The sequence below is a fragment of the Micropterus salmoides genome, unplaced genomic scaffold (genome assembly GCF_014851395.1).
Source record: "Micropterus salmoides isolate LMB-PRFRI ecotype aquatic unplaced genomic scaffold, ASM1485139v1 Ms_hic_scaffold_8, whole genome shotgun sequence".
Taxonomy (NCBI): domain Eukaryota; kingdom Metazoa; phylum Chordata; class Actinopteri; order Centrarchiformes; family Centrarchidae; genus Micropterus; species Micropterus salmoides.
Window position 1 is genome coordinate 11,170,316 of NW_024044570.1, and position 60,948 is coordinate 11,231,263.

General features: G+C 42.1%; 1 protein-coding gene across 1 annotated transcript; it reads right to left on the minus strand.

The window, feature by feature from the left end:
* Positions 1-54,907: 54,907 nt before the first annotated feature.
* Positions 54,908-57,052, minus strand: LOC119894165 (cyclin-dependent kinase inhibitor 1C-like). Its single transcript, XM_038706729.1, has 3 exons — positions 56,335-57,052; positions 56,044-56,161; positions 54,908-55,587 (listed from the first exon to the last, which is right to left on the minus strand). The coding sequence occupies exons 1-2, from the start codon at positions 56,864-56,866 to the stop codon at positions 56,046-56,048; spliced, it is 648 nt and encodes a 215-aa protein (XP_038562657.1). The 5' UTR covers positions 56,867-57,052; the 3' UTR covers positions 54,908-55,587; positions 56,044-56,045.
* Between the last annotated feature and the right edge of the window lie 3,896 nt (positions 57,053-60,948).

Here is a 60,948-nt window from a genome sequence, read left to right on the forward strand (position 1 = left end):
CAAAATCACACACATTGAAGACATTGTATTTTTCCCCACAACCAAAAAAGTACATTCAATTGCTGTCTTGCAGAGAGTTTATTGTTCGGGGACTGAGCTCAGGATATCACTGAGGAAGTGCAGAGGATGTCAGGCAAGTGGATAGTTGATGTGGCTTGCTGGTGTGAAAATGGAGTGGTAGAGTTTCAATAAGCAGGCAGGTGGGTGAGCATGGGCCTGAAGCACAATGGAAATTGTATTCACAGGAAACATTCAGCAGGAGATTCACCAAAACAAGGTGAAGTGAGGCCTGTCAGGTAACTTACCAAGGTAGGTGACTTTTCATTTTCAGGTTCAAAATCTTATTTAGGGGTTGTACCAGAACAGGTTTACATGGTTTATTTTCAAAAAACACCACATTTTTTGTCATATTGCACATTGCTGCAGCTCCTCTTTACAACCTGTGTGCTGAAGGCTTCGTTTTAGCTATGGAGTGATACATCTTGTCTCTAAATGATCTTTGTTGGGACATGCGCAGTTCCTAGTTAAGGACTACTAGCCAATCAGAAGCAGAGAAAGGCGGGTTAGTGAAAAAACGGTAAACAACTTTGATTCAGCTGTAGGCTACATGTTGCTGACCAGGTTGGCAATTTGGACTGGAGCAAGAGTTTCAGAGTTCACGCTATTTCAAATCAGTGTACCATCAAAATGATTTTGAAGCTGTTATTTTAAAATAAAATAACTACATAATGTTGCTTTAAGCACCACATGTTTTCAGCAAATCCACAAATCTTTATTGTTCATCATGCTTGGCATCGCTGAGTAGGTCGTTTGAAGTGAAAGGTCGGACAAAGAGACAAAACAAAAGTCTTTGCGCTCAGCTCCTGTCACTGGTATTGGGAGCACAATACATCCATGGCATCAGCTTGGAGAGATTCCAGTGGCCACCAAAATGAAGCAAGCAATGTAAACACAATATGGAACAGCTATGTTTACTCGGAACTAAGTCAAAACGAAGGTTACGATATGGTAACCCTAGTTCTATTAGCACAGGCGGAGCCCTCTACTGGACTCTAGGGGTACTACCTCTCCTCCTATCACACGCACGTACTCGTCCACTGAAATTTTGCATACTGTAAGTAGCCGACCAGACGTCGCTACTGTACGTGCATACCGTATAAATAGCGGTGCCCTCACTGCTCAGCATCCAACCACCCCAGGCCTCCATCGTAGAGGGCTCCTATGCTAATAGAACTAGGGTTACCATATCGTAACCTTCATTCTATCTGACACAGGCTCCGCCCTCTACTGGATTCTATGGGTACAGTGGGGTGGAGCCCAATGACCGTCCACCCAGCCGCGACAAGCCACAGCTCACCTCACCGACATGATCGGCCACAGGTCACCAGTCACAGGCCCTAAGCTGCCTCCATCCTAAGCGATGGGGCAGTGGGCCACGCTTCAGAAAGGTCACTAGACTGCTAGGGGTTTGGCATGACCAAGAGGGATCTGATCTAGCCAGATCCAAACACCTGAACTGTCCTGACCCGTTACAGGGACATCTGGCACAGTCAGTGTAAAAAATGTTTTCCCCAACAATCGGTAGTCTATGGTAGACACCAGACTCCTTCTTCACAGATCCTGAGTCACACCTGTGAGCACAGATCCTGCGAAGGAGCCCGACACATCCAAGAAGTAAAAACGCACAAACGGACATGGTGAAGACCACAATGCCGTTGTGCATATCTCCTCAACGCTCACCCCACTGAAGAGGGCCGTTGACACAGCCACACCCCATGTGGAGTGAGCCCGGACCACCGAGGGTGGGTCTTTCCCCGCCTGCAGGTAGGCCTGTGAGATACAGTCACAAAGCCATCCGGCTAGGCGCTTCTTGGATAGAGCTTTACCAATCGCACCTTCACCAAAGCAAACGAGCAGTTGATCAGTGCGTCCAATGGGGGCCGTGCGCTTCATATAATGTTTTAGGGCGCACACAGGACACAACAGATACAGACTCGCCTCCCAAGACCCAGGGTGGGGCGGAGGGTGGAAGGCATCCAAATCCTCAACCTGAAAGAGCTTCTTATGTTCTTAGGAACAAAAGAGGGGTTCGGTCTTAACACTGCTGCACTGTGGTCACCACGAAGCAGCATGTAGCTGGGATGAACCGACAGGGCGCACAGCTCACCCACCCTCTTGGTAGAGGTGAGAGCCAGTAACAAGGCTGTCTTGAGAGATAGCATCTTCAAGGAGGACTGTTCCAGGGGGTCGTAGGGGTTTGACCTCAGAGCCTCTAGTACCAGTGGCAGGTCCCACTGGGGTGCGGAGACACGAAGCACCGGTCGTTGTCCCCTCACACCCTGCAGAAAACGCTTCACGAGGGGGCGGGTGAAGACAGGTCTGTCGCCAAGCCCCTCATGACAAGATGAGATAGCTGCCACATACACCTTAATGGTTGAGTGTGACAGTCCCTTCTCCATTAGGCCCTGTAAGAAGGAAAGGATGGATCCCACTGAGCAGGTTATGGGATCCATTTCCTTCTCAATGCACCAGCGCTGAAAGCCCATCCACTTAGCTTTGTAGCAGGAAGTGGTGTAGCCTGCCCTCACCACCTGGATGGTATGTACCATCTCTGCTGACAGCCCAGCCTCCCTTTCAGGAGCCAAACCCGGAGAGGTTGGCCGAGCACCGGCAGCGTGCCTATGGCACCTGACTCCTGTGACAGAGCCCCCCAGACCTGAGGCACAGGCCAAGGCTCCCTTACTGCCAGCTGTGTCACTTCTGCGTACTACCCCGTCGATCTGCGGTTGTGGGCTACCAGGATGACTGACAACCCTTCCTGTCTCACCCTCTCCAACAGGGGGGGGATGAGATGGAGTGGGGGTAAAGTATACAGCAGCCCTTTTGGCCATGGCGTGTGTGCAAACGTGTCCTTGGCCAAGGGCGCACTGTCCTGTGGTAGGATCGAAATCCACAGCGGGCAGTGGATTTCGATCGGCCTGGAGCTCCAGTTGGTTGATGTGTTGGCTCTCCCCAGGAGGCCACACACCACCCACTGCTCTCCCCAGGTAGGTCCCTCCCCATCCAGTCAGAGACGCATCCAAGAACACCGACACTTATGAGGATATCTGGCCGAGCAGTACCTCCGCCCTCAGGCGATGAGGGGACCCCCAGAACCGCAGGTCCCTCTGTACTGACTGGGGGGGTGTCACCATGCATCCCTTGTGCCTCTTGAGGTTTAGATGCAGGCTGGTAAACCAGCGTTGTAGCCGCCGCATGTGTAGCAGGCCCAGGGTAACCACTGGATAGGCTGCTGCCATGAGCCCCAGCAGCTGCATTACTGACAGCGCCATCACAGCAGTTCCCAGCTGGAGCTTGCGGACCGCTTGAAGAAGAGTCATCTGTCTGAGTTCCGACAGATGAGCTCTCAGGCTGGCTGAGTTGAGCATAACCCCCAAATACTCCACCTCCTGGCGGGGATAGGGGGAGCTCTTCTCCCAGTTGATTGCAAAGCCCAGGTTGTTCAGATGCAAAATCAACTGAGCTGTGTGGAAAATTGCCCATTGTTTTGACCTGGCCATGACAATGTTGCTCTAAGTAGAAAAAGACCTTGCCATGCCCTGACCACGCAATGGTAGCAGTGCGGCGTCTACGCACTTGCTGAATGTGCGTGGGGCCAGTGAGTAGCCAAAGGGGAACCTGGTGTATTCGTATGCCACCCCTTGGAAGGCAAAATGCAGAAAATTCCTGTGTTTGCGGGCCACCTCGACATGAAAGTAGGCGTCTTTCAGGTCTATGGTTGTCAACCAACCGGGCTGCACTAGCTCTAGCAGTTTCCTGAATGTCAGCATGCGGAACGGTTTCCGTGCAATATGATGGTTCAGGTGACGGAGATCCAGGATGGGTCTGAAGCCTCCAGTCTTCTTGGGGACCAGGAAGTACGTGGAGGAAAGACCCTTGTACATGTCGTGCGTTGGAACGACAGAAATAACCTGTTTCAGCAGGAACTGTTGAATCTCTGTGGCCAGGAAGTCCACCTCCTCCTGAGAGGACAGGTTGGCTTCCTTGATGCCCTGGAAAGATGCGGCAAAATTGTAGGGAGTAACCCCGCCTCAATGTGCCATCCATCCAGTCTGTTGGCTTGCAGCAGCATCTCCATTCCGTGTGGAAATGAGTCAGGGGATGCGCTGTTAGCTGAGGAGCGTTGTGGATGAAATGCTGGAAAGCGTCGTCAGCCCTCACCGCCACCAAACCCTCCATAAATGGGAGTTTGGTCCAAGGGGGGCCGCAATCGAAAGGGCCAAACCGGCCGTGGTGACCTTGAACGCACCACGGTCGCTCCGTTGACGTCATTGCCTGCGACAGTGTTGTTGTAGTGTCTACTGTGACGCGTTCACTATCGGCAGAATTGTCGTGAGGAGCAGTGACGAGCCAGCTCTCCTCTGTTCTCCTCGTGTTCAGCACAACACTATGCTGGGAAGGGGTTGGTGGGGAGGAATTAGCTCTTTGAGGAATGTAGGTTATTTTAATCAAAACATTTGGTACATTCACAACATTGTCACAAGCAACACACAATGTATTAACACAGTGGCTTGGACATGAGACGGAAGAGAGGGGCTCGGCAACATTGGCCGTCTGCTCTCCCTCCTCAGCCAGTCATTTCAGCGGCCGCTTCTTCCCCCAGCCGCAGGTAGGCTGGCAGGGGGGTCTAGGCTGCTCCTCTGGCTGTGATGTAGATCCCCTCGCCTGGGTGGGATTCCTGGGCGGTCTGGTGTCTCGGGGGAGGGCGGGGTGCATCCGTGGATCCACCCTGAGTGGCGGTGATCTGGCTGGACGGTGAGCACGCCGTCTGAGAGTGGCATTACGATGGCGAGGCTCGCCGCCCTTGCCCTGAGCCAGCGGCAGGTGGCGAATGAGCTGTGCCTTCTCCTCCTCCAGCCTTCTGAAGTGCTGAGTTGCGGAGGATATGGAGCCAAAGAGGCCGTCGGATGAGATGGGGGCACCCAACAGCTCTTCCTGGTCCTTCCCATGGAGAGCGGTGAGTCCCAACCACACGTGGCGAGAACCTACTGTGATCAGAGACATCACGCACCCAGCAGCGGTGGCCACACCCTGGACCAAGTTATTACAGATGGCTTGGGGCAGGAAATCCACCTGGTCCGATGAGGAGAGGGGGCGATCGGGGACTCGGATGCTGCCGCGACGCCCAGCACACCCATTGATTGTTGGCCGCTGCGGCCAGCTGCACACCCAGTTGGAATATTAGTACTAATAGTTGGAATATTTTTTCAAAATACTCCAACGTCCCCCTATCCTGCGCCAGCGGCGGGCAGGGCTTCCTTCCCGCTGATCAGCCAGCAGAGTGAGGAAGAAGGTGGGCAGCGAGGGCCTCTTCCAGCGGGGGCACGCATGGAACAGCTGCTTCTGTGTGGCCCTGCACGTGCGGGAAATCAATTAAACCCGCAACGGGCGCCCTTGCCGGTCCGTAGAACCCCTCCCGGCGGCGGCAGGGACGGCAGGGAACATGAAGCCGACTGAGGCGGTTGATCGGGGGCCGGAGCATCCTCCTCAGCGGGGAGGGGATCAGGGCCGGCGTCTTCCTAGCTTCCTCCTCGCAGATGAGGGAGAGCTCACACTGCTGGAAATGCTCCCAGCGCTGCTGTCGATGGATGAGAGGAATGGCTCGGCAGTCGACACACGGTGGAGGCTGGCAGATGCCATCTCTGGCGGGGTCCCTGCCGAGGCATTCAAAGCAGAAGCAATGAGTGTCGACAGGCAAAGGCGAGCTTCAAGGAGCAGCGACTCCATCTGTGGAGGTAAAGGTCAGTGGGCGGTTTGCTGTCTGTCTGAAGAAAAAAGGATGCTGAGCAGTGAGGACACCACTATTTATACGGTACGCACATACAGTAGCGACGTCCAATTGGTCGGCTACTTACAGTATGCAAAATTTCAGTGGGCGAGTATGTGATAGGAGAGGTAGGATCCCTAGAGTCCAGTAGAGGGTGGAGCCTGTGTGAGATAGAACGTCGTATTACAGTTTGCAGCGCATTTTGGGTGCATTGTGTGTCTACATGAATGTGCAGACTGATTGGAAAACATAATGAATAACAGACCTGGTAATGATAACACTGAACTGTTGAAATCGCCAGCAGCCACAGTTATCTGGTCCCGGTCTTAGTCCAACCTGCAGACCACCTGATTCTCCCCCTACCAACTGATCCTAAACAACTAGAGTGCTGCCCCGCACGTGTACTTTAGTCCATACCATCCGGTTTGTTAATTCAGTGCCTGATAATAACTGCTCATTTATTAGCTGTAAATTAAAAAATGCATTGGCTGGAATATTTGTTTAGAACTGGACTTTTTTAGGATAAAGACTGGAAACAGGGGGAAACAGCTAGCATAGATCTTTCTACAGATTAAAAAACCTACCAACCCCTCTAAAGCTTACTAGTTAATGTTCTACCTTGTTGGCTTAATCTGTACACAAACAGAGATGTAATAACCAAAGATGAAAAATCAGTGTATTTCTAAAAATGTTCAACTATTCCTTTAAATTTCCCACTGTCAGGAGTCTACCAGTTGATGAAGACAGCATGTGGGTGCCTTTGACCCAGAGCAATGGCTACTTATATAATGACTAGGCCCTGCACAATGAGTGGGAGGGCAGCAGTTAACCATGAAGCAGCACTGTCGAGGTCAGCCTATAATTAGCTCCTTTTTGGCAGGTCAAAGTGGAGGGAAACGGAAGTGCGACTGCAGCCTAATCAGCTTTACATCAGAGAATAGGGAGTACTGAATATATTTAAGGTTCAATTACAAACTGTGGTAACTTGCATCACACATCTACAATTTCCAGCAGGCACCTACACAGAAAGGCCAATACACAAACAGATTGAATAGGAAGGGATGAGGGAAGGAGGGAAGAGAGGATAAAGGGATGTGGTAAGTGATGAACAGAGTGATGAGGTGTCCTACAGAATGTATGAAAGGAAGGTAGGGGGGTAGAGAAATTAATGAAGCAGGTTGGGTAGATTGTGTATAAGTAGCCTTGACAGGAGATTAGAGGTGTGACTGAGGTGTGGCCCTGCTCCTGAACCTAAGTTAAGTTAACTTCATCTCTTGATGTTTGGTCTGATGATGATGCTTACATGTGAATTCTGTAGACTTTTGCTCTTGGCTGGAAGCATCCTAAAGGGTTTAATATAAAGGCAACAAGTAGGGATTGTTCCTTCCATTGTCTCAACATCACCGAAGCAGTTAGCCTAGCTCTTGTCATTACGCTTTCTCTCTGCATCAACCATTCTTCTGGTGTAATAGTGTATTAGGTTGATCGTTAGTCTGGCCTGCTGTTGGACAATGTCCTCATCCTCAGCATGGGGAATTTATGAAAAACTGACAGCTCTCTCTGTGTATGGAGCTGAGAAAAAAAGCACATACATTTACTCTTGTAATTTAAATTCATAATGTTATTTAGTTCCATCATGTTTGCAATTATCAAGCCATTTGGTAATTTATCAATCTTTTGAATTTTAACCTGCAATTTCATCACTGCTTATGTTTCCAATTACCATCGCTTTGCTTAAAGGTTTAGTCACAGTGCTCACTTTGAATAATTGAAGGTAATTTCTTCATTTGTTTCTTAATTTATATAATGAATATAATGACTAACGAATAACAGACAGTCATGATGCATTGTGTCTGTTTATATCAAAGTGATTAATTATCCACCACAGCCTCTAATTACTGAGCTTGGTCCTCTATTTTGAGCATTTGGGAAGTGCAAATACATGTTTTTCCTCTACAAAATGATTCCATGAAACAGAGAAGAAGGCCTGAAGAAGGCCAAAGTGACACTGAACTTGCACAAAGTGAAAGAAAGGCCATGTTTTGCTAGAAAAGAACTAGTCATATAATATATTGTTCAACCACGTTGGAAGGCAAAACATGAAAAGCCTGCTGTCACAGAGTGGAGGAAACATGGAAATCATTTAAATGTGACAAAAAGAGTGTATATTTTCAGACAGTCTCTCAATTGAAAGGTATTCAAAGTGTTGTTTACATGGAAAGTGGCAGAAATAGTTGTGTATGGAATGTAAACAGAGGGCTTAAATGATCAGTAGGCAACAATTATAAAAATTACTTTTTGGCATATTTGCTGAAACTGTCACTATATCCTGACAGTAGTACATAAGACAGATAATCTGTACAGAAACGCTGGTTCCTCTGGCTCCTCCTCATGCTCCAAATGCCATTTGCTAGGATCTACCCGAATGAATCAAAACAACCAATCAGAGTCACGAGGAGTCTCCAGTGTCAGTCACTGCTCGTGTACATGCTGCACAGCCCCCCTCTCCTGTGCATGCTCTCACCCAATCAAGCTCATATCTTCAGGAGGAGCTTTGCAAACACAATGGCTGAGAAACATCGACCAGCAATGAAAAATCACTCCTTTGCCAACAACAGCGTGTAGTACAAAACATGTGCATAAATCGGCATAAATACATCTCGGCTTTACACAGAGCCACGGTGTGTAGTGGGCAGTGTCAATACATGGGTGAAATGTAAGCTTTCCCTTCTTAACCTGAGTTTTTTAATTTTATTTGTGTCTTGTTACGTGGGTGAGCGCAAAACAGGAGAGAGCCCAAACGCACTGGAGCAGAGATTAAGTTAAGGGGTTTTAATCCACAAAAACAAGATGGCTTACAGATAGAAGGCAGGCAAAATTCAAAAACGTCAGGAAATTCCAAATCAGGCAGAACACTCATCACACGACACAGGAGAGTGAATTCACACTACAATGACCGGACAGCGAATGAACAGAAACACCAAACATATATACACAGGGACTAACAAGCAGGGCGGGAGCAACACAGGTGACCGGGATAAGGGCTAACGAGGCAGACAGGCAGACAGACAGAAAGTGAAAACAGACGACAGGCAGGCAGAGTGATAACTGGGGGAAAAGACATAACATAGGTTACTGGACACCAAACACAGACATAAACTAAGACACAGAACCAAAATTAAGAACTAAACCTAAGATACATGACAGACAGGTACAGGGTGAGCCAAACAGAACCTGCGAATGAACAATGAAATAAACAAGGCTAAACAGAGAACACAAGACAAGGAACAAAACTCCAAAAGAAAACATGGACCAACTGTTACACAGTGGGGTATGGAACAGAGACAGAAATAACCCTGAAACAGGACAACACTCAACAAGGAACAGAACGGAAATAGGGAAAGTACCAAAACACCCCTAAACACTAGCTGACAGATAATAACTAGATGAATAATAACCCAGACTACATAACAGATACCAAACTGATCAATATGGAAACTCAGTGAACTAAACAGAACAGAACTCAACAGAACAGAACTAAAATGTAGATGCAAAACCCAAATCTTAGAGTCAAGAACACAGAGTGGATAAGGGAGACAAGATAAAAGAACAACACAGACAACAGACTAGGATAACAGAAAAAAAACAGATTAACACAGAACCAAAAGGACAACAAAACGTCAGAGCTCACCATAAACACAGACTGGACACAGGACAACAAACAAGACAGAACCCCAAAACACAATAGACCAAAATAACACATAATCAACTGACCAAAACTCACAGAGTGCAAAACTTAAACATGACACAGACAGGCAGAATGTGACATGTAATCTGCATATAACAGTCTGTGCTCATTTCATCAACTTTTAGGAGACAGTTTTGGAGCCATAACTAGTAAAACAAACTAAAGAAAAACACTCTTATCTTTTGTCTCCCACCGTATCTGTCCTTGGCTCTCACTCTCTCTGTATCTGTTACAAATAATCCTCTCTTACACTCTATCTGTCCACCACCACCCCCACTTCTCCCCTCTCCTTGTTCAGTTTAGTGATTGATGTTATCTGGGCAGCAGAAGTGGTGCAGAAGTAGCAGAGTAGACAGAAGGTTTAGTTGGCTCAGTGCCCTAAAACCAGAACAGAAGTGCAAGTGTGATTACAACACTCCAGCTATCTGTGTGTGTGTGTGTGTGTGTATGTATGTATGTATAGAGTAGACACAGTATCTGTGTGTGAGAGAGAGAATATGTGTAACAGGGGCTGAGTTAAGCAATTGTCTTCTTGATTTTTGCTTGGAGTTATTGGACGTCTGCCAAGTGCCTTAAAGTTTATTATTACTGAAGAGCACCCTTACTCTTAGTGGGAGGGTGTGTGTGTGTGTGTGTGTGTGTGTGTGTGTGTGTGTGTGTGTGTTGTGCCATCAAGCATGACAAGTGTAAAAAAGTTCATTGCATCTGGTAGCAGGAAAACATTTTAATTATATTCACACGCAGTATTCTAAAATTGAAATTGAAATGATGCTTCTGCAAAGTTACACGGGTGTCATGGTTAACCGTGTGTCGCACAGGAGCCACACCTTCAAAATTCAACTATAGGGCCACGTTCACTCTCAAAATGTTTTGTACTGGTTTGCTACAGTTTCCAGGTTGAACAACTTGTTTCGTCTAAACGGTGTCCAACGGTGCACAACAGACTTTGAGGTATGTTTTTTCTTGTTTACCCAATCAACAGCGACGTATATATAAAACCTGCCATCTTAAAAAAGGAAGTGAAGTGAAGTGCAGTGCGCTTGCGTACACAACAGCGTGTTCAAGGCACCACTGTTTCCGTCTGAATATACATTTTTTGTTATGTTTAGTCCAGGCTGAATCCGGCCTGGGTCGTGCAGACCTGCATGTCAAGCATGTAAGAGTACAAAAGAACCAGCCACACAAGTGACGTATTCTCCTACTCCACAATCCATGAGGATGGTCACTGCCAAACATTTTAAATGTTTTGGACTTTTAGGAATCAAAAGTCAGCCAGGTAGCTTGTTTACTGGTCCTGCTTGTTTTTGTGTCATGGTAACAAAAGTGGATAAACAAGTTCAATTATTAAGAATGATTAAACTTGAGCCAAACTATTTGTTCATTAATTAAGAGATAAAGTATAGTGACGTGTTCTGAAATACAACAATTATGGTAAAGGTGGAAGCGAGGAGTCCTATGACATGTATGGTAATGTTTCCTCTTGTGTTATTTTGTACACTGGGAAATCTCAGAGTGCATTATGAGGCTTATACCGTGTCAATTACGAGAGGGAAAAAGTACGTTCGAACTTAAAGCTATTTTTGCCAGAGTTAACTGACAACAACACAACACAAAGCACTGGTGTTGTTGCTACAGTTACCTGCAATTGGAAAGAGCTATTTTGGGCGCCCCGGGCTCCAGAAGGAAAAGTCTCACTGTCTCCATAGAGAATGTTGTGTGACTAACAGTTAAACCACAGATCAACTTGAATGGACATAAAACGCTCCCATTTGAATCATATCTTGTACTTTGATAAAAAAGTCACAAGTACAAGCTCGTGAACATGAGAACATACTGTCCAAAGATGTTTCTATGTTGAGAAACATTCAGGACATCATTGGATGAAAATTTTAAATGGGTAATTAGAGTTGGGACTGGTTTAGAACGTTGTGTAAACTGTTAACCGCAAAGGTTTGAGGTGAGATTGTTTTGCCAACTATGTTTCGTTGTTGTGTCTTGTATCAATCTGTGAAAAACATTCTCGACTGTCTGTTATTGCCCATTATTGTGCTTATTCTGTACTATGGTACTATGACTTATTAATAATTGTTTGGTGTGTTTAGCCAATGGTTGGGTGTGTTTCAGTTGTGAGAGTTAGCTTAATTAGATTTAGAATGGTGGTTTAACTGTTGACAGGAACTATGTTTGAGGTGTCTTCTCATATTATTTTAACAGCTTTCAACCAATCTGAAAGTGGTATTTACTGTGACCATGTTATAAGTAAGCAATGATACAGGATAAAGTGTCCTCATGCACAGATATATCTGTATCTGTATCAGGACTTTTGAGAGTGATTAATCTTGCTTGTACTATGGGCACATAGCACAGACAAAAAGACAAACTATGTTCAAATTGTTATTAATATTTCGTTGTTTGTTTGTGGTCAGCTTAACCCATGCTTAGGTGTGTTCCAGCAGTGAGTGTTGGCAGAACAGAGAACAGGGATCACTCACCCACAGATACTGACACACACACCCCAAAGTTCCATTCGTAAGTAACATAACTGAGTCATCTCCAAGACAACTGAGAAAAGTCAGGGAAAAAGCTACAAAAGCTACAAAGTGGACCGTGACATAATTTGTTTCATTGAACTTTTCTTTTTCTTTTTGTCAAACTACTATTTCCAAGGTCAACAAATAACTTTCATGAACTCTAAGCTAAATATATGTTGCACACTGATTTAGAGCACTGAGTTAACTGTTGTGCTCAACAGGTGTCAATTTAAACAAGCACATCCACATCAGCCACATCAGCCAATAAAAAAATTGTTAATTTACTGTGGCTGTGACGGACCCGAGAGGTCTTGGTGTTGGGCCTCTGTACTGTGTGCTGTCTGTGTTTCTTCCTGCAGGCAATTAAGGAGATTGGGAGCACCTAGCCAGTGAGCCCAACCTATTTAGGCCTGCCTGCCCAGACGCCAGTGTCGGGGCTTGCGCCTGCCACACCGCTCTGCCACGCTAGTCTTTTGTTTTAAATAAATTTATGTTAATCTTTGTAAACCTGAGTTGCATCCTCCTTCTTTGTTGTGGCCTGAGAGCCGGGGTCGTAACAGTGGCCATTGTATAAACAGTTCTAATACACACATTCAGAGCCAATACGAAACAAACTCCAAGACCATGGTATAAATGACATTGAAAGTGTTAGTAAAAATCATTTAATACATTTTTAAAATATTTGTAAAATTAATTTGTAATATCAAAGCCTAATCTAAGTCTTTGTGTACATGCACAGCAGATTGGATAAAAGTATAAAATGCAATATCCTCCTGATTGTGTCATAACAGTATGTTTGTTTTACAAAGATATGATATATATCATATAGATATAAATACATAATCATAGTTTAACTTACTTTCTTATTAACTGCTTATATACTCAGAATACGGAAAGCACAATAAAGCAGTGGCAGTACGAAAGTAACAATGAAAAGTGATGTACAAAGCCACACACACACACTAGCATTCTGACTCAGTGCTGACACAATGTTTCGAACAGCCATTCAGTGACACAAAAGCCAGCTCCTAAATCCCACTCACACACCTGCAGAATGACTCTCACAAAGACACACACACACGAATATGCCCACGTCCCACCCTACCCCACCCCTTCATCAGCAGGCTGACCTTTACCCTCTGGGCCTGTAGGGGATGCAGACCGACAGAGGCATGTCTGGACGTCTGGATGCTGTGTGAATCACTCATAAAGCTCTACCAGAGGAATATTCAGCTGATTGTCCTATGACTTCACCCACAGTTTACTTTTGGAGGCTTTGTTTAGGCTGAGATGTGTTATACAGCTGCAGACGAACAGATGAAAGAATTACAGAGTCCAGATTTTCAATGTGAACTAGTTGATTGATTGTCAAAAGAAAAGTCTGTTTTGGCTGAAGAACCATTCATTTAAAATGAGCTGCAATGTGGATGAATTTAAGAAAAGTCCAGCTTCTTGACTATTGTAATAATGAAAACACATTAAATGTACATTTCTTGAGGCAGAATACTTAATAAAGCTGTAGAGGCCTAACCCCAAGATGTGAATGTATGCAAACTTTCAAGGGATAGATTCAAATGACATAGTCCACTTTAAGAAATCTGAAAATGGGCTGACTAGCCAACCAGTTTTGATGCAGGTTTAAAATTTGAGGTTGTAAAGGGTTAAGGGTTTTATGTAGGTCTGTACACCATAAAGTTGCCATTTAAAAAGACAGTAAAAAAGACATTAAAAGCAATGGGATTTCAATGGACAAATAGGGGGGGAAAGTAAGAAAATGTTTTTGCAAATGTCCTGGCATATATCTTTGAATAAATATTATCAAGTTACAGCTAAGCAGATGAAATGATTGATGCTTGTATGTTGTTCCTCAAATGTAAGTCGCTTTGGATAAAAGCGCCAAATGAGTAAATGTAAATGTGAAAAAGTCATATTCATTAGACTCAACATGAGTCAAACATTAATGTAATGTAGTCTGGTGCTACAGAGTTACTCTATAGATCACTCCTTCAGGACCGCTTGGCTAAAAAGAAAATCAGAATCCAACCTGCCAACGTGTGTTATGTCAAGGGCTACATTCACTCTCCTGCGCTGCATCCCAACATGTTCTGACAGGTGAGCTTATGGAGCTGAGCTGAACAACACTGAGCCGTGTGGGAGGATGTTGAGGAGGTTGTTTCCAAGAAAGGAAAACATCAATTGACTCCTGGAACTGGAATTCATAGAAAGAATATACCTGCCTAAAATTATAAGATAGATGTGAAAATCAGTGTGACTGCACACTAGTGATCAGCACATACTGCTGTATTACTAGAACACAGTGACAAGAAACTGTAGATGGAATTTCCAAAACAAATCCACTTCAGTCACATTTGAGAAAAATTAAGAATACGTGAGTAAAGTTTAAATTCACTTTATAAGCACATGCCTTTGGCGTGGTTATAAAATGAGTTACAATAAATGTCTGAGCCGTAGCGCACTGGATGCCGTTGATACACAAACTCAATAACATGTTGCTTTTGTGACACTTTGAAAAAGCTTTTAATCTAGTTTATTTAGGTTCACACAGGGCTTCAACTGTTAAACATATAGATGAAAGATTTTAGGTCTTCTTGCAACTTATTATTTATGCATTTTTTCACAGTTAACTCTTCACCTTTGGTGGTTGTTTCGCCTGTGTTTTGGTGAAATTTTGTTTTAAAAATAGCAGTTGAGTTGGAAAAAGGCTGGAAGGATTTGGAAAAAGTGCATACATTGTTTCCACTGTGCGATTATTTTATTTACAGTTTAATACAATTCTTTAAAATATTTGTGAATGTGGCATAAGCTTTAATACAAGGCTCAACAATTTTAATGGAGACTTATCTAAGGCATCATACTTCAGGACGTTGACTAGATCAGTAACCTTCACGAATGTTGATGTTTTGGAGCATAATATAACTCATCATCTTTACAAAAAACAGCTTTTTTGTGGTCATACTCAAAAACTATACATGCCTTCACTTAGATCAGGTCAAATAGGTTGCTTTTACACTTTTATTCAAAATAAAAATTAGCAATACAATCATTGTTGATACCAACATAGTCAAAAAATTATGTTGCACCTTAAAAATAATTATTGCAATGCTAGTCATGTTTGACATTAATACACCCCTTGTATATGAGGACAAGCAGTTATTTTTGGAAAGTGTCAGAGTGTTAATTTGTCTTTTGTGACCTCTGACCTTTTCTGAGATGAGTGTGTTCAGATTGCCTGATTAATGGGTAGAATCAACAAGAGTGGAGAGGAGAGGACCAACTATCTTGATGTTTATAGACTTCATGATGACATGTCAGGGGTGATTTTCCAGTGAATGACTGAACAAACCAGGTTAAACATTTACCTCAACTGTGATATCCTTTGAGCGGTAATATTATTTGATAGGCGGGAGATCCTAGAGGACAGGAAGCAGTTGTTTAGTAAATCCAGGAGCCACTGGTTTACTGAAGGCTATTCATTAGCCCAATCCTAATCACTTGGCTGGGTTTGCTCTCTGCTAGGGGGCTGTATGTATATATGAATCTACAGACTATGGAACAGTGGCTGCCCCGTGGGTTGATGTCTGCCCACCCATAGTCGTCTAAGTGCTGCTATTTAGGGTCTCCTGTCTGCTTTGGGTAGTTATTACCATGGAAGTGGGGTCAGGCCGGAGCTGGGGCGTGTTGCCAGATAATTGAGGTCCTTGTTGGGGTGGTCACATTTTACTGAGTAGGTTTTAAATTGCAGACTCTGACTATTTTTTTTAACATGGTAGAAATGAGACTGTGATTGTAATTATTTGATAGTCCACTAATTTAGCTGAGTTACAGTCCTCAGTGGACTTGTATACCTCTGATTCGCAGCTGCTCTGGAGCACAGTGTCCCATTTGTTTTCACTGTCGTCCAGGGTCATGACATTATTAATGATGCTTGCAAGCCTTTAAGTGACATGGGCTGTATTATGGATTTGCTATGTTGAAAAGAAAAAGGTTCCTCTGTGTATAGAACCAACACTAATGAAAAAAAAAATCACTCGCTGCTTAATCGTGCCACCATTTCAGTTAAGAGTGTGGCCAGTTAGCAATACAAAACAAGTACCAAGTCAAAGGATTACAATTTCAAAATCAAGGCACGGCAAGTTTATTTGTATAGCACATTTCAACAAGGCAATTCAAAGTGCTTTACAAAAACATAAAAGCAACAAAGGGAAATATAAAAAAGACATACAAATACATTTTTTTAAAAGAGTCTAAAAACAGATTCATGTACCTGGTATACCTATATGTTCACCCATAAATTTAATGGTAGAATCTTCATAATTTCTATGATGGGTTATGAAGGCTTTTCACTTTTCATTGTTTCGCTTTTTTGGTCTCTCACACCAGTCAAGCCTGATCCTCTTTATCGTATGATATTTATTTCCTCTTATACATGATCGTCACCATGAATCCAGATTGTTTGTGCTACAATCTTGGTAAAAACAGTCAAAACAGCAGAAAAAAATTCACTCATAATTCTTCTCTGCCCTGTTAAGACAGTCAAAACAGCGGAGAAAAACATTCAGGTCCCTGTATTCAGCTATGTGCAGCCGAAACAGTCCCTTCACTCCCGGTTTCAAAACCACCACAAGAATGGCAACTACCAACAAAAACCACTATATTCTAAGCAGACATGTTAAAAAAATCATAAAGCAACATTTGTATTTCGAACAAATAAAAAAGTTATTAGCAATTTTTAACAAAACTCCCTTCACCGCCATGCATCATGGGAATTCTGAGGGATGGACGTAGTCTACTATATATCACCCCACACTCACACAAGCATTGACTAGAATGGCTGCGATCAGCTCCAGCAGCCGCGACACAGACGGACTCAGCGGACTTTCCAAGTGAGTCCGGGGTCATGTAAACTCCCCCCACCCCGCTCAGGAAGAACTACTCTTTCAAACTGCTTTTTGCAATGTAATCTGATATCAACAGAATTTAACTGTAATATCTATTATCTACAGTTAAAATGATAAAATTTTACAATATATTGCTGTGAAAAAATGATGTCAACAACTTTTTTGGACCCATAATGCATTGCGATTTACAGTTAACCTTTGACAGAATAATAAGTTACTGTAAATTTTTACTGTAGACACTACAGCAATTTGTTACAGTGAACGTGCAGGAATCACCTAATTTTGTTCAGTGTTGGAGGGTGAGGGAACCCTGCAGCTCCACGCGAGGACTGGGTTTCTGTAGTTCTGTGCACATTCACCGTAGCTAACACTAAGCTAGCTGGTAATGGTTAGTAAATACCTCCAAAATGTAAGCTGGCTACTTTTAAACCACAATGTCTTGTTTTCTACTTCTTCACATTAAATACAGAATATGTGACATGCAGGTTTTGAGGGAAACTAATTTATTACAGTGATGAAATTGCTTTGTTTTGACTAATGTGTAATGAGTAATTAATAAAATTTTCTAAGCAACTTGTTTGCAGTGTTTGTCAGTTTTATTGCTTTTATACTCACGCCAGATGGCTCAGCCTATCAAAATAAAGTAAGGAGATTCTCTTGTGGCTACCACTCGGGTATTTTAAGGTCCTAAAAGCACCTTTGAGCTGGAGGTAAAAAGGGCTGTTGACATGGTTATTCTTGGCCACCAGGTGTTTATCAAGTGTAAATATGCATTTGTGTGTGCTGTGTGACTCTGTGTCTGCCTGCTTTAGGGGTTGTGTATTTACATTATGTGTGTATGTAGTCTGTGTCTATTCAGGCTGCATTGTGGGCAGCTTGTGCACTTATTTTACTGGGCTTCTCAAAATAGCTCTGGCCCCAGTTTGATTGTGTGATTATGTGTGACGGACACTTCTAAAAGCGGGGGAAATGCTAGCCTGGCAGCCCGAGCTGTCCCAGAGCCAAACCCCCAGCTCAATGTGTGGTTAGCCTGCACGACTATACTTAGCATAGCGTACCCTGTGTGCAGCTATGTGTGTGTGTGTGTGTGTGTGTGTGTGTGTGTGGGGCCTGCCAGATAGAGACAAGGGGATGCCTGTGTCCACCCCATCTATTAATTCTTATGGAGGTGGGGGCTGTGGCTAACGGTTAAAGCTAACCACAGCTATATTGAGCTGTTTGTAAATCCAGGCCTAGAACGTATTAGTGGAAGATATGTGTGTAAAACTGTCACCTTAGTTCAAAACGGCATTGAAGTTGTTCACTCTCTGTTTATGTGTGTGTGTGTGTGTGTGTGTGAGAGAGAGAGAGAGAGAGGGAGAGAGAGATTGGGATTGGAATGCATGTTTTCTATATGGGTCCATATGTACAACCCATTGGGGACAAGCAGAGTTAATATGGGAGTAAAAGACGGTGAAAGAGATGTTAAAGGAAACAAACAGCAGCACAAGATGAATGAGGGATACAAATTGTCCACAGCACTGAAAGTTACTCATTCTGTCAACATGTTTTGCTACAGCATCAAAGGCATTTACTGACCTCCTTTCACTTTGCTCTCATTATACCAGCCCTTTGAGCATACTTTTTACATGATAAAAGCATAATTTAAGATGAAATCTGTAGTGCCTCATTTACACATACAGACTCAAACATTTGAGATATAACAGGATCTTCAAGATGGCACCGCAGACAGCCGCCTCTGGATTACGCTCTGTAGTGCTTTTTGTGTTTTTGTTTATAAACTCTGTTTTCTGCCGTCCCTCTCTAGTAATATATACCAGAGAAGAGCTCTTAATCATTGGACTTTTAACTGCTCACACTATTCCACCGCTCTTAATTGAACCTGGAACTTTCCCAGAGTTATAAGTTGGAGGAGCAGCCGCCCTGTTTGGGATATACTGGAGACGCCGAAGGGGGAAGTTTGCTGGCGCACTGGTTAAACTGAGACAGCGGGGTTTTCGCACTGCGCTCCCTTCTGTCCACCTGGCGAATGTCTGCCCTCTGGCCAACAAAATGGACGAACTGCTGCTCCTCAACAGAATTAACTTGGACTTCTGCAGATCTGCCGCTCTCTGTTTTCCCGAGTCCTGGCTCACCCCACACATCCCAGACAGTGCACTTTACTGGGATTTTATCTTTTCCAGCTCATGGGAAAAGCAAGGGGAGGCGGACTCTGTCTCTACATAAATGAAGGTTGATGTACAGATATCACAGTGTTGAAGAAATCATGTAGCCCTCACTTAAGCCCCTTTTCCACTGCACAGTACCAACTCGACTCACCTCGACTCGACTAACCTTTGTTTGGTTTTCCATTGTTGAAAAGTTGTACCTGTACCTGCTAACAGATGACAGATTCGTATCACCTCCGTTGATGTTCCAAGTGACCTGAGGCGATACTAAAATGTGACGTGAAAACAGGGCAGACTGCTGATTGAAGAGAGAATCGTCACTATTCAATGCATCATCATTGCGCTCGCCAGAGGCCAGAGGCCAGCAACAGAAAATTTTATATTTTACAGTTTTCGTATGTAATTTCATCACTAAATCCACTTCTGAGAAGTTTTGAGGTGAGAAATCAACTGTATAGATTTTAAATATTGACAGTTTTACGAGAAGTGATGGCGGAACAAAAATGTGCTCCCCAAGTGGCAATGGAAATCAGAGTGTGGCCAAACCGAGTTGAGTCGAGGCGAGTTGATGTGGTACTGGTAATGGAAAAGCGGCGTTAGAGACATTATTCATAAACTGTAAACCTTTTTATTCACCGCGGGAGTTTTCCTCGTTTGTCCTGGTCGGTGTTTACATTCCACCTCAGGCCTGTGTTAGCGAGACGTTACTACACCTGGCCGACCAGATCACTAACGGGGAGAAAAAACATCCAGACTCCCTGCTCATTGTTCTCAGGGACTTCAGCAGAGCAAACCTCAGTCACGAACTTCCAAAGTACAGTAAGTAAGTGTCCCACCAGGGAAACTAACACACTAGACCACTGCTACACAACATTAAAGGATGCCTATCGCTCTGTTCCCCGTGCAGCCCTGGGACTCTCTGATCACTGTCTGGTTCATCTTATCCTGACAAACAGGCAGAAACTGAAATCTCCTAAACCTGTTGTAAAGAGTGTGAAAAGATGGTCCAACGAGTCAAAGCTGGATTTACAGGCCTGCTTTGAGTGTTTTTGAAGTTGCAGCCACTGACCTGGACTGACACTGTGACTTCTTACATCAGTTTTTGTGAGGACGTGTGTGCTGACTAAAACCTTACGCACATACAACAACCATAAACCCTGGTTCACAGCAAAACTTAGGCGGCTTCGTCAGACAAAAGAGCAGGCCTTCAGAAGTGGGGACAGAGTCCTGTACAACCAGGCCAGGAACACACTCATTAAAGAGATCACAGCAGCAAAGCAACACCGCTGCAGCTGCTAAATGCAGAAAGACAGAAAACCTCTGATTAATGTAAATGCACACGTTAACAGATTTATAATATCACTGCCCCATCATTAGGGCACAAGTAGATCTCACTATAATTAGATTTGTGCATTCCATTAAATGAATGTGTAGATGTATCATTATGGCATGTTTTTTTTTTCAGCTGCAACGGCTGTGTGTCAGTGTTTTGACATTAAAGGCCAGAATAGGTGTTCATTTCAACTCACTACTCAAGAACTTCTTGCCACTTCAAAAATGAGATTCATTTATTTAGCTTACTCAAAAATGTTCCAAACATTGTTCTAAACAAACTTCATAAAGCAACAAAATGAAAAATCCAATTCATGCCCTAAAAAGTGCTCAACCGTTGCTTCAGTTCCTAACATTTACTGAAAACTCACCCAGCAAAAGGCAAAAGGTCACCAAATGACTCTATAGTAAAAAAAGAGATGTAACCTAAACAGTATAGTTTTGTATACTTTGTGTGTGCCAACTTTGTTCCTGTTTTCTATCTTTGTGAGCCAAGAATGATTAACTGATTTTTATCATACGTTAATTCTGGGTTATTTCTTGGTGACGGTTAAGCACTTGCAACTACAGCTGTGGTTACGGTAAGGTCTAGTTTTAAGGCTTGGGAACTTAAATATAAGCTCAGGTTTAGGTTTAAGCTTTAGGTTCATATAATAGTATTCGACTTTAAAATAAATCTTTGGTTCTCACAAAAAGGAACAAGTATGCGTGTGTGTGTGTGTGTGTCTGTGTGTGAGGACAATGGCTTTTGCCTGCATGCCTTCACTACAGTACAAAATGTTCTGGGTCAGGAGGGCTGGCCCTACACCAAGTCTCCGGACTGGAGTAACCTCAGTTTCACTACACTGTAACTCTCTCATTCTGGCTTGCATTAAATTCACAGCCCAAGCTTAAACCCTATGGAGTTAGTTACTGTCATGCTCTTCCTGATGACACACTTAGTAACATGTAAAATTCACATATGTCATTTTCTTTTCATTTGAAATTGAGGCATGTACACATACACTTAGATAAGCAGATTGTAGACAGACTGGAAGGACAGCATATTCTGGTTCTTCATTTGTTTCTAACAGTTATAATATTTCTATTAGCCACATGTTTCTTGGCTGTTATTGTTTCTTTCCTGTATATGTTCTATTTAATGCTATTAGTTTGGTCTCAGGAATACTCTAAGGACATTACGGTTCTGACCTTTGACCACTTTATTATTGCCGCCTTGTAATGCTTCTGACAGAGGATGTGAAGCTTAGTGCTCACTTACTCACTTATTGTCCTCCTCTAATTTTTCAACCCAAACAATGGAGTCAAGATCCTTATTCTTTCCAGTAATACATGAAAATGAACAGGGCTGTTATGGCATTGCCTTTGATTTTAGCCAGTAATAATATTGCTCTTCCTTCAGAAAGTGCCTTCTTTTCCTGATTGCCTTCATTAGGATATTTGGCCTCTGATGTTTTTGTGCATTTTGATCCCGTAAAAACAAGATCCCTGGTATTTCATTTTATCAAGTTAGGGTAGTATCTGCAAAAGACCATGTCAGTAAGTCATGTTTTGTTTTACATACCTCATTTTAAACAGTCATCGTCAAACGGGATACTGACTGTCATCGTCAAACGGGATACTGACTGTTTGCCAACAACTTTTTACTTGTTAGGTTCATAGTGGCAATCTTTTATAATTGCTAACACAGGTGTTTTATTTGAACAACATTAAGCAACATTTTAGAGGCGCTGATTCAGGTCTGGCACCAAATGTAGGTGTGCAGTGAGAAAAGCACAAACAGAAAGGAAGAAAGGATGAACACCACTTTCTGATGATAGATCATACCATTTGAGGTATGAAAAGAGAGACTTGTTGATTGTGTGGTTTTACTATTCAAAAAACAGCAACACCAACGATCTAGCGTCAGCTCATCATATCACTTTATTTTTTAGTCAGCCGACACTTGCTAGTAGTTGCAGAAAGTAAATATTAACCTTTCAATAAACATTTTAAGCACATCGTGTAATCCTTTTATTCTTATCTCCTTATAAGCTCTGAATCTGGAGTTCCATAATTCAGGGTTGTAAAACACTCTTTCTGAGTTCTGGGACCTTCTGATTTACAAAATAGGCACTGGTTATTTCACAAAACTTAAATTTTATATTTTTAAGACTTGGCATTTCGGGAAGATTTGTGATTCTCCCTCCAGCACCATCACCACTGGGTGGGGAGTAGGGTGGATCAGAAACAGGGGAAGGTTTGTGGAGCAGAAGAGATGCTTAATAATCACCCATTTTACACTGGTAGGGATTTGGGTGATAATTTTATAGCTTTCTGATTGGCTGTTTTAGTTATGGAATTTGTGAATGTTCTTCTTGTTTCAGGCAGAGAAAGAAGGTAAGATTTGACTTCAGTGATGGATGTTGAGGTCTAGAGGCTGGAGGGTCCCGTGGTCCAAGTAATTCCCCTGCCCATTCCTCCTTCGCCTTTTAACTCCAGTAGCAAAAATGGGTTTGGTGCATTCTTTGGGCTGAACAACTTTTGTTCACAGTAAGCAAGAGACCTCCTGCCTCTGGTTCCTACTTATTGTCTCAACCAGTAGGAAAGCTTTCACTTCATCTGCTGCTTTTCTCTTGTACCCACTCGGTGAGTGGTGGTTGTGTGCATGCAGCTTGATAATCGTCTGGGTTCTGTGTGTGTGTGTGTGTGTGTGTGTGTGTGTAACACTTAAAATGTAATTTGCAAGAAGCACTGAGAAATCCAGGAAGCTATAAAAATGTTATTGATCATGTTCTGTGTCCTTTAACAACTATAAAAAACACTGCTGTGGATTTTTTGAATATAAGTTGTAAATTGTAGTAAATAAAAACTGGACATGTTGGAGTTAAGAGAGCAGCCACAATGACTCTGCTGGGAGAACTAACACATTTAGTACATATTCAGAGATTGATGTAATCATACATGAACACTTTATTTTTCCAATGTCAGCAATACTAAAAGCTTTAGGCACACAAGGTGAAGGTTGAGGTGGTGGAGTGAGTTATGCAATCAAGCAGTGCTGGTATGAATCAACAGAGTGATTTAAAGAAGTGTCAAATTATAAAGGCCTCTCCGTACCTTTACATAAATGTGATCAATGATGCATCAATAAGCCAATTATACTGAGCATAAATGACATAATGCTCCATGTAAGTGGGGTTTTAAAGGTGGTGCTCTTTTGTTTGTCTGCAATTTAGTTTAATGCTATCACAAAGGCAGAAACACGTCAACACCAACCAGATAAGATGCACCAGACATCAATGTATTTCAAACAGGAAATGGAAGTTAGATAGAGTAAACCACCACGTGTCATATTTTTTTAAGCAGAAGGGTATTTATTTCAATTGAACTGTCATAATTATAGCTTTAATTAACAATGGTTTTGATAGATCTTTTTGATGGATCACAAATTACCAAGACTAAGACTTCCTTATAACCATGAGGTGAATAGCTTGTTCAGATCGATATCTTGTTATTTATCTTTTGACCCTAAAAAGGTAAATAGCTTTACTGTCCATACCCACATGCTCTCTGGTCTATGGTACAAAAGTAAAATCATGTATGTTCTTTTTTTCCAAAAAGTCAAATTTCTGTATTATACGGTGGCAGAAATTAAAATGTGGAAGAACAGCATGGAACATCAATATATACATTTCAGTGAAACAATTAGTAATACTTAACTATTTTTCTCAACAGAGATGGCCAATTTCCATTATTAAGCTAGGAATCTGCCCATTTTCTTGCACTGATATCTGTTGTTGTTTCCCTCCTGACAGCATCCACAGGCAGAGAGATTGCAGAGGTCCCACTGAGGGTTTTTTTGCAGATGGAAAAACTGTAACTGTTTATCATTATGGCTGTCTGCCTGTACTTGAAAACCACTGCAGCCAGGTGGGATGCAAGCCTCCATAGACTCTCCCGTGTAGACATGGCGATGCCTCGGCCTGCTGTGCAGCACCAGGCTGCAGCGGAATTTTCATTATTTTCAAAGAGGCTGCTCCTTCTTGGGTGGTCCTCGCCATGTGTTGGCCTTGAGTATGTGTAAATATGTGTGCATCTGAGTGTGTGTGGGTTAGGGAGTTTGTGTCTTGTTGCTTGCATGTTCTGTGAATAAATTTTGTCCATGTGGCTTTGCAAGTGTGCATTTTTGCCCAAAACTGCAGAAGTCACGGATTCCCTTCCCACGTAATTAGCCATGACTGCAATTTACGAGGGTGATAATCTATACAGGGCTGCAGCCAAGTGGTTGGGACACAGCTAAATACAGCTGTTGTCCACCGCTCTTTTTTTTCTTCGTGAAAACTGAATACGTATTCAACTAAAATCTCATTGAGATGTTTCTGTTTTCACATCTAAAAAAGTACAAATATATAGAACAGGTCGATAACAAACGAAAGTGGTGACACCTGACATGGCCCTGTATCCATTTAGGCTCCAGAAGGCAAGTAATCCTTTGTGAAAGTGAGATGTTGGGTAACATTTGCAGACTGTTGGGTAATTGCTTACACAGGATTTATCTTTAGCAGATTATATCAGAAGTCTATGTGATGACTTTTTCTCCTGTATGCACATTTCATCAGTTTGGGGCCAGAACAATAATAAAAACAGAAGAAGTACATTAGGTACATTGAACAAGTCTGCTTTTTTTAACTGAGCGTGTGTATATATATATATATCTATATATATATAGATATATAGATATATACATATTCACTGAACAAAATTATAAATGCAAATCTGTGTTAGTCAGCACTACCTCACAGGTGTGGCATATCAAGATGCTGATCAGACCGCATGGGTATTGTACAGGTGTGCCTCAGGCTGATCTTTCCCTATCATTATGCTAGTGATTATTTTGTAGATAAACCTAGTAACCTCCTAAAAAAAGGAAAGAAAAAAGAATCTGCTCTTGGAAAAGAAGAATCCCCATTGTCACAAAAACATTTTCCCCATATACCACCATTACAGTAGACATGTCAGTAAAACCGTTGACAGGATTCCAACAAAGTCAATTACTATTATTTCCATTTCATTTTTAAACCATTAACATTTTATATTATTTTATTATAAACATCTCATCTAATTATGTCTTTATTGGATGATTTCATAATTTCTTATCTTACCCACACTAACCAACTTTAAATAAGATGCATCTATTAGTCAGATATATGCATTACTTTTTGCCTACATACTTTACAAAAAAGAATTCACTGTAATCAAAAAATAGTGACAGCTCCCTGAGTTTAGTTTTTTTTGTCCTGATTTTGCATGTCCAGTGTGTCTGCAGCATAGAACACCATGAAATACTTAACTATTTGTGGTTGTTTGAGGCAGGGAGGGAAATTTGACTCTTCTTCTCCTAAATGGATTTTTCCATTGTTTTGGCCAATTCCACAGAACAGGGAAACTCAGCCAAGAACTAAGCCAAAAGAGGCAACTGTTAGTCCCAGTCAGGCTGCAAATGTTTTTGAGCATACATACCAGTTGTATATGCCATCATACCATTATTTAAATACAAATAGCACACAAATAGCACAGGGTAACCGCAACCAATTTTCTTATCGTGTCTTGTCGCGCTGCCAATTTGCCAAAAATACTGCACATTCAAGCTTGGGAATAATTAGTTCGTAGTAGAATCTGCGATGGACTGGCGACCTGTCCAGGATGTACTCCGCCTTTCGCCCGATATCAGCTGGGATTTGCTCCAGCCCCCAGCGACCCAGTACGCAGGATAAGCGGTTGACGATGGATGGATGGATGGTAGTAGTAGAATGGTATCTATGTATCTGCCATGCATCCTAACTAGCTTTGTCTGCTGTTGCTAAATGCCACAAGACTGCATTCACTGCTTCTTCCTATTCACTTCTAACTCTATTCAATATTTTGTCCGTTTGAGGTTAGGTTGAAGTTGAAATGTCAACATTTTCAACAGTAAGTCATTTGATGCGTTGCTACAGCTATATCTTAAGTGATTTCTGAATATTAGGGTAGATTAATTTAAATAACAAATAATGCCCCCCAGTTTGCAGTCTTCAATAATGACAGTTCGGTTTGTCACATCATAAAACAGACTTATTGTTCAGCAGTGATATTTGGAAGGAATAGAAAGAGCATTTGCTGTTCTTGCATGTCAACTGCCTGCAGCCAGAGCAATGTAATGCTATCTGTTAAAGAACGTAACTTACAGACAACAAAACCACTGGTGACCTTTGGAGAGACTGGAGAGCCAATGGTAGGAAAGAAGAGCAAGCAAAAAAAAGTACAAACTACAAGAGACTGGAAGAGTCTGAAGCCTGCTATAACAGGCTCAGAGTGACAATGAACACACTGACAGATCTGTGGGCAAAGTCAGTGAAGTTATTGATATACTGAGAATGAAGAAACGTGTAGGTGTGTGCAGGTCTCTTTGAATGATTCCAAGCATATAAGTGTGCACGTGTGTGTCAGTCTCAGTGAGTTTGTCCTTGTTTGTGTGAACATGCCTCTTTCTCTTCCCCACTGGCAGGAACAATAGCCTGCGGTGAAGTCCTGAGGAGCAGCCAAAGCCGGGAACAATGCGAGGGGCGTCGCGTGCCTCGGCAGGAGGTGGTTCATGCCCGGGCCCTCGCCAAGGGGGGACGTCAAGAGTCACGACTTGAACCTGGTGAAATGCCTGGCATGCCACAGTCCCAGCTGGCTTCCTGGAGAAAAACTGTCCCAAAGAAACCCAGAAAAGGAGAAAGTGAAGGATTATGTTTTCTGTTGAGTGGGGTGGAATGTCGGACTGGGAATGAGAGAGACGAGCCAGCAGTGCTGATTGGATCCGAACCACCGGCATTCAGTGACCAAAGTATCGGGCTTTAACTTAACAAAATATATACTCTCTCAGAACACCACCAAACCATGTGCATGGGCTATATACTTTTTATATATTTTTTGCTGCACTTACTGAAGTTTTTATGTCAGAATTGTCCTGTTTTTGCCTAAATGAATATTACGTGTTGGCTATGGTTGCCAAAAGTGAATGATTAATAAAACACTAATAATAATATTTCAAATCTTCTCCTGATCAGCGACTAAGAGAAAGCTAATTCAAGCTAGGTTCTGGCTGAACCTGCTGGGACAATCTTTGTGAACATTTGAAACAGGATCCGGATCAGGATCCTTGTCACAAAGTCCTCAGTTGAAGTCTGGTGGGGAACCCTCTCTCTCCGAACAAGTTTCAAATTAAAATACGTCATTTGTCCATGCCCTGTGGCACAACATATAGAAGTGTTTTCTTATCTGACGCCCTAGATGTTTCTGATCCTCTCTATGGCTTCATTTTGTGTTGACCAACTAATCGATTAATAAACTGATCCTTTTGGTATCAGTAATGTAGATCACACCTATTACATATAACATCTGTTTTATTTAATGCTCTCATATGGTGTTGTTTATTACCCACCTCATTGCATTGGGGTACCACCACTCTTTTACTGCTCACTTGTTTGCCTGTAAACGTTTATGTGTATTGCTAAACAATCTCGTGCTGTTAACACACACATGCACACAAGCTCAGAGCACACACACATAAAACATCACCCCGCCCCTGACCACCACTTGTGCTGACTTGACATAAACAAGTCATAGAGGCTGAGTGAGAACAAGTCAGGACACATCGTTGCGCTCACTTTTCCTTTTTGTCATTCACACTGAAGGAGGATGTTGATGCATTCAAGATTATGAAATGTAATTTTGTGAAACTGTTTTCGCCATAAAGATCAAATCCTCCAAATAAAAATGCAGAAACAATCCAAATTTTATATAGGTCCCTCTAAATCTCTCCTGTTGTTTCCTTTTGCCTTTTCTAGCTCTTACTTTTTCTCTCCGTCTCTGCCTCTCTCTTTCTCGTTCTCTGCCTCCGTGTCCTTCCCTAAGGTGTGAATTTGATTAAAACCACATGTGCTGCATTGGCCTTGAGACATAGCCAGCATTTTATTTTATATAATTTTAAATTCATAGTCCCTGCAGAGAAGGAAAGAACAGAACACCATGAAACACCTGGAATCACTCTGAGAGTTGTAAGATATAGACAGGTTGTGCATTCAGTGCCAATATTTTGTGTGTGTGTGTGTGTGTGTGTGTGTGTGTGTGTGTGTGTGTGTGTGTGTGTGTGTGTGTGTTTGTTCTGCATGTGCTTGTTAAGAACACCATCTCTCCTTTTCCCTCTGTACTGTCTTGCACATTAACTGGAATCTTATGCTGAATATCTTTTTTCAGACACAGCGGTGCCAAAATCACAAAACATTTGTGTGATCTCAAAATTTTAAGGTTAATTCCAGTTTAGTCAGAGCAAGCAACTGACCATTTACGTCAAGCAATTGACCATTTATAGTAAATGATAATACAGTTAGATTTGGCAAGATTCTGCTCTTTGTGCGAGCTCTAAAAAAACTGGAAAATCCCACCTCAACACATGCACAAATATATGAACATTAGTTAAATCAACAGTACCCAAAGCTTAGCACATAATGAGAAGATTGGGCTAATCGAGGGAGCTGCAGCAGCAAACAGTTCTGGCATTACCTAGGCAGCTAAAGCAGCACAACTTCAGTGCTCTGCCTTAAGTATTCTTACATGGCGTCACTGCTAAAAGGCCAGAACCATGTTTCAAAATATATGTAAATATGCCATCTTTTGTGCTGTTGATTGTATTAGCACAATACAAAAACAATATTTTTTAAAAACACTGGCAGTCAATGACACCTGTATGAGTGAGTAAGGAAGTATGATTTTTAAAGTTGACCTCAAGGGAGCTTATGGGTCAGACATTTAAGGAAATAAAACATAGAAATTTATTTCCAAGCATTGCAGCAGAAGCATTCTTTTTTGCAATCAGTGTAAGATTTGAATTTCAAAAGGGAGACGCCAAAGCTCATTGACTTGCAGAGAATAAAATCAATGTATGAATTTGCATCACCAATGTTTGAGTCAAATGTATTTGCATGTTATTGGCATCCTTCCTTTGACTCCCAGCCAGTGATTTTATCCAACAGCCTTGTTTTCACATCAGAGGTCGACAAAGCTCTGAGCAGATTGTAATAGGTGCTTTGGGATGTGTTCAACCCTTCTGTCTCTGTGTCCTCGCGTCCTGTCCTTTGTGTCAAATCTCATTTAATCACTGCTATTGATTGTTCTTAATCACTGCTTTTGGTTTCATCTCATCTGGTGAACACTTGTAGTAATAATGATAAGCCCAGTGCCATCTGTTCAGAGCATGAGGTAGATCTGATTATCAGCCATGTGGCACCTTTTCCCAGCATGTCCATAAAACACTCAGAGAACCTGGTCTTCCAGTGTGGAGATGCTCCTGCCCACCAGCTCAGTACTGTTTTTTCCTACAGGACACTTGCTAGCAGTGTTCATTAACGAAAACTATGTTGAAAAATGTTCATTCACAAGCTATTTTCCATGATTAACACAAGGTATTGACGACGGTTATGGCTGGCTCAAACACCAAACATATCAATGGACACAGTACCAGGAGAGGAATTTGAATAGATGAATACATAGCTGAAAACCAGATACTAAGAACCATAAAGGTCTTGCTGCAGCAGGGTAACAGAGAGAGAGCTGAACAGAAGGACCTATATATAGAGACCCAGCCCACTAGTCAGCACAGGTGCCTGCCAATTAGATGATAAACTTAGGAGGAACAGGAAACACAAAAAGAAAAGGATTTAACACTCCCCCCATAAAGATGACACTTAAAAGTTGCATTATTTGTAAGCCTACAAATTGGACAGGTCATCAGCAACAACATATTCCTGGCCTTTCTTATGGTGGATGTCCACATTGCTGTTGTACATGTACATGCGACGGAGAAACACCAAAGCTCTGTATAAACAGAAGGCTGCAAGGGAGAGCCAGTATGTACTTCAAAGTGCTGTAAAGCTCACTGCAAAGCCAGGGCCAATGCCTGCTGAAGCTTCCTGGATCAGAACAGCAAACTGTGATTTTAGTTTGCAGTAGCATATGAATGAATGTGCTGCTATGAATGTGAATGGGCTTCCACGCTAACGGTGGTTGAGTTAATGTGTCAGCTGACGTCGGTTCGCTAGCTTAAAAGCTTGTGAGTGAAACAGTGAATGAGCACACGTTGCAAATACTATCTAGTCAAACTGTTGTGTCTAAGATTACAAAGCAATTTATTTTGGTATATATATGTGTATGATTTCTTAGCACCAGGAAGGCATATTAAATGACCAATGGTTTCAGCACTAGTGTGATTTAAATGGTAATGTTTGTAGGTACAATCCAAAAAGTGAAATGTTGCTTCACAAACTACACTTTCTACTGTCACCTTTATTCCAATTTCTAGCTGCCAAAATGAACACTTCTTGGTAGTGTGTACCTCTCTGTGTATGTGTGTCTGTGCTAATCTTCTGATTTTACCCTGCAAATTTATGTAGACATGTATTTTCCTTTTGTAAGAAAAGAAATGTGTCTTTAGGGTTTGCAATCATATAACATTTTACAATGTACGAAATTACTGCTTCGCACAGCCTGTTTTGGAAAAAGATCCCACTCTGTTCACTGTATTCCCTTTTATTACATATTTTTTAGGTTGAATTTTGATGTTAATTTGTCATTGGACTTTTATGGCTTCAGTGTGAGGTGATAAACCATATTGACGAAAGACAAAACGAGGGAGGGTATCTCAAGGGTATCCCTCAAACAACGTTCCACAATAGAGACAACACAATCAAACCAAAACAAACTGTGCTGACGAGCAACTGAATTGTCATTGAGGGTCAGTGCTCTGAGTAAGGACACTGAACTGATAATGGGTGCTCTGTACTGGGCTTGATGGCCCACCGTTTTACAGCCTTTTACTGTCTGGTAACTCAGCGCCAACAGATGTGTTTACACAACCTTTATTACCTGTCATTAACGAGCTGTCAGCATGTGTGCGTGGAAACAATTGAAGGTTTACCTCAGAGACACATGTGCAGGGGTTGTGACTGAGAGGTGGTTTGATCTGAAAAAGATGCCTTCAAGTGAAAGACTTAGTTACCTCAACATTTTGGAAGATAACATTTTCTTCCCTCTAACCCTATGTTAATTTAATACGTATAAACTTATGGTGTCTATATTAAAATACTGATGTTAATTTCACCTCTGTGCAGGCAGTAGAGAAGTCCAGGATGTGTTTAGTCTTGCATTAGCCTGCCACTGAGACTGGAAGCAGTCAGAAGAACGTTTAACTCAGGAAATTATGTGAAGGGGGTTAGGGGTTTGAAAGATTGAGTTGCAAGTAATCTAACTAATTACAGCTCCTGTTTTAAAGTAATGTGATTACTTCATTCTAACACTGTTTGGAAAGGGATATTTATCCTTGTATGACTATGTAAACAGAGACACAAGATTATTATTATTATTATTATTATTATTATTATTATTATTATTATTATTATTATTATTATTATTATTATTAAGAACAACAAACTCCTGGTGTGAAATTTCAGGAAAATTAAAGATCAACAACCACAATGTAAGACAGCTTTTCAAAACATCTTCACATTAATTTTGTGTTTTGTACAAATTCATTTTTCATTTTGACCCGTGTATTGGTTTGTAGAATTATTGTAGGTTGCATCATTGCAAAAAAATACATTTGTTGCAATAAGCTTGCAAAACACTGTTTGTTCCTTTTTCTTACAACTTCTGCATGTTGCAAGGCTTTGTCTATGAAAAACATGTTTCTGACTGAGGATGGTTTATTTTCTCGCATGAAAAGATTGTAGATAGTGTAACGGCTTGCATTTTATGTGAGTGGGTAACCTATTTTCCTTGCACAGAATAAGATAGCAATTGCAACACTTTTCTTCATCCTATAGAAGGAATGATCAGTTTGCTGCTCATCTACCTCCACAGTGAGGTCAGAGATTGGCTGCAGAACCCCTCAGTGTGCTGCTTCATGATACTTCAGCAGCACGAATTGATACCAGGTCTCCGCAAAGTGTGCAACTCAAAAGGTGTGAGGAAACGAAAAAAGGTGCGCAGGTAATGACAAAATAAACTATCTTAAGAAAACATCAACACAGCAAAAACACAGCAAATGGTGCAATTAAAAAATAGGGTCTGAATACAAGCTTAACTTAGGAAGGAGCAAAAGAAATCGCAGATAAGATATGTCAATGCAAGAATATAAAACGTGAGGGAAGTGAGAGTGTGACTGTGAATTTATAAAGAAGGAACTTAATGACACTGCTACTACTGCTGCCAACTTCACAACAGGTTCTTCATGTTTTGATGATTCAATAGGATCCACTCATTTCATCTGCTGTAAAAAAAAGTAACCGGGGTTTTAATCTGACTAATGGTTTCTGTTGCAGGACGTGTCCTTGCTCTCACCATCCCAGGCTTTCTCTGTATATTGTCTCAAAAAAACTCCCCAAAAATGGAACTGGAAAATGACTGGAGAGGTTGTGTAAAAGACTAAAAGTGTCTGTTTGTTTTCTGCCTTTCCAAAGTTTGTTGCTGTTTCTGGTTGGCTGCAGCCTATGCTTTGGAAAGGTCCACAGCTGCAGGCTGTAGTGTAACTTACAGACTGCTGCAAACAGCTACAGTAGACACTTAATGGAGTGTGTGTGTGTGTGTGTGTGTGTGTGCGTGCGTGTGTGTGTGTGTGTGTGTGTGTGTGTGTGTATCAGTTCTGTTACATTGTGTGTTTAGTTATGGACAGCTGCCAGTGGAAGGGGGGAGCAGTGAGGGGGTTGGTTGAATATCAGTGTTTGCTCTGGCTCAATGCCAAAAGACTCCTCTGTTTTTCTCAGCTGGCGATAATAAATGAGGAGAGAGGTGGAGCGAGAAAGAGTGAGACTGACCAAAAAAAAAAGATAGCAATGAAGAGGAAAGAAAGATGGAGTGGGATATGGTAAAAGGAGAAGAGAAAATGTGGAAGGATCGATATACAGACAAAACACAGAGAAAAGGAAAGAAAAGGAGATAGACTGAAAATCAGAGAATAATCAATAGAAATCTGTTGACTGACCTTGTGTATGTAGATGGGGGGTTGGAGCAACAGGGGAATGAGGAGCAAGTAAAAGGAGTAAGAAGAAGTAGAGGGAGGGAGAATTGTGAGGAGGAAATGACAGGAAAATGGAGAATAAGAAACAATAAGGCAAAAGAAGGGGAGAAGAAGAACGAGGAAAGGAGAGAAATATGGCCAGCAGATAAACCTGTGAACAAATGTCTGCAGTATACAGAAAATCGCTCGCAATCGCTCACAATCGCTCACAATCTTCTCAAAACAAATACTTGTGTAAAATAAACCACAAGTTTTAAAAAACTATTTTGATGACGGATTCTGGATACCATACCAGCACTAAAAAGACATTTGAGGCACTACAACCAACAACTCACTACTGCCACGGTTCTGCCACCACTTGCGCCATTAATGTGATAAGTGAGCCACTCAGTCGAAAACTGTTCCATTGCAGCTGCTTAGTGATCAGCAGCAGAGTACTGTACTGATCCCTCAGATAGTGACAGCGGAAGCTACAAATTACTTTGCTGATTTAAATTGTTTTGTTAATCTTAACTAAAAATGTTGTTTCTCCATTCACGTCGCCCATTAATGGGAGAGAATGTCCAAACGTGTGCACCATCTCTATCTATCTATTGTGGCAGGCTTTTAACCTTGGCTGTGTCTGAAATCCCCACTCATTCACTACTCCCTACCCCCTATGTAGGGAGTTGTATGTAGAGCACTATATAGTGAGCTCACTTGCATTATTAAAACAATACTTTCGGACACTACTCCGATCGTTATTTCGGCGCCATTAATTACATCATTGCCGTAATTTTTTTCTATTAGCACAATGCATGGTGGTATGTAGGGCTTGGTTAGTGACCATCGGTTGTACAAAATGCATTCTGGGATAAATTGAGTGGACTATATAGGGTATAATAATTATCACTATTCATTCGGACAGCACTACAAAATGGCAAGCTCACTATTTAGTCCACTATATAGTGAGTAGTGGTTGATTTCGGACACAGCCCATCTCTCTCTCTCTCTCCCTCTCTCTCTCTTTCTTAGTAAGAAACACAATCCCTCACACCATCATCAATGGCAATCACGCAAAGAGTCAAAGTATGATGGTCCCAGGGGCGGTTTGTTTGTTAGGGCAATCAGGTGACGCCCCACCGAGCTGGGAAAGGCAGGGGATTTTTCTCACACTTTCTACAACACAGTTAGTTAGCTGTGGCTGTTTTTGACAGTAAGTTTGTCTCTGAATATCGTTGTCCAATCAGCGTCAAGTCGTGTTCCATGGAGTCCTGCCTCTTTTGGGGCGATTACAGTCTAGTTATCCAACCAAGGTTGAGGTCAAGGGCAACTGGACTTAGTTGAAGATACTAGAAGACATTTCGTCCCTCATCCAAGAGACTTCTTCATTTCTGACTGACTGGGAGGGAAACTCAGCTATTTAACCTCTGGGATCGTTAGCTAGGATCGTCAATACCGCTGGTTCATTAGTGCTCCTGGCTGTGGTGACAACAGTCGTCACGGTCGTTAGAACCACCTGTGGCCAAGTCTGAACAACCATCGTTGGCATCTTCACCTGAGGCCAAGAGGAAATCCTTGTTCAGTTTCCTGGGAAGTGATGAAAGGACAGCATTGTAAGTGGGGATAAGTGGTGGCGTAGACCCCCTCCTCTGTTCAATGATGGCTTCTCAATCCGGGTGTAAATGGCTTCCCTGACACCTCTTTCAAACCATCCAGCTTATCTCTCTAAAATGTGCACCTGGTGATCCTCAAACGAGTGTCCTTTTCCTTCAGATGTGAACTAAACTGCTGAGGCTTGACCTGCGGAGTTGGCCCTTCTGTGTTGAGCCATGCGTTTGTGTAGTGGTTGTTTAGTTTCCCCAATGTACAGTTCTGTGCATTCCTCACTGCATTAGATCGCATACATTAGATTGCTTTTCTTGTGTTTGGGTGTGCGGTCTTTGGGGTGTATCAGTATCTGTCTTAGTGTGTTCTTGGGTTTAAAAAACACAGGGATGTGGTTTGTTTGTGTTTGTTGAAAATCCTCCTGAGTTTCTCTGATACTCCAGACACATATGGAATCACAATAATGTTGCGTTTGACCTTCTTCTCCTCATCCCCTTTAGTGTTGGTCTTCTTCCTGGATTTTGTGGCTGTTTTCCCAAAGGTCCATTTAGGGTATCCACAGGCTGTAAGTGCCCCCTTCAGGTGGTTCTGTTCCTTCTCTCTGGCTTTTGCACTTGTTGGTATGTTGTCCGCTCTGTGGTGCAAGGTTCTGATGACCCCTAGCTTGTGTTCCAATGGGTGGAGGGAATCAAAAAATAAGTATTTATCTATGTGTGTGTGGGTTTCCTGTACACTCCAATTTGCAGGCTCCTGTCCTCTTCAATGTGTACAGAACAGTCCAGGAAAGCCAATCTGTCTTGTGGCCAAAAATTCTTGTGTGAACTTGATGTTACTGTCCACGGAGTTGATGTGTTTGGCTTGCACTTCTTGGGTTTTAATTTTGACCCAAATGTCATCCACATACCTGTACCAGTGGCTCGGTGCTGTTCCTCTGAAGGAGTGGAGGGCTTTTCCCTCCACTTCTTCCATGTCAATGTTAGCCACAATAGGTGACACTGGTGAGCGCATGGCACAGCCATGCTTTTGACTGTAGAATCCTCCGTTGGATTGGAATTAGGTGGTGTTTAGACAGAGTTTGAGTAATTTACAGATCTGGTCAGGGCTGAGGCTGGTTCTGCTATCCAGGGTGTGGTCTTGTAGTAGCCATTTCCTTACAGATTCTTTTGCCTCCATGGTGGGGATGCAGGTGAACAAGGAGGTCACATCATAGGACACCATGGTTTCATCTGGGTCCAGTTTCAGTCCTCAAACTTTGCTTACAAAGTCAATGGAGTATTGGATGTGGTGGGGTGTGTAACCAACCAAAGGGACTAAGATGGTAGATATGTGTTTGGCAATGCTGTAGGTGACTGAGTTGATGCTGCTGATAAGTGGCCTGAGTGGGGCTCCTTCTTTGTGTATTTTGGGTAGTCCATATGTGCAAGGAATGGCTTCTCCAGGATACAAACGGTAATACTGTTCCTGGGTGATGGAGATTTCTTTCTGAAGCTGTTGTAGACATTCTATAGCCTTCTTCTTCTTGCACCCGCTGGTTGGGTCCCGCTTCAGTGTCTCATATGTGTTGGTGTCCATTAGTAATGTGTTGACTCTGTCCTGGTAGTCCACTGTGTTAAGGACTATCACGCATCTTCCTTTGTCCGCAGGTAAGATGGTGATGTTTTGATCCTTGCTTAGTGATGTCACAGCTCTCCTTTCTTGGATGGTGAGGTTAGAAGGGGGTGCCTTCGCATTAGAGAGGGCTGCCGATACCTTTAGCCTGAGCTGTTCTGCTTCTGTTTTGTTTGCGTTGCTGGCTCTTGCCTGTAGGTTTTAGAATTTTCGGGTCTGTCTTTCTTTGCTCTTGTTGTGTTAAGATAGCTGTGCTTTCTTGATGAAATCCATGACCTTTTCCAGTACTGTACTTGGCAAATGTGTTTCCAGTTTTTCCACGTAAGTTGTCTGATTCTTTATTAAGGGCTTCAGTGGTGAAATGGATCTGTCTCACTCTCTCATTTAGTAGCTGGTGTTGTGCTTTCTCCAAGATTATACCGACTCTGTGTCCTTTTATCGCGGAGCGTAAGTGTAGGCTGTTGGGTATGATTTTGTGTTGTCAGCATCTCACGTTAAATCTTAGGTGGTTTCTGTAGTCTGCAATTTTCTTGGCTATCCTTTCATACTCCTGTACCAATTTGAGGGTGTTCATCCCAAAATGACTAGCAAGATGTCTGTGAAGTTTCTCATTCATCCAGGTCACAGTTATCCAATGAAGGTTGAGGTCAAGGGCAACTGGGCAACCTGAAAACGACTCAGCAGTCCACCGGCTTGTTTCTGTCACCACTATCAGCTGCTGTACAAAACGTACGTTCAGGCTGAAAATTCAACCGTAGTGTTGTGTCAGGAGATCCAGTGACTTTACCAGTGGTGAGTAAGATACAGTATAGCTTAGTACATGTAATTTGTTAAGTTATGAGGAGAGGAAAAGTTTGCTAACCGCTAGGCTAATTTATGCTGTGTAAAATGCCAGAGGCTAAGCTAATAACTGTGACTTTAAAAAAAAATCCAAAATCTTGATAGTTATCATTAAGCCGAATTTTATGCTTATGTTAAATGTGATTGTTATTAATCCGTGTTTTATGTGTGGTGGTGGAGTCAATTTAAAGTTAACTTTAGTGCACTTTACCAGTAACAGTTATTTTATGTGTTGTTTTTTTATTTTATTGCCAGAAACCACAGAAGAAAGAGGAGGTAGCATGATGATGGCCATCACTGGTATCTTGGTCAGAGGAGGATAAAAAGAAGAAGGAGTAGGAAAGCAACACAGAAAATAAACCAACAACAATAGAATAGGGCTGACCCCGAATAGTGGAAGATTCGATGCTTCGATTGGCAGAGCCTGATTCGACTGTCAATCTCACTCATCGAATAAAACTTTGGTGAACCACACAAAGAATATTTTATCGTTTTTAAATAGCAGGCAACTTGAAATACACAGGAACCGCAACGTGTATGCTGTTGTCTGCAGCACGGCATGCACACAAAATTCTGACTGGTGAAAAGACCGGTGAATGACAGGTGAGAGAGAGAGAGAGAGAGAGAGAGAGAGAGAGAGAGAGAGAGAGAGAAAAGGGTCTTTAAAAAGCCTCAGTTTAGCAGGAAATTTACAGTGTAAGTTGAATGAATAGAGACTGCAGCTTCTCAAGATTAAATTTTTTACAACCCTCTTCTTACCTTATTAATCTTGTGTAATGTAATGAATGAAAATAAATACTAGGTTCATCTGTACCCCATTATTAAACATTTATGAATAGCTATGTTTGATCCCCCTTTACATCCAGTATATGTGACATTACTACATTACTGTAGCCTATTAATTGATAGGGGTTCCTTAGCTGCAATGTAAGATTAACTGTAAATAATTATATTCCTTGCACATTATCAACCCCTATGCCATTGCACTTTATTCTGGATTTGTGGTACCTAAATAAAAGGTTTATCATCACAGCAGTTGCCCCCCCTGAGAGATTTGGTAGGAGCTGCCACTGGATGGTCCTCCTCGGGGGGTCCTTATTGTGGGTCTTGGCTGAAGAGGCCAATTTTGGAAGCACAAACTTTCTTGCAGTGTGGGCATTGATGTGAAGTGCTGGAAGTGGAGACGTTTGGGTTGAACCATTTCTTTGCTGCTGCTTGTTACTGGCAGCCTGTCGGAGATTGTCTTTACGGAGTGCGGATCCTTCATGTAAACTTTTATATCCACTGTCTTCTTCCATTTTGAGTGAGGTCTTCTCAGTTAGAGCTGTTTTGGTGGAATTTTTTGAGGTTGATCCTGATGTTGTCCTTGATGCGCTTTTTCGGGCCTCCAAGCGCTCATTGGCCAGCATTTAGTCAAATAAAACTTCCGTAAACCAATGGGTGACGTAACGGTGACAACGTTCACTTTTTTTTATACAGTCTATGGTTCTGATTGGAGGACCTGTTGGCGTGTGTCAGGCATTCGTATTATGTGGCCTGTCCATCTCAGCTGGTGGTTGATGATGGTGGTGGCAAAGCTGTTGATGTTTGATTACTCTACGGAGTTTTGCAAAAGCTCCACTAGCATAGCAGATGCGATGGTGTACCTCGCTATCGATGTCTGCCCTTGAGGACAGATGACTTCCAAGGTAGGGAAGCTGGGCCACATTTTCAACGCTTACATCATCAATTGTTATTGTTGTTGTTGGTGGGGCTGCAGAGGAGTCAGGGAGGGCTGATGGAGAACCTTGTTCTTTTTTACGTTCATGGTCAAACACACACACTTACACACACACACACACACACACATGCGCGCGTCAGAGGGTAGCACATTAGCGTCATGTTCGCTCATCAAGCTGTACAGGGGTTACAATCATAAAGAATTACGACAGAAACCCATTACATTACCTCCTCTCTCTCACACACACACACACACGTCAACACATGCAGCACCAGACCTATCATCCCACTTGGTGACTTTGATTGCAGCAACCACAAATCCAGCCGGGGCGGTGTTTATAGTGTGTAGTTGTCGCCTCAGTGCAACTTTAGAATGAAGGAGGTGGGCGTGGCACGGAGCGACATGAGTTCTAACTTTATAAAGAGCAGCCAAGCGCAATTAGTACTGTTTTTACACTCCGGCCCTGCTACCCAGCAGCCCCTGGCCTTTTCATGTAGGCAAAATGTAGGGGGGAAAAGGGAAGGGTGGGGGAGGGAAACCAGCCACGCTAGCTAATTGGGACCCACATCTGACACAGCCTCTGCACTGATGTCAGATCCCAGCCCAGATGTGACGTCGTGGGCAGATGAAAGAGTTTCATAGGCACCCCTTTTTTCCATCCACGGACACAAGGAGGTTTGATTCTACAATGAAGGGTTTAGTAGTAGAGAAGATTAAAGATTTGGGGATCATTTTAAGAATTTTAACACTGGACTCTCCGTCTTGAAACTGAATCACAATCCTAAGCGGAGGCAGATAAAAGAGGCCTGCTTCTGGGTTTCAGATGGCTTTTTTCAAAATGTTTGTTGTTGTTCGTTTTGAAGTTTTCTGTTGACGATAAGAGCACCCTCTGATCATAAGGCCTTATTATTGAACTACTCAGAAGGCTGCTCATTACGGCTATCTGATTAAAAAAAGAGCAAAACAAAAAAGCTGATTTGTGTTTCCATAGCAAAAGATAAACACACACTATCTCCATCCCAGTGGCTTTGTTTGCTTACTTTGCTTGCCTCCCCTCCTGTCTGTGTTGGAAGTGTCCCTTGAGGCTGACAGTGTCGTATTTGGGGCTTTAAAATCTTAACGCTCTCCTTCTTTGTTTTAATCCAAGGGCTGTAAATCCTCTTGAATGCATTAGAAGCAGGGATTGGGATCTCTTACTGAGACGGTCAACAAGCCACTCAGCTACCAAGGAGCCAGAAAAGTGCATTCTCCATTGCTAGTTCAGTGAAAGGGAATGTACAGGGTGAGAGTTCTACCATGGCTACCAGCGTAGATATATGCAAATATAGGACCAAAAATATTAGCACAATTAAAAGTCCAATACCAACATTCACTCCCAATGCAGGAAGTAGTGTGCTCTGCACAGGCATAAAGTAGAACATCTGACATTCAGTGCAATTTGCCTTTTTTACTAACTGTAACCACACTTTTTCCCCCAGCTTTACTGGATCTTTAGTTATCTATTCAAAGTGGTCATTTTAATAACATCATCATTGAACATGACCTTGAACATATTGTTGCAGAATCATCCAGTATTGACATGAAGACAGTCACTTGTACTCACTTACGACATTTCAGTCATTAGGTCATGTAAGAGCCCTCCTAAAGAGGGTCTCTTGGTCTATTGCAATACAGAACAATTTCCCTTCTCTAAACAACACTTTGGTTAAAATGCTTAAAATGTTTCTGTTAAAGGAAAATCATTCACATCCTTTGTCTTATTTTTGCAGCTGTCATCATTACTGTGGCTAACAGTATTTGACAGCCAATTTACATTTAAATAATTCACATTTATAGTCTGTATGTAATTGCACAATTTGGATGTGGAATCATTGCTACAAAAGAGTTCAAGGGGGCAAGAATAAGATGAAATGATCGCACGGGTTGGAACAAGTCCGTACTTTAACCGCATTATCTAAAGATAAAACCTAAAGCAAGCAAACCAGAAACGTTGGTCATAGTGCATCACATCACACAACAAATGAGTGGGTGTACAACTGTTACGTCTGGTAAGTCAAACCAGGAACCAGGGAGTCGGTATACAAAATCTAATGGACATTCACAATAGACAGACTGGGTATTAATTTATGTGTCGTTCTAGAGTGCACAAACAACATATTTTGCTATTTAATTTAGAGGACTTATGAATGAGATAAAGACAGCTTACTAATTGAAGGAAAAATCTGAATTCATAGAACGACAAATGCAGAAGTTCCATACATGGCACAAGGGCTCACTAAATGGTTTGATAAGTGTGAAAATGATGTGAATCAATGCTATGATCAGATCTCGACCCCGCTGAATACCTGAGGAAAATCTGTTTTCAAGGACTTGGTGAATCAATACCAAGGAGCACTGAAGCTGTTCTAGCAACACCTTACCAAGACACTTTTTGTTGGTCTGTCCTTTAATTTGTCCCCCATCTGTATTTGGGTCAGACAAAGACAGTGTCAACAAAAGCTAAACATTATCAGCATCAACATAATGGTATAAAAAAATAAGCAATTAACAATTAAAGTGATGATCTGAAAGCAACCAGAAGTCTGCTGTCCTCCCGACTCGACCTTTTACTTCTCACAACGGTCACATGGGGGCATACTTGAACCGACAGACTGCTCTTTCTCACCCACTCTGGCCTGTTGTGACACACACACACACATGCACACACACGCGCACATACGCCCTCACTCACAGAGGGCTCTGACATTCACTCTCACACAGGGAGACACCCCGTCTCTTTTGAAAATACACAATCACCATTCACTCTGCAAAATCCACACACACCACGTCCTGTCTGCTTGGGTACACTCTATCAACACAAACACGCTCCCGCACACGCATGCTCAGACACACACACACACACACACACACACACACACACACACTCACACACACTTCACAGAGGGCCCCTCGACTTATTGCCTCTCCATTTGGCTGGTGCCATTTGTTCCACACGTTTTGTCGGTGACTGACGAAAACCTGCTCAGGGCTGGTGGTGCTGTGAGGCTACATGGTGGAAGTGCTTGTCCTGACTTGTTGAAGACTTATGTCATGACCTTAGACTTTACTAAGGATTTATCTATCATGCAAGTAGTGCTTCTCAAACACAGGACACTTTGGTGAATCTACTGTAAGAACAGTGAGGCTTTGAGAGATTCAGCTTGCTCAGAATTTGATAACAAGGATTTTGAATTTATACTACTGTTGCAGTTACTGAGAGCATCTGTGCGTAACATGTCTGAAAGTCTGCCAGTAAAGGGGAAAACCATGTGAAAACAGCTTCTAGCCCATTTTCTGTTTGTCTAGTGTATACTCCCAAGTCTGGTGATAAAGATAAAAACGTTTTAATTTATCTGATGTAATGATATTTCCAGCAGTATAATAGCATATGGAAGTAAATTGGATCACTGATAAATATCATGTTGATTTAACTGATCTAGACCTAAAGCCTGTGAGTGGAAACACTTTTACACTCTTGCTCTGTCTCTTTCTGGTTCATGCTGTCACTTTCAGTTCAGTAAAAACTAGCCAAGAACTGCACATAAGGTTAATAGCCTAGCATCCTATTATGTACAACATCCACGTAGATATGTCACATATAAATATGCATACACATAGATATGTCACGTTTAAATGTGGGTGAGAGTCTAGCACAGCACTGTCCCCCCTCAAAAGTTATTCCCCACTGTTTGTCACAATGTCTGTTTGCCACTCGTTGATAAGAGCGCCATGGCATCGAACATAATGAGCCCAAAGCTCTGTGTGGAGACAGGATGCGATCACACATGTGTTTTATACTATACGCTGGTGTTGGCAAGGGAACGATGGGCAGTTCTTTCATTGCTGACTGCTCATTTCTCAGCCTTTGTGTTTGCAAAATTTCTGAAGCCGCGCACTGAAGATATTGAGTTTGACTGAGTGACAGCATGTGTGAGGAGGGGGGCTGCACAGAGTTTGCACAAGCAGTGACTGACACTGTTAGAGACTCTTCCTGGCCCCAATTGATTGTTTTGACTCTGTAGTGGCAGATTCTTGTAAATGGTATTAGGAGCAAGAGGAACCTGTTTTTTAACAGATAATCTGTCTCACGTACTACTGTCAGGATATGGTGACAGGTTCAGCAAATATGACAAGATGTTATTTTTAAAATAATTCCATACTGCAGTTTTATAGCCAGTTTTCTGTATCCTCACTCAGAAGTGCTCTTTGGATCTTCTGTATTGCCAAGTTTTTGCAACATTCTGAAACCGACTACACCCAGTCTCACCATGCTTGTCACTTGTCAGTGGCAGGACACACTTTGCCCTGCTGAAATCATCACTGTGCCGAAAGGGATGGAAAGGCAGTATGATTTCAGAGAGGAGTGCAGCTGAAGTGGAGCTCAAGCTCTAGACAACAGCATTGACAGATCTGCCCTGATATATGGACTCTCCCCACATCTCCACACCACATTTTTGAATCAGCAGCGGCACAGGTTGTATTCAGCACATCATCAGGAAATGTGGCTGCCTCTGTGCGATGAAGTGAAGTGCAATATTTTACTTTATTAATCTCTTGTACCAATGACAACTAAGACTCAAACTGGGAATGATTATGTACAACTGGGCTTTTTTGATTTAGTGAATGTTACATGGTCCAACCTTGTCCTGAGAGAGAATATTTCAGCTTTAATAAACACACTATGGGACACCCATGTATTACTACTATCTACTGTCAATCCTTGGTCTTATTTGCGGGTTAAAGTACTGCTGCAAGTGCATCCCTGAAAAACCACAAACCCCATTTCTGTCCCTCTCTTTTTGGTTATCTTTCTCTCTCAAAGCTTGTAAAAAAGCTACATTTATTGTTTTCTGTGTGTGCATATGCAGGCACTTGCAAGACCAATGAAACCATTTGATTATGCTTACACAAACTGGACAGACCACACACCAGCATGCACACAGGCCCATGTGGTGAACACACACACACACCTGAACCACACTTGACTCAGTGGGTGGTGGAGAACTCGCCAGATTTCACCTCTTTAAACAGTGAAGTTTAAATATGCAGCAAGGTGGAGAAGGGTGTGCTGTTTAATCTGGGGCTTAAAGAGTGAGAGTAAAGAATTGGCACTGTGATGAAGGCAAAACATGCTGGTGCCTTCACCACCCTCTTTTAAGTGTTTTAAAAGGTTTGCTCTACCTATTTATTTTGAGTTCTTACCTTAATCATTGTAAAATCTTAAAATATTAAAACAAATTTATTTAAATCTGATAAAATAACATTCACGTTACTGAAAAAAAAACTGAGCTAAAAAGTGTATTCCTTCTAGGACATGTGACATCTTAAACTTAGTCTCACACAATATGTGTTTATAAGCAACTCATTTTCAATAGCTTTACACACTTGCAGTATTTATTTCCAGTATGTTTATATGGAAAAGCAGGCGTAAACACAGCCTTTCTGGAAAGCCCCAGTCTGCAAACCATGCGGAGCGATGAGAAGACTCCTGCACAGAAGACTGTATAGACTGAACCCAGTGACCCCTGGCTTGTACTGTCCCTGCCGTGCAAAGTATGCAGTCTCTCTTTGACCTGAGGTTATGTGTTTCAGGGCTTTTTTGTCCTTAAAGCAGAAAAACAAGGTGGTTTACTTTTTTGTCCTTAAAGCAGAAAAACAAGGTGGTTTGTACATATTTGTATAAAATAGGAATGTCTGTTATTCAGGTGTTTATTCGTACAAGACAAAAACAATAACAGGCTGAGTTTTACGTTAAATTAAATGACCAAAATCTTACATTAAGTCTCACAAAAACACAATTTACCCCAAACTAAAAGGCTGCACAGCCTTTGTAACTATTTGACAAATATAATAGTATTTTCAGGTTTAGTATGCTTTTTACAGTACTGAGAATAAATGCTGATTTTCTCTGTCTCTACAGCAATGTCACTGATGATGTGCTTACACCAGTCAAGAATAACATAATTCCTCCTCTAAAATGAAACGTTCCTGGTCAGACAGATGGGAGAAGAAAGTCAACCACAACTTGGCTTAGGATGCCAGCATGTCTTCACCATGTTTCCTCTTGTTTATTCATTCTTTTTTTCACAAGTGAATTAGATGAGATTTATTATTGCACTTAAATAATCAAATGATGCTGATTTTTCCCAGACTCTCTAGGAATGGCTCAGGGATCACAAGCAGGGTTCTGGGGGGTTGAAGGTAAAAAGGGGGATGAATTTGGGCGATGGTCAGGAAAGGGGGGTGCTCATGGTGTCTGGGAGCAGATGGCTTGCCTCTCCCTTTCTCTCTTATTGGTGACGTCCGCTGGGAATTGGAGAGGCCTTTAAGCATTCCTTTAGAGGCCATAGACAGATAAGTGAGTTATGCAGTTTGCCACCATCTGGGCTTAGACAGCGCCTGGCCTGCAGCTGACAAGTGCGTGAGTGTATGTGTATACTATAGTAGTAGTAGGTGGGTGAGGGGTGGCAGTGTGTTTCCATAGGGATATAGGTCCTATTGCTGGAGAAAGGTCTGTGCGTACACTCGCATTCTGCCCTCCTCCCCAGCAATGTGTCGTCATTGTAAACTCAGATGCCCACTTTGACAAAAAAATTTTTTTGTTTCTTTCTTCTTGTCTGTGTCCTCCAGCACCCACCGTCATTGTCAACAAATTTCGGCCCATTCTTGTGCAGCTGACAGTGTCTTCATGGTACATAGCATCTGTTGTGAAACAGAGGGAGGGAGCGAGGGATGATGGCAGGAGACCATGTTAGGTTTGCCAATTTCCCTATTCCCATCGTTCAAGGCTTTGTGTGCATTGTAACATGCTGCGCTGCTCTGCCAATTCTGATCTGCGCTTGACCTGCTGCATATCTGCCTGTTGTTATCTGTGTTTAGGTCTTTTGTTTTACTCAGGGATAACACTGTGCAAATGCATCTGCGTGGACAGCTCTGGAGAATTTTCTAACTCTGCATTTTGTACCTGCCTTGTTACTTAAAAGTTTTTACCTATGACTCTTGTTGTAGTTCCAGTGAAGCTGCTGTCGCTACTGCTTCTAGCACCACAGCTTCTGCTACCACTACAACTTCCAGTGCAGTTGGGCCTACTGTTGATGAACACTTTGACGAGTAAACAGTTTTTCACTACACAATAAGCTATCTAGTCTCTAGTTAGTAGTAAGCCATTAATGCAAGTTTTTAGGGCTGAATGCTTTGCAGCCTCCTTCCATGCGATAAGGTTGGCAAAAAAGTAGATGGGAGGTGTCCATCATAATAAATTAAAGAGCCAAACAAAGCAAACTATATTAGCAGAAGCTATACACCATCTAAAGCAATCCTTTACTTAAATGTGAGCTCTCAGCAATATTTATCTTTCAAAGGATTCTACAGCAATTTAAAATGATGAAGAAGATTTGAAAAATAATGGTCACTAGTATAGGTTAAACTCCTGGAGTTAAACTGCTGGATTCTAGACTTTCTGAAATGCAACTCTTTATGCTGTTGGTAATTGCCCAACTTTTTATCCAATTAATTATTTCTAAAAACAATCTTTACAAAAAGAATTACGCAGATGATCAATAATAGTCAGAAACACTGAATATTCACTTTCATTGCATTACAGTTTCAGTCATTTGCCAACAGTGTTAAAGGAGCTTCTTTAGTAAAATCCAAAACTCTATGAGTTTTCACACCCTCTGACTAACACCATGTGACAAAACATTTGGCCATTTTCATCTTTGTCAGGCATCTGTTGGCATTGTGATGCACTGATGGGGTACAGTGCCATCCCTATGAAGATAAGCTGCTGCTCAGCACCTCGATACATTGATTTCCATTCACACAATGCTGAATACCCACTGTGTACAAAACCCCAAAACACACACTGAGACAGTTTCCCTTCAGTCTCCCTCTCTCTTTTAAGTAGCCTACCGCCACATCACCTGCTTCTCTTTCCCTTCTCAGCAAACTATTCATCTTTTATCTATACATCCCTAAACATTTATGTGTGTGTTTTTTGTGTTGTGTGTGTGCACACATGCATGTGTGTGTGTGAGCAGGCCTTTCCTGCTGTGTAATTGCAAGCTGCGTATCAGCCCATTGGCATTGCCCTGCGTGCAGACTAAAAGATGTTGCTAATCCGCCAACAGAATACAGCAGGTCAAGCAGCCAGCAGCAGCTGAATTCAACCCCAGGACCGCAGCCACAAATTAAGACAGGCTGACAAGGCCCTGCGGCATTCTGGGTATTGTTGTGAGCTGCCAACAGGCCTCTAAAGCTTCTGGCCCTATGTGAAGGAACAGCCAAGGAAAGGTGAAGATTAATAGTGGCTTGGTGACCTGGGAGTACGGCTATTAATCTATATTGCCACCAGACACTTGGCCATAGTGCATGTCTTTATGTCTGTTGCACGCACACACACACACACACACACACACATATATAGACAGCATCAGCACCATATAAGAGTTCAAATGTAAAATCCAGATCAAACATTCTCGAAACAAAACATAAAGACTTTTGACATTTCAGCTTATCCTTGTCCGCTTTTCCCAATTCGCAAGTAGCTGTTTTTTCAAAATAAAGCAACCACTCCAGATCATCATGCTAGCAAACGCAAGCAGCTGAGGGCTAGCGGACTGAACCCAAACTTTGCCACTCATTGGTGCTTTGCTGCCTGATGAATGATGGTCCTTTGTTGTGTGTTTGCATAAAGACTGCCGTGGCCATCCCTTTTCATAGGACCTGGCGAGCAAATGTGAGGCGTGAATAGCATTAGTCCGAGTCAGCGCACCCATAGCTGGGTAGCCAGCCCTGAAAACACAGCCTGCTAGTCCTCCTCCCCAAGTTTTATGAGCCAGGATGATTGAAGGAGAAGAAAACTGCTCTGCCAATAGGAAGGGACAGGGAGGAGAGGAGTGAGGAGGAGAGGCGTCAGAGATGGATGGATGGACAGATAAAACAGAGACAGCAGCCGCTCAACAGAGGACTCACATCCCATACAAGAATGGAAGTGAAGGGGAACAGGTTTGGTTCAGAGGGACTGAAAAGCTTCCAGACAAAGGGAGAAAGGGTAAGAATGGAGGTGGAGGACTGTGGCTGTCAGGACTGGCGCTGGGATGGAGTTAGATCTCATTTCTCAAGTGTCATCGCACTATCTGTCTCTCCTCCTCTCTCCTCTCTGTCCAATTACAGCCACAATGAAGCAGGCCCCTTCCCACAGAGCTGCATATGGCTCTGTGGTTGTAAAGCAATCACTCCAGAGTGAAGCTATGCAGTTTTTGATAGGTACAGTATGTATGAAACAGCAAGGGCCACAGTAGGTTGCTGTTTGACTGAACGTGAGCTGCTGCTTTGACATTGTGTCTCAACATGATTTCCTCTGAATGCTGACAGCCTATTGTGGACTAGAACCAACAGTGTAGGATTAAATCATCTGCTGTGAGCTTCAACATCAGCCTCAAAAAATGTTGTTGTTCGGTTTTCTTTCACTTTCTTTTTTAACTGACTTACAATAAGAAACCTGACTTTTAACAGAGAATTAAAGATTCAATTACAAAGTAATTTGCTAACAAGGCTGAGTACTTCAATTTGATGATACCATATAATTCTGAAACCAAAAGTTGCATGTTGCAGCTGCTTGAAATTTCTAATTTTATGAAAACTGCTATCTGATAATATAGTGGAGCTATCCTATGAGAAAGTAAAGGGTGGTGATGGCGCAATGAATAAGACTATGCCTTTGGTGTAAGAGACCTGGGTTCAATCCCCCACTGTGACCCATCCACCAATGTGTGTGTCCCTGAGCAAGACACTTCACCCCTAGTTGCTCCAGAGGCGTGCGACCTCTGATATATATCGCAATTCTAAGTCACTTTGGATAAAAGTGTCAGCTAAATGTAATGTAAAAAGTACATCACACTCAAATTTAAAAGCTTCTGTTTGGAAGTTTCCTCCACTTTCTGTAGCTTCTCTAAGCAATTGATTAAAGTAGAACAAGCTTCAGTGGCTGCACAGCAGCTTTATGATGCTGGTGCTGATGCTGACATCTGTGTTGTGGAGGCATTCAATAATCACATAGCATCACTGGCTGTACTGGTGTGTCTTCTGTGGGAATGCAACGGAAAAAGCACACACTCGCGCGCACACACCATATGTTGATGGTAATCAATTGATGGTGCCACTGAGGCAAGTGTTTGTGTAACTGCAGCTCAGGATCAGCTACCGGAGCAATCAAACATCAGTGTCTGTCTCAAGGACACATTAACAGCTTGGAGGCTTGCTAACATGAAAGGTCCTTCAGCTGTGTGTGTGTGTGTGTGTGTGTGTGTGTGTGTGTGTGTGTGTGCTTGTTGCAAAAAAAACCAAATTGAAAGGTTTTTTTTTCGTTGTCTCAGGCATTAGCATAATATTTGTTAGTGTAATTTATCATTCAAGAGTTTTAACCTTTTTTTTTAAACACCTGAAAACACTTTTCAATTTGGATGTTTCTGTGCTGGAATGGGGATGATGGGCGCCAAATCTGGCGCCAGACCTCTTCATCTTTTCAGGCAGGGAGAACTGCCTTTAAGTGATGCTTTCCATTGGAAAAATATCCACCAGTCAATTAGTCCAGTATAGAGTGTGTGTGTGTGTGTGTGTGTGTGTGTGTGTGTGTGTGTAAAATATATATGCTTCTATTGTTGTCTTATTATTGTCTAAGTGTCATTCAGGAGACATTTATCTCAATCTGCCTTTATCAAAACAAATATCAAACCATTCCTCACTAATAACATGAGTAAGAGACACCAGAAACTATTTTAGGGTCAATATTGGACCAAATAATGTGTTAATTTTTGTTTTTATTTTTTGCATTATGCATGCATCAATCTACCAAAGCTGTAGATCAATATTAAATCCTTTCTAATGCAAAGTCTGCAGACTTAATGCTCACTGTAGCTTTTATCTACTAAGGCAATTTGCTGCCTGAAGAGTTAAAAGTAAGTAAAAATATTTTTTTGTTTATCAGATGTAATTTATAAGCTACTGTCCCGCATTTACAATAACAGGAAACTAAGGTTTAAAAGTAGGCCTAAAATTATCACATTCTGTCAGTTTCAGGCTATTTTTTTCAGAAAAACAAAAGTTTTAACCCAACACTTCGATCAGCTTTCTAATACAGTAAGCTGTACATTTTCGCTGTGGAGAAGCATCCCAGACTAGACATTAAGCCGCTCGCTCCGTCACGTTGTGAAACATTGTAAGGGATTTGCTTTTCTTCTGGGCAGCGTTAAATCCGATCCCCTTGATGCGTGGGGAGAGCAAAGTGAATTAGAGATTGAGGTGGGAGGCTGATTAACCCCCCTATGCCTCCCCCTCCTCCTCCTCCCCCCTTCAAACCGAGACCAAAGTCGCGATGCAAAGAAAAGGAGGAGACAGAAAGAAGATATTTGAAAAGCTGCCACGAGTTCCCTGTCACACCGCCTCCTGCGTGGATTGAGCCGTGCTCTTTGTTGTCCACAGGCATGAATACTGAGTGGATGTAAAGAGAAAAAGACGGGGAAAAACAGAAACATTGAGGCCCATCTGCATCTAGAAGAACCCACACCAAAAATAACTTGTAGGCCTAGTAATAATAGGCTACTGGAACTCTCCTATGCCTCGTTACCCTAATATTTGTTTTTTTTTATTATCAACATTGCTATTATTATTACATTATACTCCTATAATAGCCTATGCTAATAAGACATTATGTTGCCTAAGATAATATTTTTAGGACTCAATCAATGAAATTGAATAGTGTTTAGTGTTCTTTAGGCATTTTATTTTCAGCTGTATCGCTATTATTTATCCCTCTATTTAACACGCAACAGGTGTTTTTCTGCGACCATGTTTTTGGTAATTTTAAACCCCTGTAATATTCCATGAGGACCTCTACCTGTGCTGTTATAATTGTGCCATAGTTTCAATTCTGACACACTCACACACACACACACACAAAGAAAGAAACACACAAACAACATATCCCTCCTCCGGATACAATCACCTTTATGCAAACACGTGAGTCTCTGTCTGCCCACTTAACTCTGGAGTGGCGGGGGGTAGGGTGATGAGGGTGTGTGTGTGGGGGGGGGGGGGGGCACAGGTGTCCAACAATCCAACAAACACTCCCTCCCCCACACTATCCCCAAAACACCCCCTGCACACAAACACACACACACAGCAAGTACTTTGCCATTGACCGCACTAAGGTCAGGGCGCAAACCTCAAGGCAAAAAAAAAGAGAGAAACAACCTGGAATAACTTACGATTTTGATTAACTGTCTCAAGTCTTTATTGTAGTGCATTACTCCTGAATTAAGAGGCTTGTGCAAGAAAAGCACCACAGACAGATAAAATAGGCATTTTGGTGACTTTTGGTGCATAAAGTAGTAGCTCAACAGGCCTCAGCAAGAGGGAGTACTTTGCTTCATTCCGCATTGTTTCACGGCAATAACTCCCGTTCATTTTAGAGACTCTATGAGCTGAATATTGATAATGTGAACCTGAATTTATCATGTGATTTAACAAAAATGTTAAGATTAAGATTTTAAGTCTATTAGTTAGAAAATCAGACATGCAGAGTTAGATTGTTTGCGCAAATATTCCTGGATATTTTGGTCTACAACAACTAAACACACTCAGACGTGAATTCAGGCCTCCATTCGTCACGCTAGGCCTATAGGTTAAAAAAAGAAGTATGTTGGGTGGAGGGGGGTAAAGGGGGTCAGGGAGCTTTAACTCGGTGACAAAGCCTCATTTGCAGGTCAATGCGATGGCACACTCGCCTCTCCTCTCCATCCAACTCGTCTTTGTTCCCTGTCGCCTGCGCCGATGCCAGATGGTCATGGAAAATGCTAATTCCCCTTGGCTGATTTTCCTCCTTTTTATATTTAATTGCAGTCTTTGCAGACTGACGTTAATTGTGTGTTTTGAGAGGAAAATGTGATTTAAGTTTTTTTTGTCTCTGAAATTATATTTATAGGTGCTACATTTGTATGAAGCTTCAAAGCCACTGTAGGCCTACATGTCAAAGTGGCTGCATTTAAGTCATTTGCCACTTCAATAAACAATACATTAAAGGAGCAACATTTTGGAGGAACTACTGTTGCATTTTACTGAGCACTGACAAGATTTTATAAGCAGCCTATGTGAATAATTATTAAAGATAGAATTAACAGACTCAGCAAAGAGCACACAGAGGAGGCATTGTGTGCATGCTATATAATTTTATATATATATTTATTTAACTTAGCTTCTCTTCTCATTACACCAATGCAAACAATCGAATAGACTTTGATTTAGCCTTCAAACACACTTTGATCACTCACTTGCACATTTTGCAAAACAAAAACTGTTTGAATTTAATTTTTATCTGAGAACTAAACATGATGTAAATCATTTAACAGAATTTTAAATGATCTAATTCAAAATAAAATTAAAATAAAACTTTGTACATTTACTGAAAATTTGGAAGTTCTATACAAATAAACTTTACTTACTTACAGAAAAAGTATTTCAGTATTTATTGGATATTCACATCAATCTCTTCTCACCTACTAAATGTTCAACTACATTTTTATTGTAACTGCAAATAGCAGAACACAGTAACAATACATATATATTATACAGTAGATGTATACATTTTGAAGCTTAATTTAACTAAGTGATTAAAGCAAATATAATGTGATTAAGATTTCACTGATGACTGAGAAAAAAAAAACTGTGGATGAGAATTAAAGGTCGGGTAGGAGGCTGGAGGGCCCATGAGGTTGATCCTCTCCATCAGCAGCTGGTTATGTAATTATATTCTCTTGTAGTGGGCTTGTTAATGAGGTCTGTATGTTAGCCCTCATCTCTTTCCCTTATGTCCATCAAATGTACAAAAGAGCTGAATTAAGTTATAATTGCAAATTGGTTATAACATTTTCAAGGAAGACAATTCACACTGTCCATCCAGTCACAAAATATTCAGGCCTTGGCTCAGAAGCTTAGAATATATGTGTCAATTATCACTTATTATGCATGGACAGTCTGATTAAAGTGAATCACTGTTTAAAATAGGCCTACAACTAGAATTTTTTTTTCTGTTTAAAGAGAAGCTTACAGAGGCCTTAACCTTTGACCTCCTCTGCAATGGCTCAAATTCAATACCTTTGTGATAAAACGAATGCGATATTAAGTTCTTTTTATTAGGACAACTTTTATATAGTTGCACAGCTGTACAGACAAATAAAGGAAGATGACCCCTTTAACTCTGAGGGGGGACTTGAACCCCTGAATGTGTCTAGTCTCCAACATACAGGGGACTTCATCAAAGTAACACATGAACAGCTGTTGTCTTTAACATGTAAACTATTGAGAATTTAAAACTACACTGAATGGTCTAGCAGCTCCCCGCGGGCATATGGGCGTTAATTAGCTGGATATAGCCATAGATTAATTATAATATTTTTTTCGCCCATCCGTATCAATAGAGCAGCCAGACAAAGTGTCCTTTGTTCTCTGATGCAGGACATTCTGTGGCTGACTGAATGGGTCTTGGCTATGTCTACATGGATTTGCCATATGGCAACAAAAAGGAAAGAATGGAGCCAGAGAGCGCTTTGTGTTGGAAATCAGAACAAGCCCGTCAGAGCTTATGGCTGCATAGAGCTGACAAAGTCACTCTGGCCATCAAAAGTCTCCATTTTCATCAAAACATCAATGTCAGACAGTCGAAACGATCCAAACAAATGGAGAAACGTGTGGACAATTATGAAATGCACCTTTGTTTTCTGCGCACTGACAGGCAGCCCAGGCCCCGCGCGCAGACACTGCTGCATTTGGCTTCTTTCAATTAAGGCTAAACTTGCAAGTATGACCTGTTGAATGGTTTGTTTCAATAGACTAGGACAATTACAATACTAGTAGTTTTCTTTTTCCAGCTCTGGCAGGTGGCCTCCACGCCCGGTGTATCCACGACGGGGTAAACAGTGTGTGTGTGAGTGGGTCTTTAGAGGGCTTGTTGAGTGCGGGTGGATGTGGGAGTGTCTTCGTGGCGGACAAAGCGGGGATCCAAAGGCAGCTGCTGCTTCTTTAGAGGGGCGAAAGGGTCTTTAAATCCCAGCCTATACCCTGCAGCTGCCATGCTCCACGTCTGAATGCGTTTCCCCTCCGCAAGGTATATGAGGCCATAGAGGCAGACAGATAGGCCTACAGGCGCTGCTTATTGAAAAGTAATGTACCTGCTTCCCCGGGAGGGGGGCGCTTGTTTGTGGTGCTTATTTTGCATTCTTTGCTGCCACACTTGTGTGAAACATCAAATAATCTCTAAAGGTAGACCTACTATTAATATCTACAACCAATAAGGAGACTGCGGCCAGCTTCTGTTGAAAATAAAAATGCAGTCCTAAATAAAAACAGGAACCGAGAACACACGAGTCTCTTATCTCAGTTTCAAGACTAATTTGACTCACAACCAGTTTCAAAACATCCCTAAACTAAACAACCGGACAAAAACACCAACAAATCAGCTTTAAGGTTGAAGTGAAAAATATTTTATTCTCATCTTTTGCAAGACATAATTAGGGCACTTATATGAAAACACAAATTAACGGCTCAGAAACACAAAGAAACCTATTTTTTTCAAGTGTTGACTACTATGGGGAAGCTACATGATTGCAAAAACATCACAATACAAAATGGAAATAATAAAATAAAATAAAATTAGAAACATGCCCTTTGGCTAAATCAACAAGGCATTTAACAAATATAAAAGAAACATAAATAAATTATAAGTTAGAATAGTCTTAAAAATATACATTTACAGAAACAGAACAGAAATAAACATTTATAAGCTATTGTCTCTATAAAGCTGTACACTTTAGGCCAGTGTAGACAATTCTTTTAAAGTAATTTAGGATTGCACAGATGTTAAAACATTTAACACTGTCGAGTGGCTGTATGCAAAAGCAACAATGAATGCTACATTTGTACTGGATAAGTAATCCGGCAAAATTTTTCTCTTTCCACTCCCTCCCCCCCAAACCGTTCAGTCCTGAGAGTCTGGTCCGGTGTTCAGGCTGCGCTCCGCCGGGTCTCATCGAGCCGCAGCAGCGGGCCGGTCCCGTTTTCTCTTCTCCGGCATTTAAGTAGTAGGGAGAAACATTCTCCCCTCCGTCATCGAAATGCGATGGGAAATAGTGCAAAACCACCTGGGGAAGGAATACAGCACGATAAGTTTTCCGAAGAAAGACGCGAGTCAGCTTTCTGAGGAAACAGGAGACGTAACCTCAGCAGGCGTCACCCTTTAACCCATGCCTTTTCCCGCCACATCATGACGCACATTCCCCTCCCCCAACCACTGGTGTTACTACAGCCAGGCTACTACACTACTACTGCGATTTCACCACCTCAAACTCACCCCACCCCCTTCCATATGATAGTGCTTGGGCTTTCTGACAAACGTAATCATTTACAATTAACACAGGAAAGCCAAAACAGAAATAAAAAGTTAGCCTACAATGCAGCCACCGGGCTTAACGCTGAACTCTTAATAATTAATAACAGTTTGAACATTTCAGGTGTTATATTATAGGGATCATAGTAGACTAGAATTAACGTTTGAAGCGCTTGAACACTTTAGAAAATAGTGCGATAAATCTTCTTACCTTCAACGGATTCTCTTCCGTGGAGTTTGTTCCAATGGGATTGGAGACTTGGAGTGATGGCAGGCGCCCATATCATTAGATTTTCTATCAGCAGCCCTCCTTCGTTTCACGAAGAAGTCTGTGGGAACGAAGAAAACCAGTTAAGACACATAAATCCTCTTGGGCTGAAATGACGCACGGAGAGAGAGCGACAGACACGGGAATGATGTGATAGTCTACAGGACACAAGCCTCAAGCCAAGAGCACACACAACCTAAACATGAGATTTATTCAATCATGATTTATATTTACCTGTGATGTGTGTGTTGTTGTCAGTAGTGGCCGTCCTCTTGCGCCTAACACACGGGACCTGTCTGTGAGTCGGCCTCCCTGAGTTGAGCTTGTCTGTGCGGTTCTCCTGGTTGACCTCAGCTGGGGAGGGAGTGCTGGTGCTCTCGGGCAAGGCCAAGCGCTCCTGTACATCCACGAGAGGGATCTCCTGGGGAGCAGAGTCCGAGGAAGGCATCTTCTTGACGGGCGTCGCCGGCACCCTGGTCCTGTCGTTCTGTACAGAGTCCTGGTAAAACACCGGGGTCTTATCCACGGGCACCTCTTGCCACTCGTAATCCCCATCCAGCGGGGTGCTGGTCTCGAAATTAAAGTTCCATCTCTGTTGGTCCAGCTCTGAAATCTCCCGCAACTTGGTTTTCATCTCCCGGCTCAGTTCGTCGTGATCTACCGGCCCGAAGAGGTTGCGGCAGACGCTCGTGCGTCTGTGGAGAGGGAAGGTCCTCCTGGCCACCAGCCTCTCCAGCGCGCTGCTCGATAACTGAACGTTAGACATCTCCAAAATCTTTCCAACAAAGCCCAAAAAATGTAAAGATGCCCGATTTGGCTGATTGATCCCCGATGAGAGAGTAGGATATCAGGTGTTGTTGTTGTTGTGCTTTAAATGTGCGTGAGAGAGTTTGTTTCTTTCTCCTCGCTCGCCCGTCTCTCTCCACCACACAGCTCGGTTTAAATGTACCTTCTTAGTGAGATGTGGCGTATATAACCTCCCAACAACTCGTCTGCCACCTCGGGCGACTTTCTCATTGGTTGCCTTAAGTCCGAGTCCAACCCTCTTCAAAAAACACGCACCACCCCCACCCCAATTTCCCATCGGCCCCTGGTGGCCATTTGGCTGTGCGCCGAGCAAAGCGCAGCGTTCTGATTTTTCTCTTGGAGTGTCAAACCCTGTGATAACAGGGAGCGGACTTCCCCCGATGTCAGCTTCAAACTGTTGGAGCTGCACTTTTCGGTCGCCTGTGGGCACTCACACAAGCGGCTGGTGGTTGTGCATCTATTATCGGCCACGTTTTTTCCTTTCTCCCCACAAGTGTTCTTCGCTCCGCTGTGTAGTGCGTCCATCAATTAACTAGTAGGGGATCGATCGTATTATGTTTTATAAAAACACACAGCCTGACGGCTGTAAGTGGGCTACAGATAAAAACGAATGTACACGGGAAGACTATACGGTGAAATTCTCTTTCCGACAATGACCCCTTAACGTCACTGCACACATAGGCTATAGGCCTACAGCAACTCCCTTTCGCAACACACACTCTGATTTTCTCTCTGACCTAGCCTACGAGCTTACTCAGGTCACATTGTATCTTCTCTCACCCGTCCGCAAGGATTTTGACCACTGAATGTTGTACAGAGATAACTGTAATCCAGCTAAGTAGTGAATTACAACCCCCTACATTTCAACAACAAAGATGTTCAGTTTCACCATGGAAGAGTAAGGTTATGCACAAAGGTGTAAATCACTGTAGCAGTGACACAATCTGTCACAGTGACTGTCATCACTGATGTGGGTCAGCGCGTATGGAGGCTTGAAGGATTATTATGGGTTAGGTAGGTTATTCAGCATTGGTCATCATTTATTTATTTAGTGTGTACATTCAGTCCATTGGGGGTGACTTGCTATAACATTCCTTAATACCAGAACAATACTATAAATAACTTTGAGCGTTGACAGTGTCTGCAGTCTCCAGTCTGCTGTCCTTGGATCCAAACAGTCGGGAGAGACAGACAACGCCTTTGCAGTGGCTAGTAGGTGCATAGCGACCCTTAGTGGTTCCAAAAGGTACTGCAATAGGAGTTAACCGCACACATGCAGCAAAATGAAAGGCAATAAAACCCCCCAAAATGGAACATATAGTTTTGTTATTTGTGTAAGTGGACAGCAGCACTTAAACTCGTATTTCCAAATGCAAATGTGCAAATGGAGTATGTCATATGGAGTTGGAATAAACACGTTTTTATTTGTAATATATTACTATTCAAGACTTAAATTCATTTACACCTAAGAATGAGTGAGCAGGTCAGTTGCCAGTTTCTCAAAGTGAAAAACGTTTACTCTCATGTGACACAGTGATGTCACATGAGAGTTGCTAGTTGCTAGAGTCCTATGGATTTAAGTGTGAGACCACCTGGGGAGGGGTGTCAGGATGGCATTGTAGGCAGCAACCTGCCTGAATGATTCACCCGTTCCACCAAAGGTCAGGTGCTCTCTGTAAGTGATGTCCCTGCACCAGGTGATGTTCTGTCCCATGTCGGGTTGGACATGTGATTCAGCTATAATGATGCTAAAAACCATACCATATATTTAGGCAGTAAGCAGCAGCTGGACACACACAAAAGGACCCATTGTAAGTGATCAATGAGTAATGAAAAAGGTTTCCAAATTTTTCTAAATAGTAAAAACATTCTCTGCAACCAAATAATGGATAAGGGCTGACACGTTATAGTTTATTGGCTATTTGTGTTTGGTTACTAAAAAAACATCTGATGTGATTGCCTTTCAAAAAAATTGAAAGCATTTTTCTTTATTGTTGTAGTACTTCTGATAATAAAAAATGATAAGATTAAGTTGTTAATCTCTTAAGTTGATTGGTGATTGGTGATTGGAGCCACACCTGATGATCATTGTCATCATTTTGGCTCTGTTGGGAAAGATCAAAACAAAAAACCTTCCCTTTCTGTGACTAAGGCAGGCAGAAGTCTCTATGTGTTGTATGTTGGCTCCCTCTAATGGTGAAAGATAGCTAGGCTACTTACTAAAATGTGGCCTTTGTTTATTAACTTAATTTAAAGCTATAGCCTATCTCTATGCAGAGAAGGTCAATTCACTTGCATAATAAATTAAATAAAGCATTCACTTTTACCTCCATTAATATTCTCTGTAATCAATAAAGTGGATGAACATTACATTATTGAGTGGATGACAGACCACAATGATCAACAGCTTCAGTTCATCAGTACTGTTCATGGGTGTGCTTTTGCTCTGATAAAAATCTATGCCTGAACAGAAAATGATCTTACTTGTCAAACTGTATAACTCATTTTCGAACTGCTCACTGATTTCCTTTGAGAAGTTGGAGGAAGACTTCTGCTCCTCAGGTGCACAGTACATTCGACAGCGTTCTTTTATGTCTTCTTCTTTAAACATACACACAACACACACACTCCAGCGGCATAATTTGCTTTTTGATAGACTACCCTGAGGACTAAATGCAAGTTCTCCAGATTCCTGTGTCAATAGCAGACAAAAACAGAACAGTGTGTATTTTAAGTTGATGTCTTAGATCCTCTGAATGTCATGCAGGTACTTTCAAGGAGCCAATAAATCACTGACACAAGAGAACGTTTGAATGTAAAGTTAAATTAAATTCAAATGGAACATTATGTTGGAGCTCCACAGCAGGTATTTTTGGCTTGAATTGTACTTCTTTTTATGCCATGTGATGTTTTATTTCCAATAATATTGTATGTATGGTTTATATGATACTAAAAAATCTAAACGAGTAATGAATATGCATATTGTCCTCTGCTAGACCCTACAGAAAGATTAAAGAGAAAAGAGAGATCTTTAATTGCAGTATTTAACTTAACTACAAGAGACTTCAAGAGATGTGTTTTGCTGCCGTGGTTGGATGTAAGTTTTATACCTAAAGGATTTTACTGAAAAGCCACTTTGAGGGTCTTGCTATACCCCCACCCCCACCTAAACCACTCACCTGAAGAAACGCATCCATTTGATGTTAGAGGGTTGCAGGCATCACCACAGGGCCCTTTAGAAAGAGGATCAATGGTCATTTGATCCCCCACCCACATGAGACACCTAAACTGTTTCCTCTGCATGCTGCCTTTAAGCTTGAAGTTGGCCATTGTTTGACACACCCGGATGGAGTGATTTCCTGGACGAGTTAGCCACTGTTTCCTACCTAATGATCCACTCCGCCAAATTCTGCATGTATTTCCTAAGCTCATCAGACCTTTCAGAAATATATAATTTAACAACTTTAACTTATACAAACACAGTTGTTTCATTATGTCTTCCTGTAGGATGGAACCTCAGCTGTGCAGAAAGCAGAAACAGAGAGAAAACTGATGAATCTACAGTGTAAGCTCAGTTGATTATAGAATACATACAATAATGGTGACATTTGTAATATTTTTACTTTACTTTATAAACCTGCAAGTGTATGTGGGTGTGTATGTTTAAAGAAGAAGACATAAAAGAACGCCGTCAAACCTGAGGAGCAGACGTCTTCCTCCAACGTCTCAAAGTAAATCAGTGAGCAGTTTGAAACTGAATTATACCATGTGACAAGTAATATCATTTTCTGTTCAGGGATATATTCGGGATCCATGTCTGTTGATTTAAAGCAAAGTCTAAGCAAAGCAGTTGTTTCAGTGCATGTTTAATGTTTAATTTTACCACAGCCCTCCAGCTATTTTTGTGTGCCCTCTTTTATTAAATAATACTCTAGTCTGGATGTATTGATTTTGACACATTTAGACTTTGTGGACATCTATAGTTTTACTTTTTAAACCTTGACACTTAGGCTAGATGGCAGCTGTTCACCATTGCTTTTA

Bases quoted from the DNA above. Each gene is read 5' to 3' on its own strand.
- LOC119894165 (XM_038706729.1), bottom strand. From the start codon at position 56,866: ATGTCTAACGTTCAGTTATCGAGCAGCGCGCTGGAGAGGCTGGTGGCC. The intron at 56,162-56,334 runs GTAAATATAAAT...TCGTTCCCACAG, and splicing joins CAACAACACACACATCACAG to ACTTCTTCGTGAAACGAAGG.